The 67,643-nt window shown below is 35.6% G+C and overlaps 4 protein-coding genes across 6 annotated transcripts in view; all 4 read left to right on the plus strand.

The window, feature by feature from the left end:
* The window catches only part of LOC108775680 (flocculation protein FLO11), a 6,749-nt gene extending 5,934 nt beyond the window's left edge, over positions 1–815 (plus strand). The window contains 2 exon segments of the mRNA XM_083287325.1: positions 1–417; positions 594–815. The exon segment at positions 1–417 is cut by the window's left edge and continues 482 nt beyond it. Coding sequence (XP_083143451.1) covers positions 1–417; positions 594–815 — 639 coding nt within the window.
* Positions 816–11,525: 10,710 nt separating this feature from the next.
* LOC108775704 (uncharacterized) lies at positions 11,526–17,958 on the plus strand. The gene is made up of 2 exons (XM_018542139.1): positions 11,526–12,116; positions 17,095–17,958. Exons 1-2 carry the CDS (start codon positions 11,828–11,830, stop codon positions 17,235–17,237), a joined length of 432 nt encoding a protein of 143 aa, XP_018397641.1. The 5' UTR covers positions 11,526–11,827; the 3' UTR covers positions 17,238–17,958.
* Positions 17,959–26,161: 8,203 nt separating this feature from the next.
* Positions 26,162–40,532, plus strand: LOC108775706 (uncharacterized). Of its 3 annotated transcripts, none has more exons than XM_018542143.1 (3): positions 26,162–26,219; positions 39,948–40,230; positions 40,397–40,532. In XM_018542143.1, exons 2-3 carry the CDS (start codon positions 39,961–39,963, stop codon positions 40,508–40,510), a joined length of 384 nt encoding a protein of 127 aa, XP_018397645.1. In that variant the 5' UTR covers positions 26,162–26,219; positions 39,948–39,960; the 3' UTR covers positions 40,511–40,532. The 3 variants fall into 3 exon arrangements, with proteins under 3 accessions (XP_018397645.1, XP_018397644.1, XP_018397643.1); XM_018542142.1 differs by lacking the exon at positions 26,162–26,219 and adding an exon at positions 36,375–36,516; XM_018542141.1 differs by lacking the exon at positions 26,162–26,219 and adding an exon at positions 37,128–37,333.
* An 8,027-nt stretch (positions 40,533–48,559) lies between these two features.
* On the plus strand, positions 48,560–56,469 carry dap (cyclin-dependent kinase inhibitor dacapo). The gene is made up of 2 exons (XM_018542122.1): positions 48,560–49,621; positions 55,678–56,469. The coding sequence occupies exons 1-2, from the start codon at positions 48,970–48,972 to the stop codon at positions 55,776–55,778; spliced, it is 753 nt and encodes a 250-aa protein (XP_018397624.1). The 5' UTR covers positions 48,560–48,969; the 3' UTR covers positions 55,779–56,469.
* The last annotated feature ends 11,174 nt before the right edge of the window (positions 56,470–67,643 follow it).

Genomic DNA, 67,643 nt, shown 5'->3' on the forward strand with positions numbered 1-67,643 from the left:
CTCGTAACTAATCCAACGATACTTACGGTTACACCGACATTACCAGATATTACATCAACAGTTTTATCATCCATCCCCCCTACAGTTACAACGAAAACGACAAATACAACGATGATTACATCTAAAACAAATATAACGGAAAAATCGACGTTTACTGTGAAGTCGACAACACCGACACCTTTTCTGACGTCTTTTTCAATGGGACCTTCTTCACCAGTTACAACAGCAGAAACAAGAAATTCAACTTTTACTGATTGCGATATTAATGTAACCGCCACAAGTACGACTGAAGAAAATACATCGAAAACAATCACTCCTAAATTTAATTATGTCCTTAGAGATGACACAGGAGTGGCGTGCTTTCTGGCAAACATGACGATTCATGTAAATTTGCAATACACAACAAAAGGTTTTCAGGTAAATAAATGATAATACATATAATTTATATAAAAATAATATTACACGCTTTTTATAGCTTTTAAACACGTTCATTACAACAATTCATATTTTTCTTTAATTGATTGCTTCGTCAGCAATTATATATGTATTTAATCATTATTTTACTATGTCACAGAATACATTTGAACTTTTAGATACTAGAATCCATGTTGACGGTTCCAACGGACGCAACGACAACAGGTGCTTGCGTTGGAAAAATCGCCAATATAACTTTGAGTTGGGAACCAGTTAAATATCAAGGCTATAACAATAAAAAGAATAAAATTACTTTTAATTACTCCCATGATAATAGCAAGTTCTTTCTTGATTCCATCTTCGTCGATTTGCACGGTGATAATTTCTCATCCATATATTAAATTGCACTTAATTCTGTAAAAACGTATATAAGAATGTCATTTAATACACTTGTTTACTACTTAATTATGATTTTAATCTCTTTCATTTAGAAATATTATAAAAGCATTTATTTTAAATAAATAGAGGACCGCCAAGAAATACGGTCGAAAGTAAAGCTAATAATGTTTCTTTGTGAATTATTAAATACATTTTCTCATATTAAACACCAAGATTTAATTTCGATCCTATTTGACACTCTACTTATTTGTCTTATTCACATAAGTAATATAGTTTAACTTATTATTGAATATTTTTCTCATTATTTTATTTAAATGAGTTAAAAAATATTTTCTCGATATTTAACAGAGAAAAGACTAACAGGAAACGCGACGGTCAAGCATCTGGGATTATTCTCTGCTGCGATAAAAGATGGAATATTTATATGCGAAACAAGCACTATAATAAATGTCGAGAACAAGATAAATATTGATATTTCTAATATCTATTTAATTGTCTTCAATGAGTGTTCCAATAATTGCAGAAAAACAGGTACAGTAAGCGCTACAATCTTATTAATTGTATATTAATTTAAAAGTTGCTTATTGATTGTTATAAATATCTCAAATATAAAACAAAGATATTGTGTTTCAGTGACTAATTGCATTGCTAAGACAGTTATTAAAATCATCGTGATCATTGGTATAATAATTGTTGGTATCGTTCTCAGTGTTGTACTCTTCGTCTTATATCTACTATGGTATAAACAAAGAGAATCCAAGAATGATTTCAAGAACATTTTTAGGAGGTTTATTAGGCATTAGTTTTTAGAGAAAATAGTTTTAAAAAACATGAATTTTAGCAATGTTAATGTCAGTAGCATTGTAACGTGTCCATTGAATTATGTATCGCGTGAATATCTTATAAATAGAGGCTATTAGAGAGAAACATTTACTTTTATTAAATAAATATGTCTATTTTAAATTTATATTATTTTAATAATCGTACTGTTATCTGTGCACTAGTACAGGCATATTTTTTTTCCTTTTTTGTCACAAGAGTAAAAATCCAAGCCAAAATTTCTTTTCATATATTTCTTAATAGCAATCATTTAATGTCTACATTGAAAAATAAGTGTTTAGTATTTGTGATTGTAATTATTAATTTATCATTCACTAAACGCTTCATTTTGGTCAAAACCTATATGTAAATAAATAAGTTTAATATAAAGTTACTGTAAGAGACTATTAAATTACTAGGAACAAGAAAGTGCAATTAAAGTACAGTTATAAGTAGAAAAGGAGAAACAAAATTAAGTTATATAGTCACTAATAGATAGTAATTTACTATGCAATTATAGTCATAAATACAAAACAATTTCTCTCAATGTATGGATTGAATTGATAATTGGGAGCTGTGCCAATAAAGATTGCGTATGGCGCTGGGAAACAGCGTTCTTTAATTAGTTAGACTTAACAAATAGTTTGGGGTTCAATCGCCCCTGTATCCGTCACGGTTACGCCCACCCCAATTACCTCGTTACATGATAAACTGTAACATTTACAGCACCATCTGCACAATCGTGTGAACGTGATCAGCTGATGTATTCTACGAGAAATACATTCCTCACATAATATTGATTTCATATTCCAGTAATTCTCAGATACGATGTTTACATAAAATGTTATGATGTTCTCTAACATTTTACGAATTTATATAGTGAGTATCCAACATATTCACTTAACGACGAAAAATGTAAACATCGTATCTTAACGAATTTATATAGTGAGTATCCAACATATTCACTTAACGACGAAAATGTCACCTACTCGTTTGACGACACGTACCAGAAAAATATCGTATTTCAAACCGATTTCGGTAGAAAAAATATCAAACACACCCTTCGTTTAACACCTGGATATCATATCGCTTACAGCAGATGCCACAGTGAAATTTATGATTATAGCGTTAATTGGTCAGGAGGAATGTCCACTATCATGTGAAACATACAGGAGGCATCGTTTTTATTATCGTGAGAACTACGAAAAATATTAAAAGCAAATCGTTCGAAATTGAACGAAAATATAGTAACTTATAGATATGATATAAATTAGATATGATATGATGATAAAGAGAATATTTATATTATTATGACAGAATTCAAGAAAAAAGAAGAAAAACAACAAAAGTATTATTTATATACATATAAAACATGAAATATATTACTCGTCAAATTTTCATATTTTTGCAACTGATATTTTCTGATAATTGATTTGCTCCTATGAATTGTTCTGAATTTGTTAGAAAAGATACCTGAGCATCTTAGACAGCGTCAGCTGTTCGGCACCGCGTCCCTTTAAAATTTAAAGATCCTGTAAAGCCTATTATTCCTCGCTCCTCGTTTGAACTGAACCTCTTTGACGACACTAAGCAGAGGGTAAGCTGTGGAAAGTGTCGTGTCGCCCATTTCGCAAAGATTTATGAAGGAAAACGTATAAGGAATCTCCGAGCCTTTCAAAGGAAATAGCAAGCGTGCTTCTTTATTGCATCGATGATAGAAGATATATTCAGCTAACGATAGATTGTTATAAAAATACAAAGTCTTATAAAACAAAACAACCTTGATGCAATCTAAAAGAAATGGTAATATTTTAGATCATAGATGCAGATCTAAAAATAATGTTATATTAAGTTAGTTATTAAAACGTCACATTTTTTACAACATTGCTCATATTTGAGTTTGTACGTAATTTCGATAATCCAGTAAAAATTTTTAGCCGTATAAGTATATAATATATATATATATAGTATCTAGTTAAATTTTTAGAGACTCCGTCTTTAAAAGAGACTTTCCGTGAAAAATTTAAATTTTACTTCACCTTAGTATTTTCATATTATACGTTTTGTGCAATTAATGATTGTTATACATGCTACTAATTGATAAAGAGAACAATGCTGTTTGCCGCCGATCTCAATCTTTTCCTTTCGCAGGCAGACTAGATATTCTAAAATCAATAAATCTCAAGGGTCTCTAAAGGACCAGGCACGCGTGCCAGAAGGATCAGCCACGCGCGTGGCTTCTCTTCTTTCCGAGAAATAATTTGTGTTCAACGGACAGAGCGACTTGACTTGTTTTGCAGTCTCCCGAGGAACCCCAATAATTTTTATTAATACAGAAAGAGAAAGCACGCACACTCGTCACCTTTAAAATTGGCCAGAAGTGAAAAGAATCCCGAAATTGCTGTGTGCGAAATTACCACGTGCCTATAATTTCTCTTTTTCATCTTAAAATATAAGTAAGAAAGAAAGAAGTATCTACGTTCAACAATTCGTTTTGCATTGTAATAAAAACATTTTCAGCGATCTTTTCTATATAAATAAAATATTATTTTTGGTAAACGGAATTAAGAATTACTTACGCTGCGATATAAGTATACAAATCGTTTAAACATGACTTGTTAGGGTATTCTCACAAAATTATTTTCCTAGTCTTTATATAATTTTTCCGTTGTGCGCGAGAACAGGCACCTGTCACGGTTCAGTTGTTGTCACGCAGAGCGTGTAGTCTCAACCAATTGCATCGGACAAGTCAATCCGCCTGTTTTTCGAGCAAAGATAAAAGAGAGAAGAAAGAGAGACGAAGAACAGATACGCCAACCGGAGGTTCCGGAGTTGCTAAGGCTCCTCTCTCTCTCTCTCTCTCTCTCTCTCTCTCTCTCTCTCTCTCTCTTTCTTCCTCCTTCTTTCTCGTCCTCAAAAAGTTACGGAGGCCACGAGACGTCTTGGAAGTATGAGGGCGCAGATGGGATTGTGTTTAATGAAGTTTGGCCCGAGTTGCACCTGCCACTTTCGAGGTATATCTCGGACCAACGGCCGTTACACCGCCTCGAGCACCCGTCAAGAAATTGGCGGGAACTACGTTTCCAGGAGTCTGCGATACTCCTATCTGACAACGGCTATTTCGAGTTTCCCTTTTTCCCGTCTGAAACCTATCGTTAAAGTTTAAGTATACATATGCGTTACAATTGTGCGTGAGCTCCTATACAATCGGACGCAGCAGAAAGATTAGCACGTGGTAATGATATTATTTTCTCAATTTCATAGCCAAGAAACTTTGTGTCAAACAATATTACAGATTTCATAACAAATACGAAGAACTTTGATAATTTCTTGGAAACTCATTCTCTTCCTGGAAATTTAATAAAGTATCTATTTAATTGTTTTCACTTTTCGACTATAATGCATAACAAATATTTATTAAAAATATTGTTAATAAATGAAGAAATGAATGCATTTCTGATCCATCTATCTGTTTTTGTTTTCGAATATCTTTTTAACCTACATCAAAATAACTTTAATAATTAATATCGATAGAAGCTGTAAAACTGGCCAGAAGATCAAATTACTTTGTGCCCACACGACAAGATGGTTCCTCGTTGGATCAATCCACAATTTTTTTCTCGCTCGAAGGGATATGTCCTTCCTGTTCCTGCTTCGACGATGGAAATACGAGAACTTAGTTACGCCAAAATGATGGGAAGAACAGGGATCTTACGTGACAGCGATTTAATTATACCCGACATATGGTATGTGTTGAAACGACGATGTTTTGAACTGAATCTATCGATTTTTAAATTTATTAAAAATATAATATTATAATGCATCAAGCTACCGTGAGAAACGCATCTTTTATTTGCAATGTAATTACCTTCAACATCCTGCCTACGCTTCCTGACTGAATTTCCTTTTTTCATCTACGATCTTCAACTAGCCATCGATCTGCCTCTCAAACTGACTAGTCAAAATTTTATCGAAATAAACGAAAATCTTATTATAGTTTTTGCAAGACAAATAGAAAATTATTTCTTTATACTTTGTATTGCAAAAAACGAGCGAATCTAATTATGATATTTCTTTTTCGGAAATTATTGTCCAAAAAGTATATCGGAAGCGTACTGAATTAACGTTGGGATCTTTAAATATGTACGATCCAAGCTCTTCTCTCACTGAACGAAACAGCTGTTCCACCCCCTCCAACGGTGGCAACTGATCGTCGGCCGTCTTTTGCCAGCATTCAAGCTATCTGAACGAACTATCGCGTGGAGGTGGAGGCTTCGAAAGGTCGACGGTAAATGTACAATATGTAGGTACGAGCAGCTGGATCGGTAGAGATTCGTAAAGCTTACCGTCACGCCTTCCTCCCGCATTGTTCGGAATCTCGGCTGTACGTTTTTGCTTTCTTTTTACATACTCCATCAAAAACTTCCTGAAGCGATATCTTTTTGAATTAAATGAGACTCTCTCGTAAAACTGCGCAATTACAATCATACACATCTATTTAAAAATGGGACACGATGAATATAATTTGCATCAGAGCTATTTACATAAAGATTCTAAAAATTATATTACAAATTCTTAAAAAGATTCTCCAGAGTAACTTCAACTACTTTCATCATATGGAAAAAATGGAAGGACGTTCGTCATCGCTCATTAAAAGAAAAGTTATATCAACGTCCATAAAAATCCTGCGAATTATAGCTGGCAGATCTAAATTGACTGAAATTACAGTATCGACCTTGAGCGTCGTCGTTCTCTTGAAGAACGGTGTCACTATAATTCTCGCGCGCTCTGAAAAATGGCTAACTGCCAATCGGCAATTTTTCCACATCCTTTTCTGGATCGTGCAACGCACTCGATCCTATACGATTCGTATCGAGAGGAGAAAATAATAAACGAGCGCGAGCTGCACGCACAAAGTGCACAGCAACATCTTACGTTAAATGTTTCCTCCGCTTCGATGAACGCACGATTTTTGCGTCGCGTGGGTAAACTGGCTCAATTACGCGCAGTCGTTTTAAAATCGTATATACGAAGACTGGCTATCAGTCGGTTGGATGCAACAAAGGATAGAAAAAAACGTGTCTTTATCAGATCTAAATGATGAAATCATAAAGACGAGAGATAAAGCGACTTGATTTTATTAATTTCTTTGCAGAACGTTACGTTAGCAATTATAGATCATTTATCAAATATTATCCGTATTCTAAATAAAATTAATAAGAATTAAGAAACAAGCAAAAGAGATACGAAACTAAATTTTATAAGATAGATCATTTCAAAGAAGAACATGAATCGTCCACTAATTTAATATTTCGCGTCTAGTTTAAGATGTTATAAGATGTATAAGTTTTCTTTTGATGAAGTTATATTCAAAAGTGTTCGAAAAAGACGATTTCTAGTACGTGAAGAGTGCAGCCTTGTGCGCATCCAGTCGCAACGTTCTAGTGTTTACGACGTGGCTGGAATTTCAAAATTTTTAAAGCATCTGCAACCCAACGGCAGCTGTTTATGCATATCCCATTCGCCACTTATTCCGGGTACAATATGACAAACTCGACAATATACAAACGTCGTCTCATTTCCGTAAAGAACATTAAACTGCTTTATTATCGCATTTTCTCTTAATTTATACGTACATATCATACGATATTATTTTATTTTTATTAAAATATACAGTTCTGTAGCGTAAAAATATTAAAACACGTAACTGCTCCGAAGAACACGAAGAGCATCTTGCGGTAAAAGCAGATGATGAAACATCATGACCGAATATATCAAATTTCCGCACAAAAGCAGCTACGCTGGCCACGCGACTGCTTCCGTTTATTTTCGTGATACAGGCACACGTGGAAAAGGTAGCATTGTTTCCTCAGAGACGCTTTCGGATACCTGTAAGTATATACAGGTGGTTGCTCAACACGAGATCCATTGTCCAGTTTCTAACCCTCGTCTTACCGCTTCCTACACGATTACCCTTCGTAAACGAACCTATAGTATTTAACATATAGTGAAATTTCACCATAGTGACTGGTTCAGTGTCCTTATAGTACAATCTTAATCATGTGCCTTTGGATTAAGATTTATTACAATTCATTTTTTTAATTGTATTCCTTGACTCGCAATATAATTAATAATCTTGTGTAAAATTGCTTTTCTAATGATGCTTATTTGCAAATTTGATAAGGAAATAACATTAAAAATTAAATCAAATTTTATACATATACATATATTGATCAAACAATAATACATATTCGTGAAAAAATTTATTTTAATTTATTTACTCGTTTAAAAATTATTGCCCTAAAATTTAAAAAAAAATATGGTCATTTTGTTGCATAAGATTATTTTAAACTATATTATTTGTTGTATTATTTTTTTTGCAGTTAGTTTCAAGGCGTATTTACGAACTAATATTATCAAAATCTTTTGAATGATATTGACTGTGATATTAGCTTATTTTAGTTGATTGTTTTAACTGATATTGTGTAATCAAAGCAGCTTTAATTAATGAAACGAAAAGGGAAAGTTTTCAGTGTATTTTACAATCAATTTCATCGATGAGAATTCTAAGACAAGATTTACAATTTACGTTTCGTATTCATGTACTACATTATCTGACGTAGAGAGTTTAATACGCGGCTGGTAACAATCACGGCCAACAGCTGACCGACACGCGGTGCGCTCCCGTTAATTTCGACACTGAACGAAAGCCGCGCGAGACGCATCGGTGATTCCGCAGAATTTTCAGAGCCTCCCAAGCGGGGGCACGAAGAGAATTTGCAAAGAGAGAAAGAGAGATAGGGACCGGCCCGCGGAGACGTTCGTCCTTTTATATTTGGCACATATGCTGCCAGGTGCTCGCACCGATGGCCAAAGGGTAGCGTTTTGAGTTTTCTTACCTTATTCCTCACGGCTTCTTCATTTCATTTCGTTCGACGTCTCTCATTCTTTATTTTTCTCCCTGACGACGTCAACTGTCAATCATCTTTTTATTTGACTTCACTTTCCTCCGTTGCGGGATAACCATCGTGTTTGCAAATGATAATAGCACGTATGGTGTTATGACAAGCACGCAAGTATGTATATACGTAAAAAGAAATGATAGTTTAAGAATAGGATATAAATTCTTGTTCTTTCTCTCATAGATATATTCTTCTACATATTTCCAGAGTTGAAAAAATTATTTTATAAAAATCACTCGTTATACTGTTATCATCTTTTTTCCGAAAGCTATATACTTAACGTTATTAATTAAGTACTATTATTCAAAAACTAATGAATCGTTACGATTTTTGTTACTTTTTCATCAAATTTAAATGACCTTTTTATTAAAGTAACATAGTTGTCAATATAATCACTTGTTATCATTAACTCTTGAAAAAATATAACTATACGTTTTATCATACAATTACATTAATCGCTGTAATCATCTGTTGTTATTAAATTAATATAATATTAATTTTAAAAAGTAATATATGAGTTTTATTTAAAAAAAAAATACTTTTATTAGCTTTTTGTGTATTGAAAAGGATTAAAACGAGAATTCAACGGTTCGCTTGCAACGATAACAAACATGCAACTGCCTAAAATTTCTAAAAATTATGAACACGCCATCCATTAGATTGATTATAAAACCGTGAAAAATGATCGAGCTAATAATTGTCTTTGGTATAAGTTAAAGTTGTGGTATTAGTTACATCCTGGCGTGGAACCCCTGCGGATCGGTTTCTCCCTAATTTTTGACGATGCTCCGACGTCACGATGTAGACGAGGACCCCGCTTGTTCCGGTCTGCTTGACCAGGACCGGAAGCGGGAGTCCAATGGTGAGCGGGAGGGACTCGAAACTCGAAATCCCCCACGGATATTGACGTTCCCGTGTTTAAACGAGGAGGAAGTCGGCATTTCCTCAGAGATCCAACGGCTACGCCGAAACGAGAGCTCAGGAGGAACGATTTACGCTCGAGAGGATAGCATCGAGATTTACGCATTAATATCTGCGCGCTATAAAGATTTGTGGGGCAGATTTCGCGGCAAGCAGACTCGCTTCTCAAATCTTATATCGTGTGAACATTCCTTATTATAAGAAATATTCCCTGTATCGATGGATAATAAGCACGTCAATCTCGCAGACTGCGTGCGTTACAATATCACGTTGGGAAGTAATCACGGAATAATCAGGGAGCAAAGCGCGTAATAATCAGCAATAATAGCCAAACAGCTGCCTCCCGTGGACATTACGTGGAAAAATCTCAAGAAGCAATCACAAACCGTAATGATCGTTACGGGCGCTGGCTCGTGGTGGTCACGGTGTTCACCTGTCCATGATGAAGCATACAAGAATATACGGTGCCGCATATACACGCATACGCATCCACTGCGGATGCGTCGACGCTGCAATGTGCCCTGACTTTTTTTGTAACGGTCGAATTTACCTCTGTCATTCGGCTGACCGTGATATAGAGAGCCATGACTTGAATGTCGTTTACCACTCGATATCGTGCGAGACATTTATAATTAAGCTGAGAGAGAGAGGGCAGTGGCGAAGGTGGGGGGCATTGACGATTTGGCAACATCGTATATGAAACGTCATCGAAACTAATTAGTTAGGCAATTTAAAGGCGAGATAACAAGAAGACTTGACAGAAAAACGACAAGATATCAATCTCACGAAAAGATACTAAACAAGCATATAATGTGATGCACCCTTAGTGTCACAGGCTAATCATATGTAAACCACACGATTACGGCAGCTCTCGTTCATAAGTCACTTCTATACTAAAACTTCTATGCGCTCGAGGAAGCGATTGCGGCAATTTTCGAAGGGCGATTCTGCCTGGAACTTGCTTCCACTTGGTCTCTCCCTCTCGTTCTCCGGCTGCTTCACCTGCTCAGACGGCCGTTTTTTCTTCTTGCTGCAGAACGCCCGACTTCCCGCAAAAATGCTCAGGGCAATCGTGCTCACGACAATTGGACGAACTGTCCCGTAGTCTCATCAATGCGCGCGCTTACAGGATCGAAACCATCTATTCTTCCAAAAAGTCTTCTAGAGAAATATTATACAATTTCGAAACCTCACCTCGAACTGAATAGAAAAACAAACTTTTTGTATCTATTTATATAGCGTCAGGTTCGATTGACACTTTTTCAACACAATGTCTAAAGAATTAAATAAAATAATAACAGTAATATACTGGAAAGGTAATTTTTAACTTTTTTTTTTTACAAAAAGTCAAGTTTAAAGATTGACATAATTTATATATTTATATATGTTATTATACACAAGGCAGTATTTTTACCGAACAATATTGAAGATTGATAAAAGAAACATATTTTAAATATATCTAGTGATTTGGATAAAAATGAAGGGGGCAATTTACGGACCGATAATAAAAAGAGAATCTTTCCATGCGCTCCTGCGATTGATAAGACGCATCAACGCAATTCGAAAAGGGTTCGCCGGAAGAAAGATCATTACGAATCCTATCGCGACACACTCGAACTACGATCGTGATCATTCTATACGTCGCGCTACTTAGAAAAAAGGCAAAAAAAATGCGCTTCATGGTGCGCGCTCGCTCTTCCCTACCACGAAAAATCGCTTAGCATAATCCGTTGGACGATTTTGAACGAACGAAGTGGTGAGGGTACACGTGGAGAACATACACACTAGAGAAAGTACATGCGATTGGACGCCGTCGTGCGTACGACGAAGACGTCACTACGTAAAATTCGCGCCATTTTTACTGCGCACCTAGCACGGCGCGCCAATCAGATTTGAATTGAAACGTTTGGTGGAAGGGAGCACCGGACCTCGTGGCTCGCTCAAACGGATACGAGTCGACTGGCTCTGGAACCTCGGAACCATCCCACCAGAACTAGTCCGACCGTGGAGCAGTGAGAATCGAGGGTCTTGGACGGAGCTGCTCAACGTCGTGCGAGCCCATGAGAAGCGACCGTTCAAGAAGAAAACTTGACAGAAAAGTCGAACAGATCAGCAGAATTTACACCGCCAAAGACTCACCTGTTCCTCCGGAATACATTGACTCGGAAGAACTGGAAGTAATCGACGATCTTGGTATTATATTCGCTGGAAACGGAGAAGCGAGTGGATACGTACTTTGAACTGGAAGACTAAAGTCCCAGGGATCCGCTTGCTCGACTACGCGTACGGTGATAACACAACAAGTACCCGAAATGCTGGCAGCCTCGATTTATCACGAAATCTACTACACGCTGTTGCCCAGGACGACGATGACCTCACGAGTACCGCGCTGCCTCTTTGGCCGGCCAAATTCGCGAGAGACGATAGAGATGCTCCAGGAGGCACTGGACGCGGAGAGGAGCAAGTTCGCCAAGAGATGGGGAGTAGATCCTCGCTCCGAGGATAAGGAAAATAATTACCAGAAACGGAACAACGAGAAGAGCGACCGGTCGCCCGGTAAAAAGCGGAGTAATCCGTATTCAAGGCAGACCAGCATTCACGGTGAGCAACATTTCTCTTCTCGCGAAATATCAACGCGCGAACTTTATCGACGAGCCTTGGCGGCAATTTAGGCGCGCGAACGCGTGTCGCGTGCGTATGTCGCGAAATATGCATGTGGGAGCATATACGTTCGACAAATTTTCCTGGACGGACAACGAGCACGAATTTCGCGGGATGCATCGCGCGCGAAAGTAGGTCGACCAATACCGTCTTCTTAAATTTCTGCATGAACATAGATCTAAAAATAAGGTTACTTCTTTGCGGTTCTCAACTATTTTGTTACACGTTAAACGAAATAGGTATATTTACAATATTTGAAATTCGGCGAAAACGAGATAAAAAGTTTTAATGCAACGACAAGAACACACCTATGATTCAATATGGCATGCCACTAAGTAAGTTTATTGGAGTAGGAACAGAATTATGTAACGATTCGCATGCAGTATAGTCGTGGACATTCGGAACTCGTGACTTGTAAGTAGTTCATCGTCAAAAAAAAGTTCAAATCAGCTTTCTTTATGTAATGGACTGCTATTTAGCCTACTGGAATGGGATTGCGAATCTCTTGTTATGGCGTCATAAAAACCGAGTGGCGGCTTTTTGGCGGGAAAGCCATGACGAAGAAAGGGAAGCCGGACGCGCAGACGCGACCTGGTCGCGTGGCTCCGACCTGTTTTCTTATTCTAAACCCGCCGCCTTTCTTCCGCCTTCTCTTCGCCTCTCTTCTCTATATAGCCGTCCCTCGCCAGAATACTCTCGACTACTCGTCTTACGCTCTCCTTTGACCAACCTTCCACCCTGTCGTTTCTTACGCCAGAAGCACGCGTCATAAACGGGTCGTAGACCCGTTGCAGATAATCCAAGTAGTCTAAATCTCGGACCAAAAATTTCTCCTTTTCCCTTCTAAAAGGCGATTTACGGACACATATGTAAATAATTTCCGTCAATTTTTTTACTTATAGTTCTTTAACCGATTTATTATAGAATTTTGTTATAAATAGAATCCTATGTAGGAACAACTTTTTTTTATTTTTCATTAAATTATGATTAAAACAATTTTTTTTTATTGTTTCAAATAAAATGTAAATGAATAATACATTTCTACAATCTTTATCGATGGATATTTAATTTTTTATTTTAAAGTTAATATATCTGAAAAATTATATAGATATATTTAAAAATATATCATCCAAAGGTGGAATATTTTGAAATTTTAAAATAATTAATGGAAAGTAATTAAATTATCTTATTAGATATAGTTACTAAATATAGTTATTAAATATAATTTTGTTAAAAATTTGGATTTACGATAGTAAAGCACTATTTTTTTCTACGTAATTTTATTACATTTGAGAAAATATTCACTGGTTTCGACGGAACAACCAAATATATCTACGAAAAAAATACTTGCGTTATCACGAAAAGATAAGTGGACACGTGTGGTGTACGATCGTGAGAAGCGATCGGTCGCCAGTCGTGCAGGATGCAGTTAGAGAAAGAGCGTCGCGATCGGGAATGAGATCACACCTATGAGTCATGCATCTAAGGCGGGTGCGACAACGTACCTGTAGGACACTGAGTCATCGAAGGACCAATTTCCAAGGAGTAAAAGAAACTCATGATTGCATTCCTTGGATTCTTCAGGCATGATGCAATCAAGTCCACTTCTCTCATTTTATCGCATGAATTCTTATGCACAATGGACATTTTATTTCTTCGACCAAGTGCAAAATATTGCATGTTTCTTTATACGAAACCAATATTACCGATCGGATTGCACGCCCTCAAATCGAATGTGCCTTCACGGAAAAAACAGTTTTTTGAAATATCTAAAAGAGCTGGATCAGAAAATAATTCTGTTGTACTATCAAAATAATTAGGATGCTCTAACTCGTTGTTAGACTCAAAACTTTTCACGACATTGCTCATCATACTTGAATTTTCTACGTAATTATTTTGATAGTGCAACAAAATTATTTTCAGATCTATGATATATCTAGCAAAATTTTTAGATACTTCAACAAAATTGATCCTTCTGTGCTGTTGTTCAGGATTAAAAAAAAAAATGTTTATTTCTCGATCAGAGTGTAGAATGGCTCCTAATTAACCTTTTTGAAATTATATATAGGAATTTATAGTGGTTCACAGGTTAAAGAAATCACGCGCGCGTCCGTGTACGTTGAAACACGCGTACGCGATAATCTTGGCAGAGTGGAGAAACTTATGGTTTCTCAACCTCGTACCGAGATCCTGTGCCTATTTGCACTGATAATCCACCACACACGGTGACTTCTTGGGCTGGAACACAACGAGACCCTCGAAAATTCAACAGAGCGGGACGGCGCAACCAGCTCTTTTTCCACCGACACCTGTTGGCCCTTGCTAAGGGCCCATGACGACTAGAACGTCTTTTCCCACGATTAAATCAGACCCGCGAACACGCGATACCGTGCCGCGCGAGACCTTACGAAGGTCGCGCACCACCTGCTGAGACAAGTTGCATTTCATGCAAATACAACTTGTCTCACAACTAAATACACTAATTCTCACTTCTCCTTTACGTATCTAACATCTTTTAAGATCCAACAGAATTTGTTATCAGTCTCACGATATATACAACAGATAGAAAGAGACAGAGTTTTCTAATATTTTACTTATTGCTGTAATAATTTTAATATATATATATGTTTTTCATCTTTGTATCTACTGTGAAGTTAAAAGAAATAATAAAGATTTATATTCACACACACACACACACACACACACGCAATAAACAAATTTGTCAAATAAAAAAATATCTAAACTATTATTTTTTATCAAAACCTATTTTATCTCAAATACACGATCTGAAGCTCTATTTTCATCGATAACTAATTAAAGGAAAAATAAACACGGATTGTAATGCAAAGCGAAGAATGATCGCAACATTATTTTTCATGTCGGGGAGAATAAAAAACTCTCGATGTTCTTGATCCTAAGATATTGACAAAGGGATCCTTCAATTGCGACTTAGCAGACTTCGTGAGCCGTTCGTGTGGTTTCTCCATAAAATCGAAGACGCCTTATAAAGCGTAGGATTCAAACGAAATCCTTCGCTCGAGTAAAGAACGCGTCAGGAGGACCGCATTCGGATCCGCGAACAAAAGAAAATTTTCGAGGTGGAATCACGTTCGAGACATATGGACAGGTAAGCGTCGAGCTTTTTTCGACGCATCTAGGATCTACTTCGCGGCACGTTGAGGCGTGGAAACAGATGTTGACAAGCGAAATCGTGAACGCGACTAGAGAAAAGAGGAGAGAGGGAGGAGAGAGAAAGAGAAGACGTTGGGTTGAGGAAGAACTCGATTTCGCGCACCATATGGCGGACCGTTGCCAAAAAGAGAGAAGCGCGGAGAAAGGATCATGTCCTCGACATATGGCGGTTGTGGATTTTTTCAGTCTTTTTCACATCGATCGTACCTGGACCGTACTCTATTTACTGTATCGATTCGCAAACGCTAATATTCCTCAATATTTTAAATGCCATATTACGGATATTACCCGATTAAATCATATTCCATATTGTGTGAATATCAACCAAGATGTTCAAACTTGGTTAAAGTATAGTAGAAGCTGTTGCAAGAACATGACCGCAATAATGTAACATTATGGTTTTAGCTGTAAATAGATGGGAAATTTAACCGGATCTAATCATAAATCACAAATGCGGACACTTCGTTTTGTGTAAATAGACTTTTTATATTTTGCCACAGAATAAAAGACATGCGAATGCAATTTTACGCCTTTCATATTTTTGTTAAAGTATCGGGAAAAAAGAACAGATTTCCAAACCGGTACTGTTAATATTAAGTCGCACCTGTCAAGTAGTCAGTCAGAAAAAGAGAGAAAAGCAGAAAGAAACGAGGGTAGAGCACTCAGGTGGCTACCTGATCGAACTAGGGTGTTCCTAAGACGCAGTCTTTGTTGTGGAAATTTCGTACTCTTCTCGTACGGTGTTCCTATACAGGTTACTCTACGTCGCGTCCTAACCCAGTCGATCCATGAAATTGACTATTACGGTATCTTGAAAATATACTTATTACAAGAGAAGCTTTACGTGATTCTTCGCGAGGATATATATAGCTATTTATATGACGCGAAACGTATGAATAATCAAAACGAATGACCTCTTTACTAATCTCATTAATTTTTTATAATTTTATATGTACCGTAATACCGTAATATCGTTATCTTTTACGATGCTCAATTTTTCATTACCTATACTTGTGTGGGATGTTCAGTCATAAGGTGGCCAATATACGCCTACTTTACGCTAAACATTGGTCTACATTTATATTGATAATTATGCATGTATGCGTACGTATGTGACATACATTGACTAGGTATATCATCAGGGCCCATATTCTGTACACGTCTCCCGACAGTTGTCGGTGTCGATAATTAACAATAACCAATGGTAAGGACTGTTTTAGGAGAAAAGTTTTTATTGGCTATCGTTACTTAATGACACCGACAACTGTCGGTAGACGTGTACAGAATATGGGCCCTGGAGTCGCTTTTATAAATTCACTATAATGAATGCTATTACGTAATCATTGTAGATATTCAGTCAGAGTCGGAGAGATTAAGAGTTTTTGTCATCCCCATTCAACTGTCCAATAACCATATTGGCGTAAGGAACAAAAAAGGTCATTTATAGGGATCGAGAAACTTTATCTTTATTGCACGTTTACTTTTTGTTAATCAAAAAAATTTATTATTTTTAGAATTTCTTTTTAAAAAAATGCCGCCTCCCTACACTTGCCGTCCTTAAGCAATAGCCTACGTTAGCCTCTAATGCTAATATGGCACTGGAGCTATAATAGGAGTATATTGGGGCATGCGATATAGTTTTAATTATGTTAATAAAATCGTGCGAGTAATATAAGGTTAAACAATACATATCTAATAATAATCGTATATAATATTTTTGTTACAGATTATTGGCGAGCTAGAAAAGTATGCGACGTGAACAAAAAGCCGCTGACGGCCACGATAGACGTGTCGAAGCAAAATGTGGAATCGTCGAAAACAACGAAGGCCCCCACGACGACAACGACAACTATAACGAAGTCCACATAGAAGACGTTGAATTAATCGTATATTCTATCACATAGACCCCGTGCACACATGCAATTGTCTCTTATTTTGCTGCGGTAGCGAAAAAAACCGCCATGTTAACTTAAATATATTGGACGGTAAAACAATTAACTAGAAAACAGCTAGCTTTAAATAAGTTAAACAAAATTAATATATTTTACATTTAGCGGGGGGGGGGGGGGGGATTATTAAAATATTATTTAAATAGTATTTTTAAAATTATGAAAAACGTACTGTGTAAAGTGATAATCGCCAACTATTGAAAAGTGAGCACAAATTCTTAGTCGCGGGGTTTCGACGATTGTTTGCGTAAACCGGACTTTGTCTGCGTTACTGAAATTTGTATATTTGTTCCTTGGTCTTTCGAGCGCTATATATTATCATCAATCAATAATTGTAATAATCTTCCTTAGGATTAATCGCGACGGACGTATTAATTAATTTTTGTAAATAATTTGTCAAAAGAGAGAGAGATATTTATGGAGGTTTGGATGGATTTATCGTCGTGAGAATCGCGATTGTCAACTAAAATATTTATGATCGACATATCATTTTAGAGCAACATATTGATATGGTTTTTAATAGTATATTAAAAATTTCTCATGGCGGTGACTATCTATCGAAAGCCTGAAACGGTTGGTTCCATGACAAAACCAACGATGCAGCGCCTCCAAAGACTAACTAATTCAAAACGTCTATTCGCAACTCCGCATTCTCATCGCAAGAGATAGGAGAATGTCCTATGTACATGTTGTCTTAGAAATAAGAGAGAAAGTTCTCTAGTCATCTAGTCACTTAAGCTAGTAATAAACTATTGTGCTTTCATTCTTATCTATTGTATTATTATTTCTTTACTTCCTTTGCTATTATATTTGAAATACTATATATCTTTTATAACCGTGTTATTAGGTACATACGTGAGATGATTATACTATAGAATAATAATATAATAGTATAAGAATAATAATTAATAATTAATAATTTTTTCAGCTATATAAAACATCTCTCATTTGACTCATTAATACTTATTTTTACCAATGTAGAATGAACTGTAATATCTCGATTTAATTCATTCTTTGTCTTTTTTTAATTCTTAGAATTAAAAGAACATTATATAAGTTAAACCAAGATTAAAGGTAAAATCTACATTGGTAGAAAGTAGGAAGAACTATACTAGTGTCACTTTTATGTAAAATAATATTTTATATTCTATACATGATAAATCTTCGGTACTTTAAAATGATGAAAAATAAAAGTAAACACAGATATATCTCTGAGTAGTTTTTCTTTAAAGAACGATACAAAAAAATTTTTACAAAAAATTTCTGCGTAAAAGTTTAGTAGCACAAAAAATATCGAGCAGGTATTCTACTTCACGTCAAAGCGTGTAAAATATGCTATTGACATTATTATAATAACATAGTGAACATATCATAATGCCATTATCAGGAGATGCAGTAGCGTCTGTCATCAAGTAAGTATATGAGAAAAGGTGTCGAAAGAGACGTTATGGCGTATCTTTTACAGGAAGGAGAACGCTTAAACATAGTAAAAAATTATCATTTTGTTTAAACAAATTGATTTTATACAAAAATAAATATATTGGGGAAGAATATAAATTTTTACAATTACACAAAAATTTTAACAATCATGTCCGTGTAAGTGCACTTGATGAGTAGATATGAATATTGCATTTCTGCAAAGGAGGGTACGACTTCTACATGGTTTCAACTTTCCACGCGAAACGAGAGCTACCTTACACCAACAAATTTACGCATACACTTTAAAACGACATAAAAGTTGCAAGCTCTTTCGCAGAGGAAGAGGTGGGGTGAGAGTCGCTTCGCGTGAACGCAGTAGGTTCCGCCACCCCTCCCTCTGCGGGGGGCTCCACTATTGTTAAAAATAACCTAATCCATCCTATTTGTTGATGTGAAGTAGCTTTCTTGAAAGGACTAAACACCAAACGACTAACAATTCACAAATACAGGAAATGATAATAAACTTGAAATAATATCAACACAAATACGTGAAACTAATGTGGAACAGTATAATTATAGAAGTTGTGCGTCTCTTCAGCAGAAACGATGTTTGTTTCTGGATTAGCAAGAAATTAATTCTACAAGCAAAAACTTAAAAATTAATCGATTGAGACAGTAGTAGTCGTATCGCACGTATTATTGTGCTGTAATATTTATGTTGTCCAATATTTGCTATCATCCAAAATCTTTAAATTAATAACAGACCTTATACAGATGTTAAAAAGCGGCAGGCGAATCGACATTATCTAATATTCCATCGAAGCATTTTATAAGATAATCGACACGTGAAGGCTCGAGTCAAAATCATCGAAAATTAGACAGCTGAGCAATACGAATCGCGCTTTGTAACGAACATTTTGTAACATCCACCTGGACGCGTGCCATGGTGGTCTCGATGGATACATGGGGGTAAAACTATAGGGTGACATAAAAACTGTTGCGATGCACACGTATGATAATCAGTTGTTTACAAAGTGGATCAAATATTTAAAACATTTTATAAAAATTTTTAATACAATACAATAAGAAGAAAAAAGAATAAAGATATTGAAATAAAGTTGTATAACTTGTACTAACTTATATCAGAATAATATAACTAAGAAATATATTACTAAAGGCATGAGTCTAACAAACTTTTTTATATTTTTTAAAATAATTTTTGAGACAATATATAATGATAAATTCATAAATTAAATAATAATATCTAAATATATATATGAAACTAAACTTACTCCAATTTCTACTTAAATAAAATACATTGCACTGCATGCAATAAATCTTTAATAAAAATATCTTATTTTTTAGTATATTGTTCCAGAAAATGAGTTCGAATATTTAAAATATTAAAAATTTTGTAATATTAATTTTAAAATGTAATTTTAATATTTTAATTGATTTTTTATATATAAAAATAAAATTATGTTCTTTTAAAATAAGTTTTTTGTTTTCTTTATGATTTTATCTTTTATTGCATGAAATAAAAACATTTTTTTAGTTTATATGTCGTTATTGTAACAAATGAGAGATATGTATTTATTACGTGACAAAATAACACGATTCTAAAACATAATTTTATAATGGCAATAATATATTACAACATATTTTTAATGGCACCCTGTGTAGGTGAGCAGTTTACTTATCTGTATGTCAATACGAGCATGGGGGTGACTCGACGCGGTCGCTATATGGTTAATTATAATGCACGATGCACCGCAGGGTCTTCTACCTATGGGGGAAACTCTGTGAAGGGAAGCAGCTGGTTCATAGTTTTAATGGCTGTCATCCTAACTGGTCATTTCGATAATAGTAACTAATACGGTGCCTCTCGAACACAAAAACCATACCTGCGTTAAATCGAATATTGACGAAATGTCGCTTCATAAGTGGATTTTCGACCGTTACACGGTGCAACGGATGATTAGCATCGATCGTATGATTGATAGAAAACTACCAAAACTGAAAATTTCTTATTTAACTTAATTTAAAGGTGTGTCAAATCTCAAAGCATTACCGAAAATTATCCATGTTTTTAATATTGCATTTGCAAATATAATAATATTAAGACTGTGTTAATATTATCATGTAGTTAGAAATTATAAATAATGCATTGTCTCGAATTCCGTACTGAATGATATATCGACTCAAAAATTTAAGCCGTTCATTTTGAAATTCAAAGCTTGCCTTAGTTACATCTCTAGAACGACACCAGGTGTGTTGTTGAATGTACACTTAATGGATGTCTATCGCCGATACACGTGTAATGCACCCCATCGTACATTTAGTTGATTGAATTAGCTATAGAACCAGTTTAGGTTGCGACAGCACCTGATCGTAATAGTCCCGGCTGATCGATTTTGATGAATCGCTTGCGATCGTGACTGAATGATCTATCAAACTGTTCTTTTTTTTTTGGTGTACAAACCTATAAATCATTTTTTTAGATTTATGCTTTCATTACTTGGTCTGATAATGAATAGCTCGAATATTTATTGCAGATGAATCAAATAAAAGATTTCAAGTCAAGGCGTATATACAGAAACTGTTTTTCGTATTTATAAATATTTCGTAGAGTCTGACTCAATTGAAAATAAAAATCTCAGCTATAAAAAAAAGGATGCATTTTCTCATCCATCTTGAAAATGTCACGAATTACTATATAATTCCATTGAACATCTATAATAAATTACGTTGTATATTGCTTCAATCTCTTTTGCAAACTATATCTACCGCGGCAAATCAGTACCAAAAATTTTAACGGTTCGTTCCTATACTCCCGTGAAAAACTTCAACTGTCGCCCAGGCAAACTGGTAAGAAAACGCGTGTCGGCAAGGGCGATAAATTGCGATCTTTACGGTGGATCGGGTCGGTCCTAAATGAGAGGGGTAAATGCCCGATCGAGGATCACCAAACGATGTCCACAATGGCCAAAACGAACTCGCCCTGTAGCATTTCACTTTCTAACGGCAGCACGCGTCTATCCACATCTCCGCCCCTCTCCCCGCGTGTATCTACGATATATTAACTAATACCCTGTAAACACGCGCTCCTGAAAGAAGGTCCAGCAGGCTACTCTAATTAAAGGACATTCATATCGAGAGACCCGCTTCGTCGACCCCTTTACTTTCGGCTTTCGCGAAAACTGGTTCGAGTGTCCGTTTGGCCTGACCCGCCACGCGAACACCATTTGCCCGGTGGTTTTTTTGCATATGATTTGGCACTTTTAAATTTTTAGTACCTCGCAGTATCTATCAACAGTCATATTGACGTTATATATGTATATACATATATTATCATTATATTATGTAATATTATAAAATTTGCGTAAAAATTATGAAATATACTATCATTATTGTAATTTTTTGTTTAATATAAAAATATATTTATAAACAAATAGAAGTAAAAGCTTACTATTTTATTAATTTTAAGAAATTGATACTGCGTTACTAATTTTTATGTAAAAGATAACAATTTTATATATTATACTTTCACTATAAATTAAATATAAAGAGAAATAAAAAACGACACATTTATCTGATGCACGATGAAATTTCAGTCGGTGGTTCCCTCTTAGCATCGAAGTTCGATCAATCTATCGCCGATGGATTACGGTTACACAAAGTAAGTGCGTTTGCAACATGCGGTTCCCTTAGGGATGTCTCACGGAGAGACCTCTCCTCCGATTCTCTTGGCCGGTGGACCAAGACACCGCAAAAACTAACCGTATCGAGTCGCTCAGGGTTACGAATCACCGAGAGCCAACGTCCTTCGTCCTGTCTCTCACGGCTCCTTGTGAGAATCGTCGCGAATTTGATCACGATCATGACCTGTTCTCTTGGATCACAACAGAACAGAATGACGGCGAGGCGCTATTTCCAGAATCTTTCCAGCAAGCGAGCAGACGCGAATTACTATCCATCTGCCGCTGCGATCAAAGTCCCTGAGCCATCAATGACCATAAACTCCATTAAACTCCATTTTTATAATTGTTATCGTTATAACGTTAATAATAGTAATTTTATGTGCAGTTCTCTCTTATATATCGAAAAGAATATATTCCCAGAAACAATTATAATTTATAATTAATCCTTTCAAACCACCAAGTTTTAATAGAAAACCACGTAAAAATATTTTTTTAATTCAATTTAAGAGCATTTTAATAAGAGAGATATTAATATTAATTAATATTAATTCAATTAATTGAATATTATTATATATATTATTTATAAATATTAAAGTTAATTAAAAATATTATTTTAGTTATTATTACTAACATTATAGCAGCAATAACTACAAAAATGGAGCTTTCAATATTTTATCATGCAATTTTATAATGTAATCACAAATACTAAAAACTTTTCTATTGTAATTGTTTTCTGTTCCATAAACAATAATAAAACATTACGACAAAAAATGATTTATATCAAAATATAAATTATATTAAATACAGTATATTTGAAAATAATCAATAATCAATAATAATCTAAACAATTGTTTAAAAATCAAGAGGAAAATTAGTAAGGAGAACTAATAAGTAAGTAATAAATAACTAAACGATGCTTATATATATAATATATAAGGAAAGAGGATAGCAGGATGCCTCGCCTAGATCCTGTCTGGAGACCAAAGAGAGATCCTTCGGAGCGTGAAATCACTTCCAGCATGAATATAAAGAGCGAAAAAACGAATGTCCGTTTGTGTTTCGGTCGTTCCGTATCACCGCCTCCACAACTGCGCTCAAGCGGCTCGAAATCATCGCGCGCCTTCTAAACTTCTTCTCTTCGTGCATCCTGGACTTTGATTACTTTCTCCGGCACTCGAAGAGATCGCCATTAGCAGCAGTTAAGAGCACGGACTAAAGATACGGCTACGACGAATGCATTAGTCGAGCAATCTGGCCTATCTTTTTACCATTTTCAGTTTGTCAACCAAAAGTTTCATTAAAGTCGGTATGCAATTGAATTACAATTTATTCAAATGTAAATGTTTAACAAAGGTCTACTTTAAATTCTAAAACACATTATTTTTGGCTCGATAAATAAATGTATGTTATTGCTTAATTTTAGATGAGTTACAAGAAACGGAAATGCTCAAAGAGAAAATCACATTTCGAAGAATTCGTTGAATGTATACAATACGTGTATAAATTTGACAGTGGACGTTATGATGAGATACAAGTTAAATTTCAAGATTGTTTCAGAACAAAGTTGATTGCCTAATAAGAATTGACAGCTGGTGTCGATTTTCGTTTTGAGTATCTTTTTGATTATTCGCCAAAAGTGCGGCACATCACGATAACGATCTCGGCGAGCGAGTGAGACGAGAGAGAGCTAGGAAGAGAGCGACGCGTTTTAGAGTTATCACGAAGGAAGCGAAGAAATTGCCGCTGCTCGAGAAAAAAAGAAACGGCTAAAAATTTGTTGCCAAACAGGTTAACGTACTTTTATGACTCGTGCCGCTCGGTAATGTCGCATCCGGTTTACTGGCGACTTGAAGAAAAAAAAGTTACGAGAGCACTCTTTGTAACGCGAGCCAGGCGGTCACACTTGAAACTTGAAGTTGACACAATCCTTTAAATTTCAAAAGTGCGGAAGTTTCTGAAATATGCCTTATCAAATAGTCTAATACATGTATAGTCTTAAAATATATTGTACTTTATATAAATAACATGAAGATCATTCTTCTTTTTTTACATTTGTTAATTGATAGTATAAGTAAAGTGCCAATGTGAACTCCCGCGATCATTAGTTAAATTTTATGCATACATGTATATATAATATAATTATATAATTACATATTAAACATATAAACATATAATTACACTAACAATCGCAGAAGCTCATCTCTAATTTATATTGAATTTATTCTTGGAGCCACAAATATTATCAACTTAATTTATTTAATTTATTTTAATTTATTGATTTATTTAAAATGTTCCTTGTTTCTATTTTACGATCACACATTCTGCGTACATAATATGTCAATATGAAAATCATTGTACTTGATTTTTCAAATCAAATGACGTGCACGCGTTTTCAAACGCACGACTCGGCAAATTAGAATTTCCCCCTTTTTCCGGAAATAGACTTCCTTTCTCGAGGCCAATACTCCCTCGCTGTTCAACGTGCACCCCAATAACTCTCTTCACTCATTCTCCCTGATGCAGTCATGCACTCCCAAGTCTATAAATAAAATCGACGTCTCCGCGACGCGCCAGTCGCCGCGACGCGACGCGACGTAGTAAATCGAATAATAGAAAATCCCGGACGGAGCTCAAAAAAGTTCGATTTTGTATATTTCATCATTAAAAATATTTAGTAAAATAAATATACATTTAATTCCTAAAAGAAACAGATAAAATTCATCAATATGCATTCTTTCTCTTCCTTGTATTTTATTTTTCTTTATATTGAGAATTTTAGTCAATATCGCGAAATTAATGAAGATTTCAAAACTGACTTGTTCTTATTCTATATACAAAATTTTATTAAAGTAGGTCTCTAAAACTGGTCACTCGTATGTTCAAGTGCGTCTGAACGCTCATTTGTTATACAAAATATATTTATGAAAACGTTCATTAATTTATTATAGAACAAAATATTTCAAACGTTCATTTAAAAAAATGTATAGTAATAAAAACTATGAAATATATTTCCACGTATGATATATTCTATTTGAGAGATATTAAAAGATATACGACAGTATACCTACTATAAATATATATTTATGCCAACTAAGGCACGTGCAACAACAGCAAACACAAGGCAAACCGTATCTATTATACATATAAGCAAGCTGCCCGATAGCGAGTTCCTTAGATAATCAGTTCTCAGAAATAATACCATACAATATATTGGTCGATCGAGTTCTTAACAGCGATATCACTCATATTTGCGTGACGCATAAAATTCATAAAAATCCCTTCACTCACTTGTAGATGACCCAATCAGAAACAAGAAATATCACCGAAATGTCTTCCTTCGATTTTGATGACCTTTAATTCGAAGGACAATAATCGTTTTTTTTTCAAAGAGTACTTTACTGAAATCCTAAAGTAAAATACTATACAAATAAAGATATAAGAAGTAATAAAAGTAAATGTTCCATTATTATGTTTGAGAACCCCTAGCTGTTTCGGTCCACTATACCACGCGTGAAAACCAAAACACAGTAACAGAAATGCCCGTGGAATTTCTGCGCCATTCTCGTTAAAGCACAGAGAAGCACAAAGAGCGTCAGTCGACGTCAGAAACTTGCGATGACCGGTTCAACTGCGAATTTTAATAACTCGGTGCTATAATCAACAATCATATAACGTAATTTTCAATAATCTATAGTATAGTTCCAATAATTTACAGTCGCGTTTGTTCTTGTAATCTTCTTATAGTTTACGAGAATCTCATTAACATTGCAAGGCATACACAGGTGAGTTAAAATTATTTACATAATATAACAAAAAAGATGTTTTAAATACTCACGCGGTCCTATAAAGTTGATATTGTTTATAACAAAAAAGAGTGCAATATACAACCAATAGAAAATGAAGGCATAACGGTCAAAGTTGGATCTTTAATACTAAGAATGCAATAAGTTTAAATATTAGATTCTTCTGAAAAATACTTAATTCCTTTACATGCTAAGAAGTTCTTTTGAATGTGTGTGTGTGTGTGTGTTTTAAGTACAGTCTCTTGAGATAATATAAACAAATCACGAAACTTATTATTAAGCATTACAGTATAGCAAACTACTTTATAATTTTACAGAATTGATTCGACCATACGCCTATCCGTTCTGTAAAATTTCTTGAAAACGGCTTAACTTTTTTAAATTCTGTCTTTTGACAATAAATTCAAGGATCTTAGCTTTACAGTGACAAAATATAAATCAAATCGAAGCTTCGATCAATATATTAATCATCGCATTGATAATCATTTTAAGTCATCATAACTTAATATCTCTCAATACATGTATCGCATTTTGATGCGATACGCAGATGCCTGTTCAGTCACGTATAATATCTGGAGCAAATATGTATGACATACACATTTATCTGACCGACATCTCACTACAATTATACGAAGCGATCGCGTGAGCTCATGTGTATCCGTTATGCGTACGACAATGAGTCGTATCCACGCAAAGCAGATTCATGTAAAGTGTCATATCGAAATGTACTACATAGAACGAGTGATTCTGTCGATCATTCTCATGTCCGGTATAATTTTTAAGAAGAGATAGGTCAAGACAGATCGAGAACGGACATGAGTAAGTCTGAGAAAGAAGAGTGAAGGGGGTTGCACGTGACTAGTGTTACATACGGGATTTAACAGCTAATGTAACGTTACACCATTGCATTGGTCGGGCCTTTCCGGCGCTGCGCTGCGCTCCTCGGATTCAGGACAGTGCAGGTCTTGAATTTCTTGCGACAATGAAGAAAGTGATTGCTCTGCATAGGTTTTAAATTTCCACCAGACGGCATCCGCGAGCTCTCCTTTTTACGCCATCTTTCCTCGATATCAAGAAAGTGTCCACGTCGATAGAACAATACGTCCACGCTTGCGTGACGCCTTATCGCAGCGGGAGTACTCGCGACCGGAAATAGCCCTAAGAAGCGTAAAATAGGGGAGAACTTATATTTCCTTATTGAGAGTGATGTTTTTAACCTTTAATAATAAGGTCTTAAGAAATAATAAAAAAAAAATTTTTTCTAATTGCATATGTAGACTTATTGTTACAATATTTAATAAGCTCCGAAAAATTAAAGAAAGATCATTTCAAGTTAAAAAAAAAAAAGTGCCCTTATAACGTCAAATATACATGTAATACAAATATCCAATAGATTAAATAAATGATTAACAGAAAACAACAAAGGGTAATTCAAATAACTATAACTAATTGAGACTAGTGCGTTTCGCCTATATGTTGAGTAAAACATATCCTAAAAATATTTCTCTTGTTACAAATTGCAGCAATTATTTAGCAAAGCAAAATAATAAAGATTGCTATGATAATTTAATAAAGATATAAAGAGAAAAGAAAAGCAACTTGTATCATGTTATCTAGACTTACGATCGGATCAAGTACGCCCTCGTGGCATAAATGTGAATTCCCTCTACACGTGTACTCAAGCAATTACAAACAATTAAAATTTATATGCATTGATATACTGCGCCGTGCTGCTCTCCGTGGATATTCTCGGGTGGGAACGTGAATGATAATTATATCCTCTTACCTTGCTGGCAATGCTTTATGCGTACAGAAATACGAATAAAATAAGAAACACGAAATGCAAAATCGACGAGAAAGAGTTTTTATATTAAAGCAACTTAAACGCGCGAAAAATCAGTCTTCTTCTCCATCACGTTTAAAAATGTGTATTGATTTTTATTTCTCGCATCAACACTGACATTTCCGTCGTGCCATTGTGATGGGAAAAAAGTCACCGACGTCTGCGCGGATCTTTCGAGTTCCAGACAGTGCAAGAACAAATATTTGCGAATCTGAACGAGAATGTGCCGAAAGTGCTAAGTGCCTGCGCTCGTGCCTCATGTGTCGGTTATAAAATTCATTGAACGCACACTACATTCTCGCCGCCAGCATTATCTTAAATTCTATCGCAATTGGAAAAGAATTTGATTGCATTTATTGAAATTCTAGTTAAAGTTGAACAAAAAATCAGAACATTTTTTAATTTTCTATTATAATAATTCTAGTTGAGACAACAAGAATTCTAATTAACATCAGAATCGTCTGATTTATTAATTTTTAATAAGAAATTGTTCTAAAGGCAATTATCGTATCACTATTAAATAGAATTTTATTGTATCATACTTTTATGGACAAGAAAATGTAACTTTTAAAAATAAATTTAATAAATACCTATACTAGAAATAAAACTCAAATCGCAATCAGAAATAAAAGTCATAAGTTCAACAAAAATGTGCAATTTCATTCCATTCTCGACCTTGTTGAAATCACAAACGAATTACCTCTTTCTTGATCACTTTAAAGCGTGGGACACACTGGCGTCACTGACCCGCTTCAAATAAACGCGATACGCGATACGCGAACGTTAAATAAACTACTAAACGATATTCCGCGACCTACGTAAATCTATTTTCGTCTACGTAGCACGTGATCCAAGGATAAAAATTGTGGGTGGTTGTCTTGATTCCAGAAAAAAAATGTCAATAGCCTGAAGTCCTGAATAAAAATGCAGAAGACATAAAAAAACGAGTTATCATAAATTATGTTTAAATGATGCAGAACGTGTGTTTCCAAACAATGTCACGGGCCGCGAATTTCACAGATAAGCTTAACTGCATAATCGAGCGTTCATGAAAAAAAAGTAATCAAATGAGGAGGAATATGTATATTTAGAAAGACGCTTCACGCAATATAGAGATTATGCTGCTCAGCAGAATGCAGATTGCAATTGTATTGCGTGCCGTAACGTTAATTATTAAAGGGGATCCCAAGATAATTAACTGGCCGATAGCGATCATCGACATTGGAAAGAGAGAGCGTTGAGAAAATCTCCATGATGCTACAATAATTTCTAGTTTGCATTTTTATGTGGGATACACAGATGCCGCAAGGTGAAGGACTTTTTAATAACGCTTGTTTACGGAACATACGTTCCAACGATCCGCTGACGATTTTCTACTGACATCATCGAACGTTGCGTATTTTATTATAAATCATCCAAATAATTACATATAAAATGTAAAATGTCATTAACTTTACACTATTCGCGTGATTTTTTTAATGTAATTAATCGTGTAAGATGTTTTTGATATTTTAATATTATATTTCAATTTTCATTGTTCTCTTTAATGATTTATAAATTAATAAAGCTTGATGGTATTTTATATATATTATATGTATCTACAGAGTTTGGAATTTAAATGGCCAAACTTCGGGAAATCGATAAACTAAGAGATAAAGTCTATATGCTCATTTTTGCTTCGTTTTAAAGAAAATCGAAAAAAAAAAACCTAGTTTTTTTTTGTTCTTCTTTATTACTTATTTACGTTGTATTTATTCACTTTTTCCGAGCATTCTGTGATTCTTTGTCTATCTCACGGTCTCCCTTCGCACACTTATAATAACGACTACAGTTGGTGTAGCTTGTGGCGGAGACAGATTGAACACACATGAGGCTGCGCGCTTCGACTTTTCTCGCGTGGTTTTCCGCTCCTAGTCGCGGCTGCCGGATAAAAACATCCGACAGGAAGTATTCCCGCTGGATCGAGGGAAGAATTCTTTTTTTATACCGATTTAAATCACAGTTACACAGCAAAAAGCATGGAGAGGCGACATCGCAGACTAATTTTAAATCTTAGACATTAGAGGAGATGTTCATTAACCCCATGCATTTAAATGAAATACATGGCAATGTATAGTATATTCTTAATTAAAAAAAAATTATTTATTTGTTCCTTTTTTTCTCATCTATTTTCCCATCATTCTTGAAAAAATATTCAATATTCCAGTAAATTTCTTAGAACATATAAAAAAGTTACAGGTCGTTGGCACAATCTCCAACGCTTTGCAATCTACAACGATTTTCCGGAAAGGTACATCAAACGCTTGGCTTACTTCCTACACCCAACAGCTACCTGTTCTCTTTCTCGCACGAGTCTCTTCCTCGTCGAACAGAGCGTGACTGGGGTGATTTCTCTTCGCGAAAAGAATACATTTCAAGGTCCGTGGATTTATGCAGGAAGCGACAGTTGGCACGAGAAAGATTTTTAGCATATGTCGGATTCGTATAGAAGACAACACGTGCACCGCACAGAAATTGAATGAATATGCATTCCATTCATAAGAATCGCTCGGGGTTCGTTGCCTGCTGAAGAAGGAGGGCACAGCTGACTCCCCCAACATCGAAATTAAGGCGCGTGATTTTGGATGCAAATTAGAAAGACTTCAAATGCGTATCCGAAAAGAACATGATTGGAAATCACTCGAAAATTCAAGAAAGAGAAAAAGAGAGACAGTCTCAAAAATCTTTACGAATTTCATGTGTAAATTATATCAAGAATGAAAACGTTTCATTTTCCATATGAAAGAATAATAACACAGTTCAACGACAAATTCTTTCCCAAAGTGTCATGGTACATATTCTGAAATTTTTTGCCCATAATACGATGTCATTAACAAAATTTGCACAGTACATCAAAATTTCGAGTAAATTGGAGTAGAATGGGGAAAATTATCGTATGTGTGTCCATTTCATTCCAATTTACTAAAAATTTTAACGCAAACTTTATCAACGGTATCACGTTCGGTGTGAAAAAGTCTTCAGGATTTGTACTATCGCACCTTGGGGAGAAGAAAAGCGATTCTCTTGTTGAAGTGTGTAATTCGATATTAACGATTACTATCGGATAGAATGCAAAACAAATGTGGTCGCGTGCTATCGAACAAATCTGAAACGCATTAGCGACAAGTTAACAACGTCGATACTTGAGTGCCGAGTGCACGCAATTTTTACGATCCGCGATAAGAAACGAAGTCAAGAACGCGCGCAAGGTGAAATAGTTTTCGATAACATTACGAGTATTTGCTATCGACTTCAATTAATATTACACATATTGCATCTTATCCGCGAACCGAAGCAGAACCTTTTGTCGCACGAATAGTGGAATACAATTTTTTCGATAAAATTAAATTTTTTTACAATACAGAATTATTGAATAAATACAATAAATACAAAATAAGAAAGGCTACGAGCCAAAAGAGAATTTTAACAGTTTATTACTGATATGGAGGACAATGATAATGTAAATAAAAATAAGTAAATGTGTAAAATAAAGAACAAACAACGTTTCTACACCTATTGTGTCATTCTCAACATATAATAATTCGTATAATAATAATGGTCGAAAGAAAAAATTAATAAAGTGTATATAGAAAACTTATCGCAGATGAATAATCAGATGTTTTAGAAAAAACGCAATGATTTTGAGGCAGTAAAATTTCCAATAATTCCATGTATTTTTGTGTCGTTAGACTAGATAAAATTAGTAATTGGTAACTTCATTGTGAATATTATGTCAACTACAGAAAGAGTACTCATAAATCTATATAATTGATAATTCTACAGGGTCCGCCAAAAGGGTCACCTAAATAATTTCTGAATGGTTCGAGATATAGGATTGAAATTTACAGGGATACAATGGGATCATAAAATCTATCATTGAATCTCAAAAACATCCACTTTAACATTCCCCAAGAAGAGGACTGAAAATCTTAAATAGCAAGTGAGGTCGAATGAGGGCTCGTTTAAAAGAGCTTTTCGAGACAAAAGCAACGCGGACTGACAGAGATCTCTCCAATTTTTTTCGCAGTTATGATCATTTGAACATTATTATTCAGAACAACTTGACAGTGTCCCATGCAGTTAAAAGAATAAAATTTGGTTAGAATATGAAATTTATAATAGGTAAAAATTCGATAAGCCACATTGCGGTAAGTATTCTCGATAGCGTTGTTTAACAAGTAATAGACTTATTGAATTTTCATTGACATGAAAAAAAAAAAAACGATGAAATTGTAAAGAAATTCATTAACAGATATTTTATTCACTAGAGTCAGTCATGTACTATTCGAACATTAATATTGATTAGGCATACGTCAAGCTAAAATTACTCATGCTAGTCACACGCGATACTAAACTAATAAATAAGTCATAGCCAATATGTCTTACGACATTAAAGAAAACAAACAAAACTGTTTTTTATGAATATGATAAAGCAACAATCATCGGCGTATGCAAAGAGGGACGCTCTTCCTTTCCAAATTTTGACAGGCAAAAACAATTAAACTATGAACATCATTTTCATGACGAAAAATTAAACACTTATTAATGTATGGCTCACAGGTTATTTGTGCGAAAGTTCGTTGAAAATCCTTAAAGATTTTAATATAAAGTTTTATGTAAAGATACAAGAATTGTCGATTTCTAATAAAAAGATGCATTAAAAATGCGTTGTTTTAACATCGACTGATTTGTGTAGCCATACACACAGTACAATTGTATTGTGCAAGAGATAATGTGTGTACAAAAACCCCCCACTCAGCTTGTAAAACAAGCGAATAGTTGCCAGGCGGAGTTTCGGATCACGCAATGTTTCGCCACGCTAGCTTAGTTCTATCTCGAATGGCATCGGAAATCTTTTCTCGTGGTAAAAGATGCAAATGACTTCTTCGCCACGAGGGGACCGTCCGGTAGAAATTTCTTTGGGGCGCTAAGGGCCCGTCCGTTTGCTCGGTAACTCAAGCGGAATAATTACTGGGCATAGGCAGTCGAACCCTCTCCACTTTTTCATATGACTTCTTGGCGGGCAGGGGTGAGCAAATTTACTCGGGGGAATCTTCTTTCACACAGGTGTCGAGGCGCAGAACGAAAGAACCGCATTATACGCGCGGCTGCGCAAGTCGGATTTTTCAAATCTTGCCCGCATTAATGATTCTTTTTCCTAGTTAATCCTTTCTATCGCGTCCTTTTATCTCATCTATCGTTTCAACTTTATTTAAGACATATACAGAATCTCACAGATAAAATTTTAAATTTGTTAAAACCGACCTCTGTCAACATTTTTGTATTATAAATTTTTAATTATTCGAATGTTAATTTAACATAATGTAATTATGTTCTTTGAACGTTTTGTATTAAATTCAACATGTTTAGTGTTAAAATAACAATTTATGAAAGTAAGTGAATTTATATTTTGAAACATAAATTCTAAGATAAATGAAAAAGATATTAATTTTACTTAAAAAATATGTTTTCACAATTCTTTTACAACTCGTATCAGTGTTATATTTTTGTGTTAATTTTTTACGTAGTATTTGTTATTTTTTAATACATGTATCTTGTAATAAACTACAATATATTAAAGTGTATTAAAATGAATTACATGTAAATTCCGAAAATTTGAATGGATCGTTTGATACATGCGAACTGTATTAAAAATAACACAAATTTTTTTAATTGTATAAAAGAAAGACGAATTATTCCTGTGCTAATCTGACACGATCGCGTTTTTTTTTTAATTATTAAAAGAGACATTGCTCGCAAATGATTTATGCAATGTGTGCACCATAACCATTTTGCAACGATCAATATAACCGTGCTAAAACGATAATAAATATTATTATTACTGCACATTGTTATCGATCGTAGCATATGCATTCCACTTACGCAATCGATGGCTCTGTAATAAGATGTATTACACAGAAGTTTATAACTGTCGCGAGGAAAAGAGAAACAATAAGCAGACCGTCGTGTAATATAGACGTGCATCAACGTACATCGCGCTTAGTCGATTTAAACTGCTCATCGAAATCGTGCGTGAAACAGCCAACAGATCGACGTTGACATCTTTATATTTCTTAATCGATTCTATAAGGTTACGTAATTTGTCATACAGCGTTCTGTCTCAAATGTATCAGAAGAGACAAGTCTAATTACCGGAAACTAAAGTCGTGCGAATGACTTGACTCGAAAACTAAAGACGTGGCCACGTCAAAGAAGAGAAGAGGCTGTGGAAATCGATCATCGGTAATTTCACATTGAATATTTTTGCCCCCGTAACGAAAAATCAGATTTTTGCTGTAAAACGAGACAGTCACGTCGCGTCTTCGAGATGTTCGTATCGCTTTGTCGCAGCTCGTTCGATCAGTGACGAAGAGAAAAAGTTTCGTTGACGAATCGAGGCTGAAATCAAGAAGCAAGTCGAACACGAAGATCAGTATAGGACATGAAAAACATTTGGGTGTTCAACGTTCAGGGCTTACTCGAGAGAAAAACTTATGCGCGATTTAGTTACTCGTGTTTCCTCGATGGCAATCACGATGCGGAACACTGCCTTCGAAACGGTACGAAACGGCGGTTGCTTGCGAGCCGTTAAAGAGGTCGTCGCCAGCCGTAGGAAGTGCCGTGCCCAAGGAAGGAGAATGTTTTTGAAACTACGTCTCTAGACGCGCTGCTAATTCAGCTCCGTTACCTTTTTTAAAAATTTCTACTGTATGATTGCACGAATGCATGTAAGACATCTTATCATCGCACTTCCCGTTGTGTTATCCGTAAAAACAATATTCTATCATTATAGAGATATAGATATCTCTTCTGACACTTAATTAAATTGCATCAAAGATATAAATACGGAAAGAACAGTTTTGCTAAAATATTAAAAAGTTTAATTCGATACAAATTTAAAAATAATTTTCCTAGGTTATCTCTCTCTAAATAATTATATTTAAAATACTCAAAGTGTAATGATACAGTTACAAAAAAACAGTTTAACAATCAATTTGAGTGTTATTTAATTATTTTAATAGTCTGATAAAATTATATATTTTTAATAATTAATACGTTAAATAGAGCGAATAAGAGTCAAATTACAATTTAAAATCTAAATCTGATAATTTATTCTAATATTATACATATATTGCGAAGAATATCACGTAATTTTTGGCTTTTCGTTCCGACTTCCACTATTGGACTCATCAGTAAGGCATTGTAGTGGAAGCCTATACCTTATACGCCTTGGTAAGTTATTAAATCGAGATAAAGAGATATACGCGTGTCTCAGCACTTACGAGAATGAATGAACACATAAAATATAAAATATTTTCTAAAATAATTTGAAAAATGCAATTTAAATTTCATACGTCGAATACATGTCTGCTTATTTTTATTAAATTTCTAAATATGTTCATCTTTCTATTTTTAATACACGAATATATAAATGCGTAGTATATCAGCTTAATTGGCAATTTCTTATTTTGTTTTGAGTGAACCGTAGAAAGATTAAAAACGCGGAAATCTTTCAACTATCACGAAGCGACGCAAATTTCTCTCAATTTCTTATCATGACAAGCTGCGTTCCAATAAGATATAATGAGTCATCTTCGTGTTATGCTTAATCAACGTACGCCTATCGGATTCTACGAGCCAATATACAAGCGGTGAGGTCACGTTATTTTCCTCGATTATAAATGCGATCGTCGTCCAGTAATCCTCGAAAAACTATAACCTTGGGCTTCAAGCGCCGATAACGTAGTGCAACGTTGTTAATTAAAACGTTATCGTTATGGCATCGCGCGAATTATCGGACGTGCATCGTTAATTAAGCTCCATCCCGGCCAGACGATTCCACGAAACAAGACATTAGTCTGGAACGGAAATACGCGCCCCAGAGTGACGCGATAATTCTCATTGAGCCTTTCGAAGGTAGTCTCAATATGACCTTCTTGCTAATCCTCGTCCTCCTACACCTCCCGCCCTCATCTCGCGATTGTAATAAGATTCGCGGAACGTCCGGAGCAATATTTCTTTGCCGGAAAAATATCATTCATCATCATGAACACTTTACTTGGCATCGGCCGATATAAATTCACTTTGCAGGATGAATGACCGCACACAATGAAACGTACGGTTAACGGGTTCTTTCGCGCATGCGTTTGCATTGCCGTTCGCGATCGTCCGCGCGAGGCCTAAGTGAATCTAGGCTAGTCAGAGCTGCAGCCGAGATGCAGCAATAGAATAGTCTTACCTTGGAACTAGTTGCATACCAACGGAGAGTTTCTCTGTCCGCGACGCGTCTCTTAATGTGTGTTCTCTCAACTTCCGTCGGGTTATTCTATAAATACCAACAGACAAGAGGGTATCATTTACATTTCAAGACATTTTGATATCAGCAATTGTGAGGTAAATTAGTATTTCAAGTATTCACGGAAAGACAAAATAAATTATTGCAAACCATCATTATTTTCCATGGAAAAAACTATATTTTCAAATCATTTGATATTCGCTAGGATATTTCTATACAGTTCGGAATCATTAGAATATAGACTGTTCGAATTAACACGTGTTTAAAAGTTGATCCTTTTATTGTACAATCTAAGAAGTAGACCAAAAGTTATGCATTTCTTTATATTCCATTTTATATAAAATAATATCAAACAACTTTTCATTCTGTTAACAACATAATTATTCGATTATTTGGAAAAATCGATCATTAGAACATTGAGTCCAGTTAAAGCTCTCCGCACAAGAATGTATATGTTACGTAGCCCACAGAAAAACTTAAGTAGTAAGAAACAAAAACTAGTAAATCAGTATTTTAGATTTGCTATACTGCTTACGTTTTTTTGTGTTCCCACAAATCGAATTGTATCGTGCTATCGATAATCGAAAACCTTGCGGATGCGCCCTGACGATTGTTCACCCTCGTCATAGGGTAGGTGCGCGCGCACAAAATCACCCCAGTCGGGCTCCACACCCCCGATGAAAACGTGTTTATCGATCTGTGGTGTAAATGTACGAACTGACGGCCGGTTGTGACCGACGTTAAACCAAAAGACGAGACGCACGTGCGAAGACGAGATAAATAACGTAGTGCAACAAAACGATCCCGATCAAAAGCGCTCGCCAGTGTAATTACAGATAAAAACCGATACCTTATCACCGCTTCGCAGACACATTCTGCGAGAGGCTGAATGAAAGAGGAAGTCATCCCGAAGAAGTGAGTAAGAGACGAACAGATTAGGCTGAATCTACCATATATCTCGACATAATAATCGTGGTCTAGAATTTCGTTTGTTCCTTCAATTAATTCTGCATACCTCCTGCTTTTGATTGATAGCTCGACCTGCTGTCAACGTAACTACGAAACTTATTTTTGACGTAATCTCGTCGCAAGATTAGCTTTAGATTAGCGTGACGTGCGAAGAATACGGATAAAAATGTAAGACAGAATTTGCAAGTCGCGAAGTTGCACCGGAAATGTTAATCGTAGTCGTCGATCGTGCATGGAATACTTCATATCGTATTTCCTTTTTACCTATATGAAATAAAGTCCATACAGCACAAAAATGTCCACATATCATAGAACAGCCTATAAATATATCGCAATGTCTATAGGATATCCGTATGATATATTCGAGATGTACTTTTGTTGGAAAAAGAGGATACAACTTTTTTCGCGTATCTCGTGATAAATTCTCACGTGACAACTGAGGATGACGAAACCAATTGTGCAATTCAATATTTGTGTGGAATAGTTGAGCGACTAAGTGGGTCAGAGAAAGGCATGCACCTTTGTATAAACCCGTACTACCTGTTTGATAGGCTACAGGCGTATATATAGGGACGTACGAGAGAGAACAGTTCTTTAGAATACAAAACTCTCGATCAAATCAAAAGGGATTGGATGTACTATATAATATTGGGTTTTTACACTTTTGCAGTAAATGTACACTAACTCATTTCTGTTACCGGATATGATGTCGTAACCGCTGTTCGTATTACCAGTGTAGTTACACTTTGAGTCCTTGGTCTTGAGGAGGTTTATATAAATAGCCAAAAGAACGGGAAATCGTATTAAGTAATTAGACGTCATCAGCGACGGAGAATTGATAATCACGTGCGACACCGACGAGATAAATATAGGTTAGAGCTATTAATTCGATTAATTTGATTAATTACTATAATATACTAATATTTTAACACTCTGTTATTAATATAATTTCTGTTTTTACATTTATAGTAAAAATAATACATGACAGCTAAATCTATCGAAAATAGATTGTGTAAAATATTTTTATAATAAACGAGTACTTTCAATACCGGCAGTTAAGTCCACTGGACATACAGTGCTCCAGATAAATCGCCAATGTCAGTTTTAGACGACCAAATAAACGGCGCGCGCAATTTATGCCGGCGATAAATCCGCAATAATTGGATCGTCGCAAAAAAGTACAACGGCGGTTTCAAGAAACGAAAAAAATATATATATATATACACATATATCGTTCTCGGGCGATTGCGATTTCCGAGTTAATACGGTGCGATGATATATTATGCCGAATCAGATGATGACCGGCTCCGCATGACGCCATTCGAGTGATTTCAACAATGCGCGCTCGTTTTTCTCCATCTCTCTCCTTTCCTCTCGCGAATCATCATCTCGCACCTCGATTCGTGGAGTGCCGCCAGCACCCATTTATCTTCCCGTACGCGTGAGTACGGCCGAAATGTGCCGAAAAAGGAAAGCACGTAGCCCTGAGTGCGTTAACCTGGCCTGGCCAGCACGGAGAGATGCTACTGTACTGCGTAGCATTCTGACACACGCTACATGTAACCTGCGGAGTTAAGCCCAAAACACATGAAATGCACATAACAGTGCATAACGTAAGACCAATGAGCACCTTATGTTAATTAATATGGCAACTTTATGCTGGATGCTTATTGGTCCAACAGTTTTATGTTATGCTCATGCACTGTTATGCATTTCATGTGCGATAGGCTTTATGCACTCGGTTGTATCTGCACCTGCTCCACTGTACATCATAGTAATTACGCGCGAATAACATAGAATTTATTCGTTAGTGCTTACGACGAAAGCAGGCGAATTAAACCAGTTTGTGTTAACGAACGCCCATAAAAAGCGCCGTGCGATCATTATAAGAGCGTAAGGAACACAAAGAGAAGAGAAACCTTATCTCTGGTACTGGTGTAACTTCGAAAATCTATTTAATTCTTAGTCGTAAGAGGTTAGTCTTAGGAGCTGAAGTGGAAGAAATTGGCGCGGGAAATTTCTTGTCACTTCAGTATATCAATAACTAAATAATTAGTCCGCGCAAAGCTTTGTCTAAAACAGTCTCGAGCAGTAGGATTGTCAACTCTAATTTGAGCAAGCCTTTTAAAAAGTCAAACAACTTATTTCACTCAGCAAGTCAACTTGGCCTGTAACAATCACTTTAAGTGATTACTCTTAAAACTGTCGCTGACAAAGAGTGTGATGATACATCCTCAACTTAACGCGCTAAAGAAGAACGACGATTTCTAAACCTGGCTGTCATTGACGAAGAATATAGTGATAGCTTTCAACAAATTTTATAGTTTCAATAAATTTTACTTGGGAGAAAGAGAGGGGGGGATATTAATTCCTAATTAGTAATCCATGCTTTAAAAGATCGGACAAGTTCAAATATTGTAAAATAGATCAGATGTCGCAAATCAATTCATTCTTTAATATTAAATCTTTTTCTCTTTATCATAAACTCCGTTAATTATAAAATCCAGAAAAAACCGCGAACCGCCCTAACTTGATCACTAAACAGATAAATTTTTCTTAGAACTCGCTTAGTAATGGAAGAAGAGATTGGTACCACCAGACGCCTTGATGTACATAGACGTTCTTCAGACGACGGTATCAACAACCGACACCATTGCGTGCGTAGATTTCCTTCAAACGGCGATGGCAATGATAATTCGCAAGAACACAGGAACATTGACGTTAATCAACTCAATCGTGTGCGTAGGAGACTTAATTTCGACGACGGTGACAACGACAATCCACAGGAACGTGAAAATATTAACAATCATTTTTTGGAAGAAAAACGAATACAATTGGAAAAGGTGAGAAACAAATCATTTTTTTTAAGAAGTTAAATTCGAACGATTGTTAATTTTTTTCTTGTCATGATTACGTATTAATTACGTTTCAATAAAGTAATTATACGTGAAATATTGCAATAGACATCGATTAACATGGTTCAAAAATGAAAAGTTTATTGATGCGTAGGCCAAAAAGAAGTGGGATTTCGATTTTCTACGCGGAAGGCCAGTGGAGAATCCTGTTCGTTTCGAATGGACACGACTTGATGAACAAGGAAATGAAATTTCGAATCTAAAATAAATTAGGATAAATTTACAAGAAAAATGCGCGAAGAAAATAGAAAATAACGCAGAAAAATCATTTAACAAATTAACGGATGAAAAAAATGAACCGGCAAAGAATTGAATTGTGATATCGTTTAATGATAAGCAAATTTTAATAACGACATTGCAATTTTTTTAATGTAATATATAAGGCGTAAATTATTATAACTACATAAATTTTTAACTACGTGAATTTTTTGTAATACGTATGAATAATTTTTTTATTAGAATGTTAGAAAATTATTTACAAATTTTTTTCTAAAAAGATTAAAACGATTTTTTATACAAGTAGAGAGAATAAGTAAGCCTAAAATTTTACAAAATATAATTAATTATGTTTACAGAATGGCAATTTATAAACTAAAATTTATAAAGTGGGGGCTCATTAATTCTTTCGAATTGATTGACTTTAAGTTTCTCTAGTCAAAGAAGACATGATGTTAAGCAAATCTCCAAAAAATAAGAAACCAAAGTTAAATTCTTAATTTTAATAACTTATTCAAAGAGAAATCTGAAGATATATACATATGTATATAAGCGTTTCGCGCGAATCCTGCGATTTGGTATCTAATTAATCTTATTTATACTAGTTTTATAACATGACGTATGTATGATATTATTTAATTTAATGTCTATGAAAACAAATGTGCAATACATATTATATACATATGTAATTAAAAAATCTGTAAAAAAACATATATTCTATAAAATTATAAAATAATTAAGATATTATATATATATATATATTTCTTATTCTTTCTTCTCATTTTAGACTGTAGTGTATCTAATGAAGAAAAATTGTTATACGCGCTTGGTACTATTACTGCAACTATGTATAATACGCGTGATCTAATTTATATCAATTTATACAACGCCAAAATAATAAATAATAGGATTGATTCTCTTGTACCAAATAAATATATGTTTAGCAAATATTTACTTAAAATTATTCAAATAAATATTTCTTACAATTTAGTATTTTTTTCAGGGTAGAGAGCAAAAATTGGTAAAATCGTGATTAAATCTTTTTCCCGATATAGAATAAAACATAATTTGTAAAAAAATTTCTTATCGATCAGAAATCTTACAATTGCAAATTATTTTTAATAATTGCAAATAAAAAAAGTATTCTTAAGGTAGTATTAACGCGACAATACCATCAAAAAGTTAGATTCCATCGCGCATTCATTGACGATACTCCCATTCCCGCCAGTGAGAGAAAATTTTTGGTTGCGAGTGTCATCTACACACTCTGACGTAATAAATATGTGGCAACGTTGCATTTAGTAACATTATTACATATTTCTAATTTCAGTATAAGTCTAAAACTTTGACGCTATCAATTAAGATATAGAGGGCAATTTATTGAAGAGAAAACTCTTCGAAAAATGTTGAAAGCAATTTTGGCAATGTTGAAAGCAAAGAAAAAAAGGCTCGAGAATAAATGAATAGATCATAAAACATCCAAATTACTATGAACATTTTTATCTAAAGAGAATACCTATAAGCTTGTACATACCGAAAATATATCGGAAATTATTTCTGTCTTGAGACGCGATTCATACGAAATCTGATTCTTCGGAACTTCTGATTTTCGATGACTGTTGTAGTTTTTACAGTTTTTACGGAGTCTGAAATCTACTTACAACTCAAGTTTACCAGTCTAAGAGAAATCGTGAAACTACAATCAAACGACCTGTGAAGTGTATTTACAATGCATGCAAGTATGATGTGACAAAAGGAGTAACAATAGATAAACAATAGAGGGGAGCGCGAAATTCAACCTTGAGCGCTGTGAAATAATTGTCCGACATATTTTCAACAGTACAATATACCTATACAAGCTTATAGGTGTTCCAGATAAAAATGTTCATCGTAATTTGAACGTCTTATGATCTATTTAAATCAAAAACATTTATAATCACGTAATTGTTTGCCCTCTAAAACGTAGGGTGTTTCCAAACTTATATGGAGGGTATTGTATTCTAATTATTGTATATAAATATTTTATATTAGAAACTCTGAGTTTGTAATTAGAATAAATTACATTTGTAAAACTTATGTGTCTCAATTGTGTTCAATTTTAATTGACTTTATTTCCTTCGTAGAATACTCGCTGCGATACCACGAGTATCACGATTTCGTCGAAATAATCCGTGTGAGTACTTGGCCGTGAGAAGGCGCGAGAGTGCGCGTTGCACCTGGCATCGTTTCTTTAAAGATCGTTTTTTCTTCGCGTTGCTCCGCCATGGAAGCTGGCCACGATGGTACCGGCCAGAAATTGCACTTCCGTTCCGCGAATTCCCACGGAAGTGGGCACAATCGCGACCGGCGACAAAGGATTATTTCGCCGCACAACATATACCGCACACATTATTCTGACCGAGCATTGAGAATCCTTCCGATAAAGAACTTTTCGCGAACGGATTGCAATCACAGATGCTCAAGAAGAAATTTTCGAATATGTGAATATTTCTATTAAGTATTACGATGGTTTCCGCGCAGTCATAAAAATCAGATAACAAACATTTCCGCGAACAGTGATCAAAGTTGATTGAAGTTCAACTCTACTCACGTGATTTTTTTAACGTAATTATTTCTTTCTAACATCTCAACGTTATATCTCAAATTTCATAGTTCCCCTGTGGTGATTTATAAAATAAATAAATATTATGATAAAATATTCTATATATCTTTTAGATAAAGGTAGATAAAGATAAATGGAAAAATTGCAAATGAAACTCATAATATGTGTTTAATTAATATTCAAACATTTAAGAAATTCATAGAGCTAAACACCTTACTAAGTAACGAAGGGTTAACCTATTCTTAAATAGCTTGAACGTTCCGACCTGACGCGTGTAAACTAATTAATTTATCACTGCTTGAAACATTCATCTTACCAGATACCGACATGTCTCGGAGAAAAGTAGGCTTCTTATATCTACGGAATAGTGCACCCGTTTTCAACCTCGATCTCGATCCACCACCTTGAGCTGAATAAAAGTATGATTTATCGCAGAGCTGCAGTTTAATCTGTCCCCGTTATGAGATAACGCGGCGGCGGCGGCGGCAGCGGCGACCTCAAGTGAATTGTAAGAGCACAGTTCTGATAGTGAAATGATGAAACAGGTGACTCTTTCGGTGGTAAACACGCGATGCAGATGCGACCATGCGCCTTCCGGTCGCGCGCCTCGCCTGCGAATAAACATCAGCTTCCTTTGGAAACAATCTGGCTGACTCACTAATACATATATCCAGGCATTGCCATGAGGCGAGAAAAGTTTGTTTTTTTTTTTAATCGTCTTTAAAGCTGCATAAGTAACGCTTTGTCAACAGCTACATTCAATGAGGATAAATTAAATAATGCAAGGCTAAATTAAAAAATATTTCGTCAATAATATTGTATCTAAAACTGTTGAACATAAAAAGTAAAAACACAACGAAAGAAAATCATCTACTCCAATTAATTTTTGCATTCCGCATAATAATAAACAACATATTTCAAAAAAGAACACAATGTGACAACTATAAAGGTGATAACAAATTATACAAGTTTTACATGTGCAATTATTTACACAGTTGAATAACTATTTTATAATTATAATAATTGTAAAATAGTTTATTAATTACATGTATAATTCTCTACATATAAAATTTATATAATTGTCATCTTTATATAGTTTCTGTCATTGTGACTTTTCCTCCGAGTGCATAAATCTCTTCTTCGATCTCTTCGATTATTACAAAATTTGTTGAAGAACCTGCTAACGTTATCTGGCAACAAATATCGTAGGAAAGAGTTTTCGCTTTATTGTGGGTTACAAAATGCGACCTGTGCAACCAGACACCTCGCAGAAATGCACTCCTGCGGTGGACAATGAATAAGAGACGATGGTCTCTGCAAAAACGCAGAAAGAATTGTTTTACGCAAACCCGTTCGCCCGTCTCCCCTCATTGAAATGCATCCGGTGTCACCCCTCACCACTTCCTGGATGCTGCGTGGGATTTTGTTTCCCCAGAGCAGCGTGTTGCACCGCGACGCGAATTTCCTCTCGCGCATCGTCAAGTTTAAATCTTTCTCTCATTAAAAATCTTTTTTATTAAATATTTTTAATTTTTTTTTTAATTCTACGTTCCTCGCGGTTTTTTAAATTTATTTTAACACTCTAAAATATCAATTTTCATGGTTCTCTTTCCTCTAATGTAGTATTTAATAAAGAAATGTATAAAGATATTTCAAAATGGTACAATAACAAAATTATAAAAACATTACAAATACTCAGATACATTTTTAAATAAATATAAATGCAAAAAATTTTTTTAAATTGTAAAATAAACATAATACGTTAATATGTTATATATAAAGCTGTCGTTTTATCCCTTTTGCGAAACGATTAATTTTGCATATTTATACAAATTCGTAAACATGATGTACGTGAGGATATTATTTTCTCCTACATTTAATCATTAGTCGAGCTGCGATGCCAGGTGGGAAAAAGCTAGGCATCCTTGACTCACGTTTGAATATTCGAAATACTCGCGCCACGTTATGGCGGCGTGTGTGCGGCTTACACGCACATCCACGCACACACTCACACCAGCGAGATTGAACGCCGCGTGGCAAACTCTCTCTCTCTCTCTCTCTCTCCAATTGGACTCTGGGATCGTTTATCTACGCTTCGCTCGTCGTGAGTTGCGCTGTCCAGCGCGCCGAGCTGTTTCCCGTATAGGTGTCCCCTCGCGTGGCGCGCGCGAGACGAGCGCAACGGAGTAAATTGACAATTATCAATGAAAAGTCTCGATTCGTCTCGTTGATTTTATGTCATCGCACTCAGCACTGTGACGTGCGCGCGATCATCATGGAGCGCTGTAGTTTCGTACATAGAATCAAACGGGACGTCGCGTCGAAAGATTCAAAGATGTCAGAAAAACCTTCGTGCGACATTTTATGAATTAAAACTTTCAAATTTCCTCCCGCAAATCAATTTCTGTGGTTCCGATTACTTTGGAAAATTGTTCGATATTTTTACTATCGGAAGAATCAACCTCTAAAAATCATCAAGCTACATTTTGAAGCGCATAATCAACGCTATCGATCTAATATAAATTATTAAATGAATCACTTTAACAAAAAATATACTAGTAACAGAATCATTCAATATTACGTAAAATGATATATGAAACTATTACGTAAATAATATATGAAACTAATATATATATGCGTGTCTTAAAATATATATTTCTTCAGCACACTTTCTACACACAATAATTGAGAACTTTTCTTACATAACAATAAAATGTTCTATTAACATCGATTTTAATATATTCGAATGTTAATTTAACAGAACGTAATCATGTTATTTGAACATTTTGAATTAAATTGTTTTCTGAATGTGTTAAAATAATACAGCTCGTATAAGTGAGTGAATATATGTTTTAAAAAATGTAATTTTTTAAGACGTAAATTCTAAGATAACTGAGAATAAAAGATTAATGCTAATTTAATTTATTATAAATGATAATTTTATCGAAGAAATATGTTTCCACGATTCATTTGAAATTGTGTCGAGGTGTTATACGTATAAACTTTTACGTAATACTCGTATATCGCCTTCTAACTGATTTATCTCGTGTTAAACTAACATAAAAATTTTGAATCGGAAGGATTTAAGATTGAACAAATTATGATCTCATTTCTTCACAGTAGCTGAACATAATAACCTTCGGACAGCGCGTGGCGAGTCTATCACGATGTATTAAATGTCGATGATAATCCGAGTGGTATGCTAAATGAGTTCAACGTGCGTAACGCGTCGCGTCGTGCAAACATGAAAATCCACCGAATATACGCGCGCGATAAGATTGTGTTGTTTTGGACCTATTTATTTCTCGTTTCCCACATCATGCCCCTCCCGTTCGAAAGGGAACGCGCCACTCTGTTTTCGCCGCTGCTCGCCGGGAGTGCGTGAAGGACAATTAAAACGACGAATTAAGGTCACAATTAAATTAATTTGACACGTCCGATGACGTTTTCGATCCCGATCCTGTATACGTGCGATCTCATTAATCACATCGTGAAATGAGTAGCGCGAATGAAAGGAGCAAGAGACAAAACATCTCTATTGTAAAATATTAAAATAACCGAGAAATGAATCTTCAAGTAGATGGATGATTTAAAGATACGCAAGTAGGTAGGTACCCCAGAAAAATTTTAATTTTTAAGTTATATTTTTTATTAGTGTATTACGTGTTATAATTATAAATTTATATCAGTTATAATCTCTTTTATGAGATAGAGAAATGTAATAAAGATAAATGAGCTTAGATTTCTGAGCATCTAGGCAATACTTTCACTCGTCTTTTCACGAGAAAAGATTTTCAAGAAAACTGTACCTGCTACTCGCGCGCCCTTAAAGAGATATAATTTCGCGACGAAAACAAATTTCAAATTGTTTTGAAAGAAAACCGTTTTAAGAGTTAGACAGTAGTTTTTCATCGCATTCTGTTCTCGTAGTGTCATCTCTTGAAATAATTATGTATTAAGAAATTAGTAAAGTGACGGGGAGAAAAATTAGTGTAATAATTTCGTGACAGAGGAACCATTATCATTTTTGAAGGAAAGTCGTCGTGAAAACTAGACAGTTTTTCCACGAGTGTTCTTATAATACCGTCCCCTTAAATAATCCGACCTAACGAGTCAACTCTTCAAATTTCGTCCCTCCCCGAGGTTTGAAACCTGGAATATTGGAGCACGAGCGCGCGGAGAGATCGCGATTGGCATTCCGCTCGGGCTCGAGGGTTCTCCCATGGGTAGGGATGGTGCGCGTTCTCCCGATAACTGTACAATCTTTCCACACGCGTTTCGCACAAGTTTGACACCGCGGCTACTCACAGAGCTCGCAGCAGTTCGCAGCAGTTCGCAGTACTCGGCAGTCGGGTCGAGGGGACTATACGTCGCGAATGGCGGTTATTTCGTTCCTCCGTTCGCCGCGTGATTGGCCTGCACGGCGTGGAGGAGGAGGCGGGCGGGGGGGAGAAACAACCGCCGAGCGGAGCCGAACGTCGGGGCCGAGTCGCGGCGGAAAGTGCCGAGTCGCGCGGGAGGTTCACTTGCTCGCGATGAAAGAGGCACGCTCCAGTCGCCAGAGAGCGCTTTCCGTGTCAAGTACGTGGGTCTCCTTTTTGCGCAACTCCGCAATATCGCGTTGTCGGGGATCTCTCTGTGCTCGACGACGTCACGTAACTGCGCAATCGCGGGTGGGCCACGCGCGCGTTGTTGTGCCTTGACAGTCGCGTTTGTTTGGGCGGGAAACGGCCGAGGCGTGCTCGCGGGTGCTTGATTATTTACGCGGTGTCAAAGAGTGAACTCCTCCGTCGTATTGCTCTGCGGGCCGTGTGCAATAACGGTTTTTCTCTATGGAATTCCTTCGCGTCGAGACGGACTGCGTTCTTGGCTCTGCCTGCGTGGCAGGGTCTCGTCGGGGGTGAGTAGGGCGAGGCGTGAAAGAAAAGCGCGAGAGAGAGAGAGAGAGAGAGAGAGAGAAAGGTGGACCACGAAATTCGCGCGGGACACACAACGGATCGCGACGACACGCTCTCTCGCCGTCGCTCACGCGCAAGTGCGGCGGCCGCGCGCGACGTTGCCGGATCGTCCCGGAGACTACGCCGCCGAGGGGAATCGTCTCGTGGAGAGAGCGAGTTTTCCTCATCGGAGTGTTTGGGGTACTTTTGACTGTTCCGCGGAGGTCGCGTTGGAGAATCGCCGCGAGGCGGAGTTTGTTTTCGCCGCCTTGCGCTATCTCTCTGTCTCTGGCACGTAGTAACCGTGCCGCAGTGCCCCCTCTCCCCTGTGTGTTGCCAAGCGCGGCTGCCGTGCACGCGTCGTCTTATGAGCCACGCTCTCCTGGACGGAGATCGAGCCGTCGTCGTTATCATCGTCTGAGCCGACGCGACGTACGCGGACGTACCGAAGCGGGCTGCTCCTCTGCTGTTGGTCAACGTTCGGTGGCGGCGGCGCGGCCATTATTCGAAATTCGGTGGGTCGCGCCACGGATCGCGGCGTTGCCGGCGTTCCTACGTAGCCGCGATTATTTCAACAACGTCCCCACGACGACGGCGGCGGCGGCGGAGGCGGCGGCGGCGGCGGCGGGGACGCGGTTCCTGGAAGGAGTCATCGTCATCCACGGCCACGGCTAGAAGAAGCGCGCGAGCTCTTATCTCGTAACGCGTGTCACCCTACTTCTCTCGACGACGTATACACTACACACACACAGAGAGAGAGAGACAGACACCACAGGGTGCAGTGCAAGTGAGTGAGAGAAAGCAAGGCTACGAGAAGAATAAGCTGTTGTTATCTTCCGGACTTTTGTGCTACTCTCTACGTTGCCGGGCGAGCGTATAGTGGAGGCAGGCGGCGATAGACCGCGACGAAATATGAGCGCACGAGTGCTGAACCCGGCGATGATGACGGAAATAAGCAGGAACCTGAGCAGCGGAGGTGGCGGTGGCGGCGGCGGTCGAGCGGTGCCGAACAGGGCCGCGCTCGCCCGCGTGCGACGCGATCTCTTCGGACCGGTGGACCACGAGGCGGCTCGGGCGCTCGCCGAGCGCGAATTGCGGGCGCAATCGCAGCTCGATGCCGATCGATGGGGATTCAACTTCCAAGTGGGCGCGCCTCTTGAATCGAATTCGCGTTACGAGTGGGAACCGCTCACGGAGCACGACGTCGTGCCCGAGCCCTACGCCTTGCGGGGCATGCCCTACCTGAGAAAACACGCGCCTGGGACCCCGCGGAAATTGCGCTTCGACGACGCCTCCTCGTCGATCGCAACGACCATCACGACGGCACCGACTACGTCGTTGACAGCGATCATGACGAGCACGAGGATCGTCGAACAAACGGAGACCGTCGTCACGCCGACGGCCGAGAGGACCCCACCGCAAGAGCCCCGGGTGCCCGAGATCGGCGAAGCTACCACGACGCCCAGTCAACTTCTCAACCCGGACACCAAGAGGAAGAGGTGCGCGATTGAGCCCACCACTCCCGTCCTACCTTCAGCCGCGAGGAAACAGTCCTCTATCACTGGTAAGTCTTGTATCGTCTGTGACGAATCATTTTCTTCGAGTATGTATCAAACATGCAATACCAGTCAAAGTTTTCAAATTCTAGAAAGCTTGAGTAATTTTTTTCTTAACCATCTTCTGCATCTTTTTCGATACTTTGGCAAAACTATTCTCTTTCCGTCTCTCTAATCTTTTTTATTGTGTAAATTCCAATTTTTTCTCTCATTATTTTTTCGCTAATTACTATTTATTTTACCGTTAATTGCAGTAGAAAATTCAATAAATCGGAATGTCGATATGATTTCTCGTGAAGGAAAAAAAGATGGCAAGTCTACACAGAAAGGATAACTTTGCTAAAGTATCTATAATTAAGACAGCTATGAAAATAATAATTCGATTGGACCATAATGATGTAGGCAATTCAAACCTAATGATGAGCAATGCTACGAAAAGTTTTGACATTCTAGCAAGCAACTTCAGCATCCTATAATGATTTTCAGATCCGTATCTAATTAAATTTTTAGATACTTCAGCAGAAACGTTCTTTCTTCCTCCGTGTGTGCCATTCTACGCCGCTAAATAAGCTGATAACGCACAATAGAATCGTTGTTTTCGGTACTTCCTAATGTTTTCGACGATGGTATATATTTTCATTCAACTTTCAACAAATTCAACGTCATGTAAACTACCGCAATTTCACTTGGCGCCGTGATTTCAATTGAAGCCTTTGAGGGACAAAAAAAGATTTAGATATCGCACGAAATAGCTGATAAAAACTGTAAAACTCGAAGCGTACGTTCGCCTTTGGATCTCAGTCGATTAGGTATGTATCTGTATAAATGCAACCGGGCCATGTTTGTTTTCGAAATTGTTTGGCCCGCACGCGCGCGTACAAAATTAACGTTATCGTTATCAACGACTACAGATTATCCTGATGAAATCATGCGTGTCGCAATTCACAGCGGCACGTTTTGCTCGATTGCCCGACGTATCTCCGTTTTTCACACCTCTAATCTGCTCGTAACTCGTCGCGCATAAGTATTTTTCGCATATCTTTCAAAACAGAAGCTTCAGCCGCTTTTAGTACAGTGAAGCTCGTTTATACTTGTATCGTATGATGCATAATGAATGCGAGACAATCGAGAGGATAATGATTATTATTTTCACGTTGGTCCTTGCTAAACTCTGCGTCAACTTGCTTACGTCGATTACTTGCTCAATGCTCTTAATTCCCTCTCGCTAATTTAGAAATACCCATGGATTTTTTTGAAAAATATATAAACATGAATTTTACTGTTCTTGAAACATTAACAGGGATATTGAAATATAGCAGGGATATAATTGAGAAGTTAGCTTACTTATGGTTTATTTCTACCAGTGTAAATTAACTCTTTAATCTCTATTTAATTTACTATTTCTTTGTCATTCTAATATCCATGTCTATCAATATAGAGTGTGTCTAACTTTAATCTTAGTTTAATTTATTCTTTATCTCTTTCAATCTTTAATTCTTCTCAGTTCAACTTTTCACATTCTTGTTCTAGATATTAAAAAAAGATGAAGAATACGTTGAACCAAGATTAAAGACAGATTGATATTAAAAATATAACGTGAAAATCAAACTTGTTAAAAGTTGATCTCTGTATATAGAAATATAATACAATAGAAATTTATCTTATAATTAGAAATTTCTGGAAAGCAGATTATCCCTGTGAAAAAATGTGAACCATTGCATATTTGCTTTAATTATAATTTTATGATGGTACGAATCGCGAAAATAATTTTGCAAAAAATAGCTGATTCCTAACTAGAATTTATCGTGATTAATTGGCTTGATGCATTTATGTAGGAAGCGTATTGCCTAGGTCAATCCAATTTGTTCGCTGGAAGGTCGTCGCAATTCGTATATATAATTACGTCACCTGATAATAACGAATTGCGTTTGCATTTTGTTGTTCATGTATTTCGAAATATTATCAGCTTTATTTTTTTATTGGATCTCTCGCATATGGATATAAAAGAATATATATATATTCCAACTGGCATAATAAAATTTATAGTAAAATAAATAACTATTAATCAATTTTTATATGTGTTGAAAAATACTGTTTATTTATTTTGCCATATTATTGGAACGGTTTTGCTAAGTTAGATACAGAATCTGAAAATAATTTTGTTAGATTATCAAAACAATTACGCTCTAGCAATGCTGTAAAAAATTTTAACAAAATTATTTTCACAAATCTGTAATTGAATTAAATTTTTTAATATTTTGGCAAAATTGTCCTTCCCGTTTAATATTTTATATCTTACAACAATGATCAAAACAACGCAAAGTATTTATTTGAACTATAGTTTTTAAATTTTCTTTTCACTTTCTTTAATATTTACTAATAATCTACATAACCTTCAACGTTTTGTATGTAGAGTGCACGCACGATCATTTTTTTTCCTTCTTTCTGTATCAATAAAAACCGAATTCTGCAAACGAAACGCAACATGTATGCATTATCGGAACTATATTATCACGCGATAACGTCGTTGAAGAGAGGCTTTGATAGTATAAAAACTGTTTTTATTCACGGCTAAGCGAAATCACGCTCCAACATCTACAATCAATTGCATTAGATGTTTACGTCAACAGTAAATCGCGCAAAATTCAATTTTGGAATAACATAATAAATTTGTAAGACGTTATAAATTTATGCGGTGTTTAAATCTTTTCACTAAAAATTTTTTAATCGTTTTGTGTGTGAAGTTAATTGGCACCCCCCAAATGTATTATTGAATTCTTTACTTAATTCGCGTCAGAATTATTTTTAACTTCAGGAAGCATCTCTAAAATTCTTCTAGATGTATTCAAAATTACAATAAAAAATTCATTTTTTTTTTAAATAGCAACTTAACTTTACAGAGGTAATAAATTATTACCGAGGATGGACTTGCAATAATACCATATTTACAAGAAAGTCAACTACTCGAAATGGAAGAAGCGGTATCGCTAATCATAATTGCATACACGATCTAACCGTACACGTGCAGTTATCATTCTCGCCAAATTATTGTTTTCTTGATGTTCTCACACGCGAGCGATGTATATCATTAAAGATTAACAGTGTTAATTTTGAACGTAATCACCGTCATTTAGAAATTTATTTGATAACAATCGATTGTATGAAGATGAGAAAAAATTGAGACAATACATAATTGAGTGACATAATGACTGCGAGATAAGCATCTAATGATGAAATATTTGTTTCTTGAAGAAAAAAAAAGAAAAAACTAAATTGTTTGTCTCATGCCCGTTTCTATCAATGTAGATTAATATCTTTCTCTACATAGTCCTTAGAATTAGAAACTAATGGAGTAAAACTAAGATTAAACTAAGGTTAAAGACTATTGCAAAAATGAACATTAATTCGAATTAATTAATTGCGAAAACCGCAATATTCACTTTTCGAAACTTTTTCCATTAAATTTCAATAAAATGATGTAAATAAATCAACAACATCAAATTAGTATGATTAACTAATACAACAAATTTGTATAATCATATAAAGAGTGAATTTAAACGTAAATAAAAAAGTAGCGCCTAAAAAAAATGTTGCTCCGTCATAAAGATTTATTTTTCTGTGATTTTGAATATTTGAACGAGATTTCCATATTTTTACATCGCATGTTGTTGCAACACACAGCCATCTTGTTGAAGTTGTAATAAAAACTTAACACAGTCTAGTTCTACTTCTTTTTTCTTCCATTTATTATTTGGCCATGCACACCACCCACGCGACGCAACTATTTTTGGACATGACTCGTCATGTGTCGCGCACGCGTGTACACACGTGTAAACACATTTCACGTTGCGCCAGCACGCGACGCCTTTGTTTATATTTTTACTGCATCGCGTGAAAAAGCGAAACTACGCTTTACTGCAAGTCAGCGGAGAGACATTCGTCGTCGTCTACCGTTACATTCATGACGCATCGATGCTTTTTTTAAATCTCATTTTATTATATATTAATCCTCGTCTTTGTCTTTATTGTTTCGAATAAAAGATCAATATCAATTCAATGTGTTTTCAAAAATCCGATAATAATTCAAAATCAATATTCATTAATTAACCGTTTCTTGCGGCGTGAAAACTTCAGTATTTAAATGGCCATTTTTTAAGTTCGTCTTTTGTTTGTTATCCGAAAGGAAGTGTGCGACTTCCGGAGCACGCGTGTAGAATGGATGGGAACCGATTGGGTTTTTCCTATCTGCGCTACTTAATTCATTCGAGGAAGTAACGAGTTCGTAACGTATTTTGCTTTACGGATACAGCCATGGGGGCGCCAAACGATATTTCTAACGTACTTTATTAATGAGCCGCGCGGTCAGCTGTTGAAATCCATATGGGGTTGCTGGCCCCGAGTGCACCCCCATGTCTTTTCTCCCTTTCCGATCCCCACTCTCTCTCCCTTTTCGGGCCCTTTGTATTCCGCGCGACGCGTGTACGTCGAGTGTTTGCACGCGTGGGGGGCATCAGCTGTACACGCAATCGCGTGCCCCTGTCTACGAACCCCAGGGGCGGCAGACGGATCGTTGCAAAAGAGTCGGCATTTAAAATCAGAATTTAGAGCCCGCATATCTCGTCCTAGATATTTAAAGCATCGTCGAGAAATAATTGCAAAATCCCCTATCAGTTCGACGTCTTGTTATGGTAACTTTTGAATCTTGAAAAATTTCTAGCAATACATTCTTAAGTTGATTCTAATACTATAAAATATATCCCCGAAGTATTTAAATTAATAATTTGTAAAAGAATTTTGAAATAAGGAGAATGTTAGAAGAATAAAACATGGATGCGCGCTCGTACAATTTTAATCATTTTTATCATATGGCTCGGCAAACGACAAAAACACGAGATGGTTGAATAGAGAATTGGACAGATGATGCACCTATTTTCATCGCGTGGAAACTTCGCCAAATGGTATACTCTAAAGGGGTGCCTTTGTACCTTTGGGGTTTATGAGTCACGATCAGTGAGCTTCTTTTTGAAAGAAGACAGTTTTATTTTTCGTTAAATATAGTAATATAGAAAATAGAAATGATATTTAAAAATTCAATTAAATATCATTTCTACTAATATCTTTTTCGAGCACTCGGTCGCGTTTATTCATTTCTTATATATATTTTTAATCGCGCGAAATATCACGAGCCGAATTCGTTTTGTGGTAACGAATATGTTTGTCTGAAAATTGCAACTACGTTCAAACGTGCAATAAACATAATAAAATCCTGACCTCGCACTCTTATCTCATGATATAATTAGCGAGTACGGTACGGTATAATATTTCGAAGGTTATCAGAGAGGAAAGATTTTGTTTGCATACATGCGGTCGGGAATAAGCCGGATTGTGCATAAGGTTAAGTGACATTGCATGCGATTATAAGAAATCGAAGCCGAAGATAAGCTGCGAATTGCTTACACTGTCTGCCAGATGCGTTCCGAGATACTTTGACTCAGTCAAGATGCAATGTATATTAATATATAAGTAAATATTGAAAGAACTATATTTATACATTTCCTATATACATAAAATATTGTGCTTTTTATCAAATTATCTTAACCCTTCGATGCCACTTCGTTATGATGTACTCTAATTTTCTTTTACTTTATATGCTAATTTTTTTATTAACTCTTCGTCTGCAATCTGTTTTGTCCAGCCCAAGTTTTTATTATTCTAAGTTTTCAAAGAAAATCAGATTTACTTGCCACATCATCATCTCTATAACATTATCGAACAAATTTGAATTTTAATATTAAAACTTTTGTTTATTAAAAATGCGGAAGAAATTTGAATACTTCGCTTGTGCCAAAAAGGATTCAGATTGCAGAAGATATTTATAAAAACTTCAACAAATTGTTCCTTCGCGATGTTTTACTATACTCTTTGGCGAATTAATCGACTTGAAACTCTTGAAATAAAATATTACTCAAACAGCAGTTTTTCTTCAGATTCTAGTCTTCGACAAACCTGTCATCTCAGTAAAGACGGTTGTGTAAAGATGTGTTTTCTTTATTGTCTGTTCCAGACTATATGAAGAGTCGTAAGCGCAGCTTGAACGGCACCACAAAGAGCATGATAGAGCCGCCGGAGAAGATTGCTCGCAACGCGGGTCAGATACGCAGCTAAAAATCTTCCAGCTTTCTTATTCGAATGTCGCCTTTTTCCATCTCGTTTGTACGCAACGGGAGACAGTACCGGAAGTGGGATACTGCATTACCGTGTGGAATAACGGAGAAAGAAGAGGGCAGGGACTCGGACAGGAGGCGCGAGGTCCGCGTTGGCTGTGCCATTCATATAGTTTTATCCGCCATGAGCGCAGGCGAAATGAATGAATAAAATTAAAAAAAGAAAAAAAAATATGAAACGGGAAGTAACGCCGTTCTCCATCACGTACATCTTCGTCTGTCATATCGCTTTGTAATACCGTGAGGATTATGAAAATAATAACAGCAATTTAAAAAGGACCTGAGGCGAGAAAAAGAATAAAATAGAGAGTCAAAAACGAAGGTTGCTTGATGGGGAAAGAGAGGGGAAAAGAGAATGACTCTCGTCGCTATTTTTTATAATATGTGTCACATCATTTTCTGTATTAGAATATAGAGTAAGTAATACTAAGAAGAATATAAAAATTAGATTGTAGATAGAGAGTAATATGATTTGTGTCCAAATTAATTAATGTAATATATTCATTGTTTGTTTTCGAAACGTTCGTAGAAAAATGTTTAAACGATGTCGTTACACAAACACGTTATGAAAAGAGAGAGAGAGAGAGAGAGAGAGAGAGAGAGAGAGAGAGAGAGAGAGAGAAAGAGAGAAGTTAAGAAATACATGCAAGTTTATATAGGCTATTCTCGTAGGGATTAGAGTTGATTAGATTCTAAGATATAGAAGAGAGTATATCGCGCGTATTCATTGGATTTAATGAAAGGGGGTGTGTGTTTAAGCTGGTCCATAGAAGTTCGATATTTGATTTTGCCGCATTCTAGCCCGGTGATGAAATTCTAAAATTGTATAAAAATTCTATTTAAAAGTTCTATGACAGATATCGCGCCAATTTCGATGCTGTGTTCTTGAAATATGTGCGATATCAAGAAGTGGCTTTGAATTTCCAAATTAAAAAGTTTCACGAGTTTTGTTTGAAACTGTCGAATCGGACATGGTCTTGCGAAAACATAAAGAGGAAAAGAGAAAAAGAGCGGTTGCGATTCCATGGTCAGAATGCGACCAGCTTTAAGGCGATGCTGGAGAAACGGCCAAACTTAATCGATATATCAGTAAAACAGATTTTTAATTCCAATTAAAATATATACGAGTATTACATACATCAAGAAAATATTTACATACATCAAGTAAAACATTACGTATATTAAATAAGCCATTAAATAAAAAGCCGTTACATACATTTCTTATTTTCCTATATATCGCTTGAATATGAGGTTACGTACACTCAAATCGTATTTCTCAGAAACGAGCGTTCCGTCGGTAACTCCAGCATCCTCTTAAGGAAGAAGAAAAAAATATATGATTTAGCTATTAGTTTGTTACCCAAGTTTAAGCATTGATCTCCTGTACGATTTTAAGAAAGTACAGCCGATGCCAAATCATCCCGTGATTTTTTCTTCTCTACCTATTAAATACAGAAAACAAAAAAGATTCATCTCCTTTCTCCTTCTTTTCCCTTCTTTATCCATATCGCATGCGTTTCCGGCAGATAATGCGAGAGACATGTAATCCTCGTAAAATTACAGTTTTTACCGAAAAAACATGGTTTGATTTCCTCTTTGTATCATCATTCTCATTTCTTGTACATTGTGAATTAAAATTAAGTTTTTAAAAATATTTTTACATGACTCTCGGTTAAAAATTGAATGCCTCAATTTTGCCACGATATTCTCTTGGATATTTATTTACTTTTCAATCGTGAATTAAATTTTCACGTTTCAATTAATTTAGACCAATGTAACAACTTACATAAAAACAATTTATTATACATATACTTTGAACGTCTTATGTTTCATTAAACGTAAAGCTAATAGAAAGTTTTTTTTTTTTTTTTTTTTTTTTAAATTTAACTTAACCTAATTTTAAAGAACAATCGATGATTTTGGTATAGTATCTCCGTTATGGTAAAAATGTATCACAATGGTTGAATTAACTTTTTTTTTAGTTACATAATATATATATACATATATATAATCTCAAAAAATTATGTGTAAGAAATTTCAAATATTTAACAAGAAATCAGTAGTTCGCAATTTAGAGAGTTCGCAAAAGTAGTTCTTTACTTTCGTAATTGGTATACGAAGAGAAGCATTTTCTTTGACAAGCATCGTCGAAATCGACTGTTAGGCATTTGAGAGTAAAAGAATTCCAACATAAATAACGAAAAGAGCGTTTATTTCGTTCGTCGATAATGAATTTATAAAGTATAAAATATTAGAGCGTACTATCTAATTGTGTATATTAATTGAGTTTTATAATGGTAGCTGTTTATTATACATGATTTTTTGTTTGCTAACGCCTCATTAACGAGCGATCGAATATCCTATCGTATCTTGCTTCTCCTGATACTTCTTTTTCCTGCTCGCCATTTCCTTTTTGAGATTATAACCCAAAAATACGACTGGTGGTTACAAGCTATTTTTTCAAAGCCCGCCCGTAATACTGAACGTGTGGAAGAGAAGCGACGAAAAGTGTAACAAAAATCAAATTTAAACTTACGCATTGATCACAATGCTCGTTTTCTTCCGCGCGGAATAGAAAATTCAAAATTTCATAAAAATTTTCAAAATATCAGTCGGATCGGTTGAAAAATAATTATCATTGATTATGTTCATGGAACATGTGGCACCTCGCGATCTTGATATTAGTGCAGCAAGTCATTAAAAAATAAAAGTAAGCGAATTTAATCTGACGATGCCACTAACAGACGCACTCGGAGAAAAACAACAATTATGTAAGTGACAACTGTAGAAATTTTGTAGAATTAATATATATATATATATATTAAATAAACTATTTTATAGTTGCAATAACTGTACATTAATTTTACGTGTAAAACTTGTACAGTTGCCACCAGTATACCTGCTTAAAATTTTCTATAAAAAAACTATAGGAACATATAGAGTTTGTATAGGTATTTATAGTTTTTAATAGTTTCTATAGTAGCGCACGAGAGCGACTATAGAAGCTCTACAGTTATCAATAAGATTCTATGAGTATAATAATAGAAAACTATTGCGGATTGGGATTTACCGATTCAAAACGCTCATTAAAAACTATAGAATTTTCTTAATAGTTTTCTATAGAAAATTTTAAGCAGGAGAGAGTTGCTTCTTTTTCTCTGATTGCGTAAGACGTTTTTCTGATAGTTTTTCACTCGAAAAAGCGATAGGATCGTGATAATTTTCGTACTGTAGTGAAAAGATTCTTTTTCGTTTGTGACGTATTGCGAAATTAAATAAGTGATCGACGATTCTCTACAATGTATGGTGTCACCGTTAGATTAAAAAAAAAACAGGACTCAAGAATCTTGGAATCTCTTAAGATCTGAGAAAGTCGCAACGCGTGGTGCCTGTCGTGGTGGAAACTCAAAAAAAAAAAAAAATAGCAAAGAGAGAAAAATCTAATGTTTATGTAACCCTGTGATGTATTAGTATGATCTCAGTAAACATAACTTAGCGTGTACTTCTTATCTATAATAAAATTAGATTACGTATGTATATCGAGAAATTGTGACAGACTTTGAAAAGTGTCTCACACATAGTAGAGTATAAAAATTATAAATCACGGATCATGTCGATTCCCGATATTTGTGTGTGCATGTGCGTGCGTATGGTATATGTATGAGAGTACGTCCTGCAGAATGAAAGAAAAAGATAGAACAGGGAGGCTACCTAGTGAATCATGCCTCACTTTCAGTCGATATACCGCGACATAATGTTATATATGTGTAACGACAATACTATATAGTGAATAATTATACATAAAAAATACTGTAATTATAAGAGAGTCTAAAAAACTAACTAACTAACATAAGTGAATTGTGACCCAATTGTTTATTAAAAAAAGATCTATCTATATAAAAAGTTTTATCATTTTTTTTCTCTTTCAATTCTTATCACATCCTTATTTTTGTGAAAATTATAAATTTATCTCATTCTGTAACGGAAAAGTTTGGATAATGATACGTTCCTTTTTCTTTATCATAACGCGGTACAAGAATACAGCGATTAAGGAAAATCGTAACAGGTGCAACCGTGGTGCGATTGGAGGTCTATAAAGGATCTTATTCCCCGCAATCCCGGATAGGACAGGTGCTTGGGAAGATTTGCTGGTAAGTTATTTCGTTTCACCTTTACATCCGTTTGTTTCTGCCTGGAAACCAATTTTGCGGTTGTAACGGTCAAATTCATCTGACAAGACATGGAGAATCTGGCAAACAATGCCAATATATGTATTGTATAATATTGTGTCAACCATGAAAAATTACGTATTGTGCGTTATACAGCACGATACAGATTATTTTCTATAAAAACTAATGATGCTCACAAACGGATATATCATAGTGATACTTCCGTTAAAGGACAGTATTTTGAATTCTAAAAATTTATTATTTGCCCAATTTATTTAATTGCTTTATTATTGAGATTATATTTTACTAAAAAAAAAAAAAAAAAACGCATTTTTGAAGTCCATACACATCTCAATTTTCTTTTTTTAACATATTTAAGAATATATCAAATGTATAAATCTCCGTAGAAAATTACTAGAATTGAATATTTATATTTTCTATAAAGATGAATATATGGTACACATACGAAACAGCGGTTATCAATAAAATCAATTAAATTTAACAATATTGATTTATAGTTTCTCATTTTATCTCTATTAACTATTTTTTAAAAACATCTACATTTTGAAATAATTCTTCAGGTTCTAAATTGCCGTCAAACATTTTGTGTTATTTTTACACCATCATGACCGCCTAAACATCAGAGGTAAGTTATTGGTTATTGTTAATGGAACGTTATTTCAGATTTATTAGAGTTGCGTCTCAAGACCGACGATTGTTCGGCGCGCAAGTTGGGGGGGGAGGGGGCTACATACATTATTTTGGATAAATATTACGAATATTATTACGTCGACCCGTCATTAGAGGCCTATCGATATTCGCAAATTCTCGTAAGTGCTTTGACATATCTCTTTATATAGAATCTCGATTAAATAACTCTCCCAGGCGTCTAAGATAGGCTTCCACTACAATGTTTACTGATGAGTCCAGTAGTGGAAGCTGGGACGAAACGCCATAATTACGTAACATATTCTTCGCAATATATATTAGATTAATTTAAAAAGATTTTAACGAATTTTTATTGGCTCATTGCCCTATTTCTCTATATTAATTGTTGAGAACATATTGAGCCTTATTACAAATATTTTAAATTTGATTAATTTTACTGAAGTGCATGGTAAAAATCTCTAAAATATTGTATTATACCATAATTACTATATATATATATATTTTTTTTTTTTCAGGGTAAATTTTAAGAAATAATTCTTTCCATGTAGGTATGTTTACAAAATGTTTCTCGAATCTTTTGATATATTTCACATATATTATAAAATATTTTAATACGACTGTTTCGAACTAATAAAACTACCGCTTGCATCAGTTACGATTTATATTGCAGTTGCATCGTGAATTACAATTAGTGGGTCCGAAGTTATCGTTTGCGGGACGCTGTTCATCGACGACCGAACGGCAATGCGTGCGTTATAAAGTGCAAGCTAAGTTGCACCACACGTCGTCAAATTTGCAAGTAAATTAATGCAAACTGACTGCTGTCGTTGATGCAAAAAATCCCGACACATTGCATACGAAATATCCATGATCCAGTGCGCGCGATCCTAATTGGACGATCCATTTGCATATCAATTGATAAGTTTTGCAATCTTTCTGAAATTTATTATGTTATTCGATCGAAATTTTAGTGTGCCATTATATTATGCAATATTACATTATGTAATATTATAATAATAATACAAATCGACAATAACAATTGGTTGATTTTCAAAAACTCGATGTGTGCTAGTTTCAATTAATTTAAAAATATTTATATTTTTATAATGTAATGACAGCTTCTCTAAAATAAACTTGAAAAATCACCAAGATAATTTGTCAGAAAAGATTTCTGTATTTCTGTATTCCAATGTCATCCACGTCAAACTTCAAATGTGAGTGGAGAAAGCAACGTACAAGTTTAATCTTTGTTAATTGTCGAAATCGTGGGCGAGGATACCACGCGAAGCCGCGCGACGTCTGTCTCCGCAGTTTCTTTTTCTTTTTTTTTTTTTTTATGTCCCGTGTCCTCGTTGCGGCACGTAGAAACACGCGCGTTCACTGTAGCTGTGCTTCTATGCAATCTCTGTTGCTAGGCGCACCTCAGTCCACTGACAATATTTTTAGACGATACGCTCACATGTCGCCACTGGTTCTTGAATGAATTAGAGACAGGTCCTATGAGCCTGCTTTCTCTTAATGAAAGTACAGTTGTTCGAATTGCCGCCAAAAATCTTTACTAATATGTTCGTATTTCTTGTATAAATAATTTTAAAAATAAATACTTGTAATTAAAAAAACTTTTAGTTCAATAAATTGAAACAAAAAAAAATTTTTTAATTCAATAAAATAAAAATCGAAAACACTTAGAACTTTATTAAAAATCAAAACATAAAATTTTTCTATTAATATATGTTTATAAAATTTATTTACACGCTAGCACAATCAACTAGTATAATTCATTAGTTCTCTTTCGAACTTTACTTTTTAATTAATTTTATATTTGTTAAACGATGTTATAAAAATATGATAATGTAAAATTATACTCATTTATAAATACGAAAAAATATTTATATAAATATTTTATTAAATAAATTTATAGATGTATACGAAAAAACATGATTAGCCAGTGCGACCAGTGCTTAATTTTCATCGGAAGTAACAATTCCGTTACTGAATCTTCATTGCGGGAATCGACGCATAAAGTTCGATTCGGTGGACACTCGCCAAAATGTGCGGAAATTGCAGCGTGCACTGGACTGCATCTCCCACAATAGGAAATAAATTAGTAGTTGGTCGGAGTAATCCCTTTTACTTATCGCTACGGTGATGATTCATCATTATTATATCCAGTGATTTATGTGTTCACAATATATAAAAATATAGAGTAAAAATATATAGGATATTAAAGTCTATACTTGAACGCATGTGAGTATATATTAAGAGGCGTCCGTTACAACTAAGTGGGCCGCCTTTTTGGTAAACGCAATGTGCACGAGACTTCCGGTTTATTGTGAGTGATATGCAGTGCAGAAGATTAAAAAAAAAGTATAGTAGGACAAATTCAAGCGATAATTGTTATATTTTGTCCAATGGTTCTAAGATAATTATCGTACCATCACAACGAATATCTATAAAATGCAAGTAGTTTTACAATTGTCAATCTGACTGTTACTAAGCTGTAGAAAATCCTCAAGAAAACCTTGACTTGGTAATTTAAATCTTCCTGTGATTTGTGCTTAAACTGGTAATTTTATAGCATTTTGTGAAAGAGAAACACGCTTTTAAATATATTATAAATTAAGAATGTTTAGGACGTTTGTTATATTTCGATGTCTGAAGAGGGCTCAATCCAAGAGCCGAAAACTAGTAACATACCCTTAATAATTTTAAGTAGATTTAATGTTATTTTAAGTATTCTCTCGTATTGTTCAAAGCCTAATTAATTACATGTTTTTGTTCATATAACTGGTTTTATTATTTATTTTTTTGAACTTTACTCTTAATTGCCCCTTTTTATTGTTTAATTACATATATATTATTATATTTATATATATTAATAAAATAATAATAAATATTTGTGCAAAAGAGTTTATTTAGATCCACTCATTCGTTTAAAAGTTATTGATTTAAAACTGTAGAAAAAATATGGTTATAAGTTAAATTATTTGTTGTTTTACTTTTTCCAATTGGTTTCACGGGTTATGATATTGACTGATTAGCTATTTTTAGCTGAGTATTTGACTGATACTTTTAGCTGATATTATATAGACAAAACATTCTTAATTACATTGATAATAATTGTAAATAAATAATATATTTTTTTTTAATAAGTTGACAATTAGTATATGTTATATTTATAAACATTTAAATATTATAATTCGTCTATTTGGGCTTTATTTTTATCGAAATCTTTATATTAGTGCAGTAGTTTTACTTAAAAATTAAGATTCTCAGACAACATTCGCGCTCACAGTGGTGAATAGAAGAACTAAATATGTCGGTAAAACTGGCAGCTGGATTCTTGATGCTAAATAATTAGAATCTCTTGTGACGATTAAAAATACTTTGCAAATAATAATGTGAATAATGTCTAACTGTCGCAACAAATTGTCATAATGAAATCTGAGAATTAATTTTCGTAACTACAATTAATTTTTTACAAATTTTGAATCTTTATCATCGAGACTGACGCTGAGTTGTAACGATAAAACGACCGACGGAGTTTCTGGATTAGTTTGGTATATAATCGTTCTGTTTCTTTTCGCGCACAAACTAGTTTCATACATTTACCAAGAGGACTCTCGTTCAAATATTCAAAAAAGACAATAAAACAATTATATTTAACATTGTGAGACGTCATGCACTTCTACGATAAAAAATCATCTACTGAAAAAAATAAATTAGAATATATTACACTATCATCCTACGGAACTGTAATTATCGAAACTCGGGAGTCTTGCAAACCGGAAGTTGTCGCGCTAGGCGCAGATATCGCTTGGCCTCATTTGGCAGCATTTCGCTTTCTGATAGATGAGCACAACTGTGAGCACGACGTAAACTAGCAAAATTAATAAGTTCCAAAACAAATAAAAATATTTTTTAGAGAAAAATATGATAATTTGACCTAAAGACACCGCTTTTTCGAGGTAATAAATGTCTCTTCTTTCACTTATGAATACCAATGGAACGAATATACATTCACGCAATTATGTGGTATACGTCAGATTTTTGAACGATTAATTCAGTAAACGAGTCTTCGTCTGCCCAATATGCAGAACTTTGACCCAGTCCAAGCTCAGCGAACTTCCATTCGAAATCACCGTCATCAAATCGTCCGTCTCGTGATACCGATCTCGATTCTCATGTCCAGGAGTCACGTCGAGCAACCAATCTGAGCCCATTCCTAATTTGCTCGAATCGGGCAGGAAGCGAGAAATTCAAGAGGCGGGAGACAAGGCGTGGAGGAGTCTCATGGGCCGTTATTCGAAGACGTTTTCAGCATTATTTTCGGACGGCGACTCCTCAAAGGAAAGATAGAGATGACGATATATATATATATATGTAGAGAGAGAGAGAGAGAGAAGCGAGAAAAAGAGAGAAAGTAAGGGAGAAACAGAGAGGGGGGAGAGAGAGAGAGTTCATCATGCTTTCGGGCTCTTACAAATTGCGGTACGGGTGCAACGTACCTGTTGTTTACTACATAGCGGGTTCAAAGCCCGGTCAGTGCAACGGTCCTCCACCTTCCCTGCCTGCCTGCTCGTATATATACCTTCCCTCCGCACGTCTCGCCCCCGTCTGCATCCCTGTGGGAGATGCATCCCATCCCCTACCGTCGGCCTCTTCAAGGTAAAAGCAGAAGAGCAGTAGTTACCTGCAGTTCAAGCTCTCTTTCTCTCTTTCGTTCTCCCGTACTCGTAGATGCGCAAGACGAGGAGCTGGGTCGGGGTCCGAAACACACACATACACGTCCACTATGCATCGCGGAGCTGTACATCGTACGACGTGCATCCGTGACTCGGCAGAAATCCCTTCAACGAACAAGCGAGTCTTATCCGCGGAGGGAGCGCGGTAGTTCCGATCCATGCGATAAGCGCTTTTTGCGCTTTCGTCGAACACCAGAGGGAAGAAGGGGTTCAACGTACTCGATAGACAAGCGCGAGGGGGGGGGGGGGGAGCTGAGAGAACGATCTAACCCTTTGCGAGAGGACAGGGAGATGAGACGTGGGGTGCTTGACCTGCTCTTGAGCAAATGATCACGCCGGACATCGCAATAAGCGCAAGAGGATTGTTGAGAAAAGCTAGATGCGGTTGCAATATGTTCCTTTTTTCTTTAAGGCTACATTTTCTAATTTATAAGAATATATGGTACATTACACATCAAGTTTTCATAAAATAAGGAAGAGCTAAGATTAAATAGGATTTTTAATTTTAAAAAGAGTACATTTACGCTAAACATGCGCTTATAGTACCTTAATAAATGATATGTATATGAAACTCTATGCATAGTAAACAGATCGATTAATTACGAGACGCGAAAAATCTATTCCATCAAATATTCTATTCAAATATATTCTATAAAATAATACCTTATATGATATTTATTATAAATAATATTTTATTGTACATAAATATATTATTAAAAATAATATTTCATAAAAATAAATTAATGAAAAACACAGGCGACCCTGTTTGGGATCTTTTTTTATTTCATAAATTGCTTGCTTCAATTTTAATAAAACTCGGCTTTTTATAGAATAATTTGATAATGCTTTTTTTTTTATTCGAATCTAAAGTTAAAAATAAAAAATTCAAAATAAAGTCAATATAGCAAGTTTTCAGTTTTAATCAATTAAATATCAGACATTCAAGCATGAGCATGTTACCAATGTGCTCCAATCTCCCTCCCCTCAGTTAGGGTTAATTTAATGAATGTATCGATTCTTCGATTTCTTTCGTTGACTTATAAAGGTAAAAGAAGGTAGTGAAAGGTATGAAGAGAAGAAACTTATCGATGAAACAAAGAACGTAGGGAAGAGAGCAAGGTTCATAGTGCGGTAAACCAAAGCGGAGAGACCAACTCTAATCTGAACAACCTCTCCGTACTACGACGTAGTACTATAGTGGGACTCCAGGGTTCAAAGCCCGGTCAACACCATGCTCGTGCGTCTCTCTCCCACTGCTTGTTTCTGTCCTTCTCTCTCTCTCTCTCTCTCTCTCTCTCTCTCTCGCTTTAGCTGTCTCTTCTCTCTCTTCTTCTCTCTTTCATACTCTCTCTTTCTGCATGCTCCCTCTCTCTCTTTTCTGTTTTTTTTTTCTTTCTTTGCCAACCTTCCTCCTTTTCTTCTCTATCTCTCATTGCACCTCGGCCATTTCACGATACACGCGCGTACCCTAACACATGTATGTACGTCATGATCGCGCGCAGAGCATCACTGCGATTCTCTGCTCTGCGCTTTCCAACCATCTTGCTTTCTCTCCTTCTCTCCCTCTCTTACAACAGCGTCATATTGGCCGGGGTGATTCATCATCAGTCGGAGATAAGAGGCCAATAAAAGGAACCGTAGAGAACAGCACCAGAGGATAACAACATGCTCCGCGCGATCCACGAGAGAAGATATCGGGTAACGAAGATGAAAAACTAAACTGCGAATTGATATCTCCGCGAGTTCTCTCGCTGACTAAATCGCACGATTGATATTATCGTGTTCTCTACGTTTCTCGCGCGAGATAGAACAAAGTTTTAAGAGAAAAATTAGTTGGTTTTTTAATATATAATCAATATAAATTATAACTTCATTTATTTCCAATTATTACTATAAAATTGGTGTGATTGTTTTGTAAGAATAATATTAATAATCAAGTAAACCCATGAAGTTCAAACACACTAAATGCAGCGATGTAAATCATTTCTGTATCTGGTTTTATAATCGCAAGACAAATACGTTTTTTCGCGAATGCAACTTTCACGCGAGAAGACCGGTTGCACGGATATGCTCATTAAAACATCGCTGACCATCGCTGAAATTATTTACCGACCCGGCATTTATTTTATCAACGCAATATAGCTTTAATAATACCATACTCTCATGGGCGTACATAATAGCAGTAGAGAAAGCGCTTGCCATTACTCTTCCCTTTTTTTGGGG

The sequence above is a fragment of the Cyphomyrmex costatus genome, unplaced genomic scaffold (genome assembly GCF_001594065.2).
Source record: "Cyphomyrmex costatus isolate MS0001 unplaced genomic scaffold, Ccosl1.0 scaffold306, whole genome shotgun sequence".
Lineage (NCBI taxonomy): Eukaryota > Metazoa > Arthropoda > Insecta > Hymenoptera > Formicidae > Cyphomyrmex > Cyphomyrmex costatus.

Coding starts and splice junctions, on each gene's coding strand:
- LOC108775704 (XM_018542139.1), top strand. CDS start 11,828: ATGCTGGCAGCCTCGATTTATCACGAAATCTACTACACGCTGTTGCCC. Junction 12,117..17,094: donor AAGGCAGACCAGCATTCACG/GTGAGCAACATT, acceptor TTTTTGTTACAG/ATTATTGGCGAGCTAGAAAA.
- LOC108775706 (XM_018542141.1), top strand. CDS start 37,308: ATGAAAGAGGAAGTCATCCCGAAGAA. Junction 37,334..39,947: donor GAGGAAGTCATCCCGAAGAA/GTGAGTAAGAGA, acceptor AATTTTTCTTAG/AACTCGCTTAGTAATGGAAG. Junction 40,231..40,396: donor AACGAATACAATTGGAAAAG/GTGAGAAACAAA, acceptor ATTGATGCGTAG/GCCAAAAAGAAGTGGGATTT.
- dap (XM_018542122.1), top strand. CDS start 48,970: ATGAGCGCACGAGTGCTGAACCCGGCGATGATGACGGAAATAAGCAGG. Junction 49,622..55,677: donor GAAACAGTCCTCTATCACTG/GTAAGTCTTGTA, acceptor TGTCTGTTCCAG/ACTATATGAAGAGTCGTAAG.